Here is a 72089-nt window from a genome sequence, read left to right on the forward strand (position 1 = left end):
GAGGCTTGAGGCTGGGGTCGACTCAAGGTTCTTTGGGGTCGGCTCCACTCCTGGGGTCGACTCAAACATACATGGGGTCGACAACACTTACTGTTCATCAGTGCCATTTTTGTAGGATGTGCCAGATGGTTTCATGATGTGCCAAGGTCGACTCCACTTATGTTGGGATCGACTCATTCCTCTCTTTGCTGCATCTTAAGGTTAGACTAAACCATATAATCAATGAAATATATTTTCAAGCAATTTTGAGTGTATGCCATGGTAGTGCTACGTGCTCTTAACAATGAAAATCACTGTTTTTCTTTTAAGAGTATATTTCACTTGAAACCTTGCTGAATTAGAATTAAGAATTCTCTATCCCTTTTCTACTATAAATTTTATCTCGTTATTAATCATTGGAAGACATCTTGATCTCATTCTCCAAATGTATCGTTGGTGTCTATTCATTAGTGATGTATCACATTAAATTGTATTTCTATTTGATATTTCCTCAATGGTTGTGTCAATCATCGAATAACACTATCATCCTCATATCATTTTGAGAAGATCAATAGATGCCATCTCCAGGAACCTTCCAAAAAGATCTAGAAACAACTAGAAAACCTTGCCAGGGTCGGTCTAAACAACTCACTGCAACAAGTTGTTTGGGCCTCGGATTATGGTACTACTTCTTCATTTGAGCCGAGAAAGTCAGCTCCAACCTCGATAGTGGTACAGTTGATATGCCTCAGAACTGACCTTAGCTAACGTGAACATGCCGGATCAAAGAAGTTTGCCACCATGGCCTTCATCGAGGGCACCATAAGATATTCAAATCTTCTCCAATGACTAGTCGTTACAGGCTTGGCCTACGATTGTGTGCAGTTAAGCTCTACGCATGTGACATGTGGGCATAACGCACAGCGTAATACTTGGTTATGGATGCCTATCCCCCGCTATATAAGCAGTGCCCAAGGGGCCTCCATTGTATATTGCTCTTGACGTTCCTCCTACACTCATGTTGTCACTTTTTCTCTAAGTCTCTATGGTTTTCTAAAAATCCTTGCCTGACTTAGGCATCAGCGGATCCCCATTAGACAAACTCTAGAAAATTGACTTTTTTCGATTTTAGGTTAGCCAACTTGCATCAGATCTTCATCCGAGCATCGCCACACCACCAAACCATTCTTTAGCTCACCCTTTTTAGCTCGTAGCTTGACCAACAAGGAGCTCAGAACGACCTTGCGGGTCTGACCAAAGTCTTCACCGATCTCATTAGCACCAATCTTAAAGAACCTTGTTGTCGGGTAGGATTTGGTGGCAACATTTCCTATAAGAAAAGTATGAGAGAACTCTCTATCCCATTCACCAAAAGAGTAGATTACTAAGTAGTATAGATGGATAATAGATAGGTTGATAATTACCTGGCATCAAGTCCAAGCGTAAATTATGTTTGGACATATGTAATAATGCATTGCTAATGTAGGAATATTTTGAGAAAACATAAACTGAAATGTAAGCACTTGTCTTAAAAAATTTACTTATACGAGGATATGGTCTTGTCCCCAAGTAAATTAGTACCTCCCAAGAAAATAAAAAACATAAATCCACCCCCCCCCCCACCCCACCCCCCTCTTCCCCCCCCCCCCCCCCCCCCCCCCCCCCGCCCCGCGCACCCAAAAAAAAAAAGAAAAAAGGGAAAAAAGTAACTTTTATGTGATTACATGTGTATTAACTCATAAGCAAGCTCAAGATCTAAGCTTAAATGTGTGAGCCTAGGATGTGTTTGCGAGACAGTTGATTAAACACGAATTAAGCCTTAAAGATTCTACAATCTCAAGACACTAAGCTGAAGTCAGTTGATTAAGCCGTTCACGAAATATATTTCAAGCAATTTTGAGTGCATGCCATGGTAATGCTACATGCTCTTAATAATGAAAATCACTGTTTTCCCTTTAAGAGTATATTTCACTTGAAACCTTGCTGAATTAGAATTAAGAATTTTCTATCCCTTTTCTACTACAAATTTTATCTCGTTATTAATCATTGGAAGACATCTTGATCTCATTCTCCAAATGTATCGTAGGGTGTCGTATTCATTAGTGATGTATCACATTAAATTGTATTTCTAATTTGATATTTCCTCAATGGTTGTGTCAATCATCGAAATAACACTATCATCCTCATATCATTTTGAGAAGATCAATAGATGCCATCTCTAGAACCTTCCAAAAAGATCTAGAAACAACTAGAATAACCTTGCCAGGTCGGTCTAACAACTCACTGCAACAAGTTGTTTGGGCCTCGGATTATGGTATCTACTTTCTTCATTTGAGCCGAGAAAGTCAGCTCAACCTCGATAGTGGTGCAGTTGATATGCCTCAGAACTGACCTTAGCTAACGTGAACATGCCGATCAAAAGAAGTTTGCCACATGGCCTTCATCGAGGGCACCATAAAGATATTCAAATCTTCTCCAATGACTAGTCGTTACAGGCTTGGCCTACGATTGTGTGCAGTTAAGCTCTGCGCGTGTGACATGTGGGCATAACGCACAAGCGTAATACTTGGTAATGGATGCCTATCCCTGCTATATAAGTAGTGCCCAAGGGACCTCCATGTATATTCTTTTGACGTTCTCTAGACTCATGTTGTCACTTTTTCTCTAAGTCTCTATGGTTTTCTAAAAATCTTTGCGTGACTTAGGCATCAGCGGATCCCCATTAGACAAACTCTAGGAAATTGACTTTTTTTTTTGATTTTAGGTTAGCCAACTTGCATCAGATCCTTCATCCGAGCATCGCCACACCACCAACTGTGGAGTGATTGATTATAACCCTATTTGATTTTGATGAGCTCAAAGCATTTGAGTATATCTTATGTTTACTAATGAATTCAATCTAGTGTTTCAGTGAAAATCTTGTAAATTTATGGTTAAGTGTCTCTAGATTTGGTTCAAGACATTTTGGATAAGTTAAGAAGTCAATTTGAACCAAAGACTGAGACTCGAGTCGACTCCGGGATTTTACGAGTCGACTCCAAGCGTATCAGAAGCACTGGCACAGGCTCGAGTCGACTCCGGAACATTATGAGTCGACTCCGACTGAGAACAGACAGACGAACAGAAAGACCCAACTCAAAACCTGTCAGCGAGTCGACTCCTGAAGACGCGAGTCGACTCCGATGCTTGCCGAGTCGGCTCCGGAGTAGTATGAGTCGACTCCAGGGAGTTACAGACAGAAAGACAGAGAAGTCATTTTGGACCCTGAGAGCCGAGCCGACTCCTGAGGAACGCGAGTCGACTCCGATGGTTGGCAGGTCGACTCCAAAGGAAGCGAGAGTCGACTCTCAGTGTTATACAAGGCAAAAGTCAGAGAGCAACTTTCGGACACTGAGAGCCGAGTCGACTCCCGCAAAGCCCGAGTCGACTCCGAGACAGCGCGACCCTAAAAAGACAGAAGACAGTATTTTTGTCTCTGAGACGCGAGTCGACTCCAAGACAGTTCGAGTCGACTCCAAGGCAGCGCTACCCCAAAAAGACAGAAGACTGTTTTTCGGATACTGAGAGCCGAGTCGACTCCGAAACAGTCCGAGTCGACTCCAAGACTGCACGAGCCAAAAGACAGAAGATCGGGAGTTCGGGCTCTGAGCGCCGAGTCGACTCCCAGAATTTTCGAGTCGACTCGAGTGAGCGAAGTTGAAGAATACCTCTATGGATTCCTTGGAATGAGTCGACTCCAAAAGTGCCAGGTCAGCTCCAGATTTTGGGGAATCGACTCCGGGTTAAGTCGAGTCGACTCCCAGTCGAGAAGACCACTTTAATTCAAATCCAGAACAGTTGCCGAGCCGACTCTAGAAAAGCATAAGTCGACTCCTGCTGCAGCCGAGTCGACTCCAGATCGCGCGAGTCGACTCCGATCCCAACGGAAACATTGTCAGGATGTGCAGAATGTGCAGAACGGCTAGAAAATTGTGTCTAACGGCTAGTTTCCGTGGGGAATGGCATAAATAGCCACAAAGGGCTGTAGCAAGGCAGAGAAGTGACATTCCACTGTAAGAAAACAAAAAATCTTCATCTGCAAACTGATTTCAACGGAAAAGAAGGAAGAGGGCCATTAACACCATTCAACCAACTCTTTCCAGCATTAAAGAAGTCTCCTTCTGACTTCAAGTCTTCAAGACATTCAAGAGGAGACCCAGAGTTCGAGAAGCCCTCCCCTACATCGTCATAAACTAGTTTGAGGGCTCTTAACTTCTCTATTGTTTATATTGCTGAATATCTGCTTTCTTAGAAGCTGTATTTTTCTCTTTGTTCCTTCTATCCATTTGTCCTTTACTTGATTCAATCAGGGGATTGAATCAAGGGTGTAAAGGTTTGTTGGTGAGCCTAGGTTGAAACCAACGTGTAAGGGTTCGATTGTGATCCCGAAAAAACAATCGGGTGGTTCTAGTCGGTGAGCCAGGGAAAACCGACCGAGTTCGTTGTGACCTCAAAAAACAACAAGTTGGGTTGTGAGCTTGTAAAACAACTGGCTGTAATCCGAGGGGTTATAGGGAATTCCCAAGTGAGGCTTGGGGAGTGGACGTAGGAGCAAGGGTTAGCTCCGAACCACTATAAATTCCTTGTGTTTGTGATTGCTCTGTTATTCCTTATCTTCATCTCATTTACAACACATAGCATCTAATTAATTAACTTGCAAAAGATGTTAATTAGTATTTCATAAAAACATTTAATTGTAATAATTATTTTAAAACCCAATTCACCCTCCCCTCTTGGGTTGTCTATCTGGGCAACAAGTGGTATCAGAGCCGGAACTCTTTTACCCAAAGAGTAAAAGATCAAAATGACAACCCCATTTGGATCTTCCCACATTGAGGGCCAGTCCACCCAAAGACCCCCATTCTTTAATGGATCCGACTACTCATATTGGAAGGCTAGGATGAGAATATTTATCCAAGCCCAAGACTATGAGATGTGGATCATTATACTAACTGGACCACACATCCCATCCATTTATGTAGAGGGTGTCACTATACCCAAACTAGAAAAGGATTAGGATGACAATGACATTAGGAAGGCACAACTCAATGCCAAAGCAATGAATGTGCTTTACTGTGCATTAGATAGAAATAAATTCAATAGAGTCTCTACTTGCAATTCTGCAAAAGAGATCTGGGATAGACTTGAAGTGACCCACGAGGGCACAAATCAAGTAAAAGAATCCAAAATAAATATATTAGTACATAAGTATGAATTATTTAAAATGGACTCTAATGAAACAATCACCTGCATGTTCACTAGATTTACTGATATTGTTAATGGCCTAAAAAGCCTTGGAAAAAATTATACTAACAGTGAGCTTGTCAGGAAGATTCTTCGGTGTTTACCAAGGTCATGGGAAGCCAAGGTGACGGCAATCCAAGAGGCTAAGGATTTAAACAAGCTGCCACTCGAGGAGCTACTTAGATCTCTCATGACGCATGAGCTAATCATGAAACAACATAATGAAGAAGAGTCCTCTCACAAGAAAAAGGTAATAGCATTAAAATCTGTGTCTACTAACAAAGATTTGTCTTGCAGCAGTAGCAGTGAAGAGGAAGATAATGAGGGAGATGATGATGAGGCTCTCCTTGTAAGAAAATTCTGCAGATTCATCAACCGAAAGAAGTCCTCTCATCAAAGGAGAGGCCCCTCAAATTTCTACCACAAGGATAAAGGTAAGGAAAGAGAAAATGAGGGGATTGGATGTTATGAGTGTAAGAAGCCGGGGCACTTCAGAGCTGAGTGTCCTTTGCTTTAAAGAAGGGGAGCAAGTACAAGAAAAAGAAAGTCCTTGTCTCCACCCTATCGGACTCCGACACATCATCATCATCATCATCGGATGAGGAACAAGTAGAAAAAGCCAATCTGTGTTTTATGGCTAATGACAATGAGGTAACATCCGGAACACATTTAGATTTTACTTTCGATGAATTATATGATGCCTTCAATGAATTAATGGACGAATATAAGACAATAAATCTTAAAAACAAAGAATTAAAACTAACCAACCTAACTCACATCCGTAAGTATGATACATTAGTTAAGGATAAAGATGTTTTTATTAAAGAAAATTCAGAACTTAAGACAAGCAACCAAATCTTAATTCAAAAGACTAATACCTTAACTAAAGATAACGAAAGGCTGAACAAAAAAATATTAGAACTTAAAGACAATAAACATATCTTAAAAGAGAGTCTCACAAAAGACCTAAATGATCTAAAAACAGAAAAACAAAAATTGACACTAGAACTTGAAAAGTACAAGCCTTTTGTAGAAAAATTTACATATAGCTCAGAAAAATTAAAGATGATACTTAATAGTCAACGAGCTGTATTCAATAGAGCTGGTTTAGGGTATAAACCTAAAAATAAGCAAAAACTCCTTAGTAATTTCTTTGTTAAAGCAGGGGAAAGTAAAACTAAGAAAATAACATGTTTTTGCTGTGGAACATTAGGACATAAAGCAAATGTGTGTGATTATAGAAAAGGAAAAACTAAAAGAAAAATTAAAAGGGTTTGGGTTCCAAAAGGAACCAACATTACTAACCATGAAGGACCCAAGAAAACTTGGGTACCTAAAATTGTATGATTTGCTTGTGTAGGAGTGTCTTGCAGCCAAGGTCGACAAAAATTGTTGGTACTTGGATAGTGGCTGCTCAAGACACATGACGGGTGACAAGAATCAATTCTTCACCCTTGAAGCTAAGAAGGGAGGTGCTGTGACTTTTGGAGACAATAACCAAGGTCACATCATTGGTATAGGTAAAGTACAAATTATCCCTTCAACTTTTATTGATAATGTTCGATATGTTGATGGTCTTAAGCATAATCTACTTAGCATTAGTCAATTGTGTGATAGAGGTTTTGATGTTTTGTTCAAACCATCCCTATGCATCATAACCAACTCAAATGACAATAGTTTAGTTTTTAAAGGAATAAGACGTAGGAATGTGTATGTAGTAGACCTTGAGGATCTTGCCAAACATAACCCATGTTTAGTTGTTAATGAAACTAAGGATAATGATGCTAGTTGGTTATAGCACCGTAAGTTAGGTCATGCAAGCATGGACACAATATCAAAACTAGTTAAAAGAGATTTCGTGATAGGTTTGCCAAAACTAAAGTTTGAAAAGAATAAAATATGTGAAGCTTATCAATATGGCAAACAATCAAGGAACTCCTTTAAATCCATTAATTGTGTCTCTACCTCTAGACCTCTAGAACTACTACACATGGATCTATTCGGACCAACTAGAACCACAAGTCTAGGTGGAAATAAATATGGTCTAGTTATTGTAGATGATTTTTCTAGATACACTTGGGTCATGTTCTTAGCTCATAAAGATCAAGCATTTTCAGTTTTTAAGAAATTTCATAAGAAAGTAACAAATGCTAGAGATACTTCAGTCATAGCTATTAGGAGTGACCATGGAACCGAATTTGAAAATCATTTATTTGATGAGTTTTGTAGTAAAAAGGGGATAACTCATAATTTTTCTGCACCTAGGACACCACAACAAAATGAAGTTGTAGAAAGGAAAAATAGAACTCTAGAGAAAATGGCTAGAACTATGTTATGTGAAAGTAACCTCCCTAAGTACTTTTGGGGAGAAGCCATTAATACCTCGTGTCATATTTTAAATAGAGTTTTATTGAGACCCATTATAAAGAAAACACCTTATGAACTTTGGAAAAACAGAAAACCAAAAGTAAACTATTTTCATGTCTTTGGTTGTAGGTGTTTTGTTCATAATAATGGGAAAGATAATCTAGGAAAATTTGACTCTAAATCTAATGAGGGTATATTTTTAGGGTACTCTACAACTAGTAAAGCCTATAGAGTTTTTAATAAAAGAACCCTAGTTATAGAAGAATCTATACATGTAGTTTTTGATGATTCTAGTGATATCTCTTCTAGCAAGAGAGTTAATCTTGATGATGATGCTGAAATTCTTAAAGAAAAGATTGATGAGATGACATTACAAGATGATGAACAAAAATTAATTGGAAATGCATCATCAAGCCAAGAGGCTATTGTGGATCATGGGATGGATAAGGCTTGGAGGTAGGCTCACGGGCATCCTAAGGAACTGATTTTAGATGATCCATCTCAACCTGTTAGGACTAGAGCATCTCTTAGGAACTTAAATAATCATCTAGCTTTTGTCTCACATTTTGAACCCAAACACGTAGAAGAAGCTGAAAAAGATGTAAATTGGATAAATGCAATGCAAGAGGAATTAAACCAATTTACTAGAAACAATGTATGGAACCTAGTTGAACGACCCTCTGAATATTCAATTATAGGTACCAAATGGATATATAAAAATAAACTTGATGAAAATGGAATTGTAATTAGGAATAAGGCTAGACTAGTAGCAAAGGGGTATAATCAAGAAGAAGGTATAGATTTTGATGAAACCTTTGCTCCTGTAGCTAGACTTGAGGCAATTAGATTATTACTAGCATTTGCATGCTCTAAGGATTTCAAATTATTTCAAATGGATGTAAAAAATGCATTTTTAAATGGGTATATTAATGAGGAGGTATATGTAGAACAACCTCCTGGTTTTGAAAATCATCAATACTCTAATCATGTGTATAAATTGAACAAAGCACTTTATGGTTTGAAACAAGCACCTAGAGCATGGTATGAAAGACTTAGCAAATTTCTATTAGAACATGAGTTCACTAGGAGAAATGTAGATACAACACTGTTCTTAAAGAAGAAAAACAAAGATATGTTAGTAGTGCAGATTTATGTTGATGATATTATTTTCGGTGCTACTAACAATCGCCTCTGTGAAGAATTTGCTGACTTGATGCAGAGTGAGTTTGAGATGAGCATGATGGGAGAACTGAACTATTTCCTCGGCCTTCAAATCAAACAATCTAAAGAAGAGATCTTCATCAATCAAGCTAAATACATCAAGGAGATGCTTAAGAAGTTTGATATGGAGGGAAACAAGTCAATCAGCACACCCATGAGCTCATCATGCAAATTAGACCAAGATGAATCAGGTAAATCTGTAGATCAAAAGATGTATAGAGGTATGATAGGATCTTTATTGTATCTCACTGCAAGTAGACCTGATATCATGTTTAGTGTATGCATGTGTGCTAGATATCAGTCTAATCCTAAGGAATCTCATCTAATTGCAGTCAAGAGAATCTTTAAATACCTAATAGGAACAAAAAATATAGGCTTATGGTATTCTAAAGAATCTAGCCTGAACTTAATAGGATACACAGACTCAGACTTTGCTGGTTGTAAACTTGATAGAAAAAGCACCAGCGGGTCGTGTCAATTCTTAGGAGAAAATTTAATCTCATGGTTTAGCAAGAAACAAAACTCGGTTGCATTATCTACTGCTGAAGCTGAATATGTTGCAGCCGGGAGCTGTTGTGCTCAAATCATGTGGATCAAACAACAATTGGAAGATTATGGAATTAAACAAGATAAAATTTTCATTAATTATGACAACACAAGTGCTATTAACTTAACTAAGAATCCAATTCAGCACTCAAGAACCAAACACATTGAAATAAGACATCACTTCATAAGAGATCATGTATTGAATGGTGATGTTACACTTCAATTTATTTGCACAGATGATCAACTAGCAGACATCTTCACAAAACCCTTGAGTGAAGAGCGATTCAGTGTGCTTAGGAGAGGATTAGGAGTGATTGATCCGTCCTAGTGATGTTCTCTTCTAGTTCATTGATTTTGATGTTTAGATTGTGTTAAATATAGAGTTTCTCATCTATGATCATCAAATCAGATCATAACTTAGTGATTGTCTCTTGTTTGGTACGAAAATAGCATAATTTTTAGGTGCGTGCCAGAGTTCGAGTCGACTCGGATACGTTTCAGAGTCGGCTCATGACGGAGAGTCGACTCGCACATAGACGGGAGTCGACTCGAGGTCGGGATCCAAGTTTTTAACCCTAATCCAAGCGTTTAATCAACACTTCTATTCACCGCCTCCACTGTTCACAAACCCTAGAGCCGTCTCCGACATCGTCTCCGACCGTCGTTAGGGCTTTTCCGTCGACCTTCTTCCGTCCATTAGGGTTTTACCCCATCCCTAGGTCAACCATGCCCCGTAAGTCGGTTGTCCCAAGCCGGAAGAGGCCCCAACCTGCGAGCGGCACCGAGCGATGGTCCAAGGCTCGAAACGATCCCGTGAGGCCACAACCTCCGGTTCGTTCCCCGCCGAGGCCGGTTCCCTCGCGACCGTGCGCCGGGAAGGCGGTCTCCACCGGGAGATACGTCAACTTCGACTATCTCTCCCGGAAGGGCTTCACTATAGGAGATAGGTTGAGGGCCCAGGGACTCGAGTTCTTTTGTTCCCTAGATCTCCCCACATACCCAGGGCTAGTTAGGGAGTTCTATGGTACCGTGCATAGGGGAAATGATGGAATATAGGGAACCGTAGCGGGTGTCCCTCTATTCATTCCTGAGGATTTCATAGCACAAATCCTACATCTTCCCCAAGTTGGGGTATTTCCTACACACCCTGAGGATAGGACTGAGGCCCTTACGGCCATATTAGGGAGTCCACCCCAGTCCCCACTAGATGAGGTGTCCGCTAGTTCACTGTCAGTTGAAATGCGGCTCCTCTTGAGTATCATCTCTAGGACCCTTTTTCCTAAGACCGGCCGCTTCGATTTTGTATCTAAGAGGGACCTAGCCCTTATGTTCTACATCCTTCAGGATACTCCAATTAACTTCCCAAAACTCATTTACAAATACCTATGTGAGCCACTAGACAGACCTAGGCTCACCCTTCCTTATGGGATGATGTACACCCTGATCTTTAGGGAGTCCGAGATCCCCATTCCTGAGGGGGAACCCTCTCGCGCACTGCGATGGACAGATCGCATGGGTGAGGGAACCCTACACAGGATGGGATTTCATAAGGTAGAGGGAGTCTGGGTCAGGAAATCCTCTTCCACACCTACTACTAGACGATCCTCCAGTCCTGATCCTGAGTCTGACTTTCCCACCTATCCCTCCACCTCAGCTCCATCCACCTCAACCGGACCCTCCTCTTCAGCTCCACCCACTCAGCCGACAGAGGTCCGGATTTCTCCTGAGCAGCTCCGGGAGTTGCGACAGGAGATTGTACGGGATCTTCGGGACGACCTACTGAGGGAGCTCCGAGGTCCAGCCACTGCCCCCTCTTCTGCATTAGTTCCCTCCTTATCAGCCGTGACCGAGATGACGGCTCATCTGAGGGAGGAGATCTTCAATGTCAGAAGCCTTATACAAGCCCAATTCTCCAACATGAGCGATGTCACAAGCAACACAAGAAAGATGCGAGATGACATCCGACACGACATGGGCAGCCTGAATCAGGGGGCCGAGCGACTGGCGAATGTGTTGATCGCCAAGTTGGACAAACTCCAGGAGACTCTGACTGAGCTTTTCACGACGCACAGTAGAGCCACCTCGGCGATCATCACCCAGCTAGGGAACGTCACTGATGGGGTCAGTCTACTAATGGAACAATCAAGACTGAGCAGAGGAGCCACATCCTCGAAGAAGCCCTAGCTTATTTTTTATATTTTGACATGTATTTACTGCTTTACTTCTTGTATTCACAAATGTACCTACACATACATCAATACAATGAGTAGACAATTTTCTTCAATTATTGTGCACATTAATCGCTAATTGCTTGTGTGTTCTGCTTACTTCCTTTTTTGATACGATGACAAAAAGGGGGAGAAATATATTTAATAGATATGTAAAAGGAATCAATGAAAATCAATAAAAAGAAAACTTTTAAAACATACAATAATTTGTTCTTAGTGGATTCGATACCTCGAGGCTCATTATCTCTCTGTTGGGGCTCCTAATGGAGTAATCTTCAAAATCTATTCAAGGGATATTCGGAGATTAGTTGAATCATACTCAAGAACAAATTGGCAGATTTTCCCTCTAAAAACCAAAAATTTAAGTTCAAAAGCTTTCATACACTAAAAGAAATTTCAGAGAATCAAAACAAAGTTGAATGCATGTGTTGAGGGGGAGAATCTGAATTTTTAAGAAAGCAAAATTACTAAATATATATAAGCCAAACAATTGATTGCATGACATGAAGGCTTATATAATTCCAAATGAAAGGGGGAGCTTTAACTTCAAAATTTATTGTTTCACACCTTTCAAGTTTGGATAAATTAAATAACCAGACACTTGAATTCATTTTAAAATTTTATTATAAATTTCCTTATTTATTGGGCAATTCACTTTACATATACTCAATGTTTTGTCATCATCAAAAAGGGGGAGATTGTGGAGTGATTGATTATAACCCTATTTGATTTTGATGAGCTCAAAGCATTTGAGTATATCTTATGTTTACTAATGAATTCAATCTAGTGTTTCAGTGAAAATCTTGTAAATTTATGGTTAAGTGTCTCTAGATTTGGTTCAAGACATTTTGGATAAGTTAAGAAGTCAATTTGAACCAAAGACTGAGACTTGAGTCGACTCCGGGATTTTACGAGTCGACTCCAAGCGTATCAGAAGCACTGGCACAGGCTCGAGTCGACTCTGGAACATTATGAGTCGACTCCGACTGAGAACAGACAGACGAACAGAAAGACCCAACTCAAAACCTGTCAGCGAGTCGACTCCTGAAGACGCGAGTCGACTTCGATGCTTGCCGAGTCGACTCCGGAGTAGTATGAGTCGACTCCAGGGAGTTACAGACAGAAAGACAGAGAAGTCATTTTGGACCCTGAGAGCCGAGCCGACTCCTGAGGAACGCGAGTCGACTCCGATGGTTGGCAGGTCGACTCCAAAGGAAGCGAGAGTCGACTCTCAGTGTTATACAAGGCAAAAGTCAGAGAGCAACTTTCGGACACTGAGAGCCGAGTCGACTCCCGCAAAGCCCGAGTCGACTCCGAGACAGCGCGACCCTAAAAAGACAGAAGACAGTATTTTTGTCTCTGAGACGCGAGTCGATTCCAAGACAGTTCGAGTCGACTCCAAGGCAGCGCTACCCCAAAAAGACAGAAGACTGTTTTTCGGATACTGAGAGCCGAGTCGACTCCGAAACAGTCCGAGTCGACTCCAAGACTGCACGAGCCAAAAGACAGAAGATCAGGAGTTCGGGCTCTGAGCGCCGAGTCGACTCCCAGAATTTTCGAGTCGACTTAAGTGAGCGAAGTTGAAGAATACCTCTATGGATTCCTTGGAATGAGTCGACTCCAAAAGTGCCAGGTCAGCTCCAGATTTTGGGGAGTCGACTCCGGGTTAAGTCGAGTCGACTCCCAGTCGAGAAGACCACTTTAATTCAAATCCGGAACAGTTGCCGAGCCGACTCCAGAAAAGCATGAGTCGACTCCTGCTGCAGCCGAGTCGACTTCAGATCGCGCGAGTCGACTCCGATCCCAACGGAAACATTGTCAGGATGTGCAGAATGTGCAGAACGGCTAGAAAATTTTGTCTAACGGCTAGTTTCCATGGAGAATGGCATAAATAGCCACAAAGGACTGTAGCAAGGCAGAGAAGTGACATTCCACTCTAAGAAAACAAAAAATCTTCATCTGCAAACTGATTTCAACGGAAAAGAAGGAAGAGGGCCATTAACACCATTCAACCAACTCTTCCCAGCATTAAAGAAGTCTTCTTCTGCCTTCAAGTCTTCAAGACATTCAAGAGGAGACCCAGAGTTCGAGAAGCCCTCCCCTACATCGTCATAAACTAGTTTGAGGGCTCTTAACTTCTCTATTGTTTATATTGCTGAATATCTGCTTTCTTAGAAGCTGTATTTTTCTCTTTGTTCCTTCTATCTATTTGTCCTTTACTTGATTTAATCAGGGGATTGAATCAAGGGTGTAAAGGTTTGTTGGTGAGCCTAGGTTGAAACCAACGTGTAAGGGTTCGATTGTGATCCCGGAAAAACAATCGGGTGGTTCTAGTCGGTGAGCCAGGGAAAACCGACCGAGTTCGTTGTGACCTCGTAAAACAACAAGTTGAGTTGTGAGCTTGTAAAACAACCGGCTGTAATCCGAGGGGTTATAGTGAATTCCCAAGTGAGGCTTGGGGAGTGGACGTAGGAACAAGGGTTAGCTCCGAACCACTATAAATTCCTTGTGTTTGTGATTGCTCTGTTGTTCCTTATCTTCATCTCATTCACAGCACATAGCATCTAATTAATCAACTTGCAAAAGGTGTTAATTAGTATTTCATAAAAATATTTAATTGTAATAATTATTTTAAAACCCAATTCACCCCCCCCCCCTTCTTGGGTTGTCTATCTGGGCAACACCAACCATTCTTTAGCTCACCCTTTTTAGCTCGTAGCTTGACCAACAAGGAGCTCAGAACGACCTTGTGGGTCTGACCAAAGTCTTCACCGATCTCATTAGCACCAATCTTAAAGCACCTTGTTGTCGGGTAGGATTTTGGTGGCAACATTTCCTATAAGAAAAGTACGAGAGAACTCTCTATCCTATTCACCAAAAGAGTAGATTACTAAGTAGTATAGATGGATAATAGACAGGTTGATAATTACCTGGCATCAAGTCCAAGCGTAAATTATGTTTGGACATATGTAATAATACGTTGCTAATGTAGGAATATTTTGAGAAAACATAAACTGAAATGTAAGCACTTGTCTTAAAAAATTTACTTATACGAGGATATGGTCTTGTCCCCAAGTAAATTAGTACCTCCCAAGAAATTAAAAAACATAAATCCACCCCCCCCCCCCCCCCCCTCAAAAAAAAAAAAGAAAAAAAGGGAAAAAAGTAACTTTTATGGGATTACATGTGTATTAACTCATAAGCAAGCTCAAGATCTAAGGTTAAATATGTGAGCCTGGGATGTGTTTGCGAGACAGTTGATTAAAGCCGTTCACGAATTAAGCCTTAATGATTCTACAATCTCAAGACACTAAGCTGAAGTCGGTTAGCTTCACAAAATTTTTCTTCAAAGAATTGCTTAAGGTATTGATGGATGATTTGAATCCATCATAAAAATTCATATAAATTCAAGTGTTTAACATAATTGCGCCTTTCATTATCAAGGAAGCGTTTTCAATATATTTTGTGAAGGGAGTGGTTGGCAAAATCCACCAGCTTGTGCCTTTTTTTTATTCCATTTCCCCCTTTTTTTTATGGTAACCGTTACAAACCATCTATGCGTTTGGTGATAGTGATTGACATGATATAGGACAAAGCCGGAACCCATGCTTTGCAAGATATTTTACTGCCAAGATTGTATATAGAAAATTTTGCACACCAGGTCTCAATGAATTAGCAACGTCTTGTGCATATTCGATACAACATGAATTTATTATAACGTGCCCAAAACCATTATCTCGATAGGTTGTCCTCTTTCTTCTCAATACTTGCTCCTAGACAAGATAACAATTTCTATACCATATATAAAAAAATATCCTGCAAGTGCATGAAAATCCTCTTTGAGAACTCATGTGGTTTGTAAAAATAAATAAAAAAATAAAGTTAATAAAAAATAAATAAAATATTTTATATTTGGCTGGAGTTTTTTTTTTAAAAAAAAAGATGAGAAAGTAGTTTTGATATAGAAATAAAATTTTCAATTTTTATAAAAAAATCATATAGAATATGAAAATTTTAATTTTTACTGGTTGTAAATTGGAATAATTTTATTTTTCAAAAATAAATTTATGTTTTTATGTAAAATAGGATAAGATTTTTTCTTTATTAAAGATAAATAGATATTTTATATCTCTCTCATACAAATAAATGCTTAATCAACATAAATTTTTTTGAAATATATTATTTATTTATAACCAACAAAATATATAAAAATTATTTTTTAGATACTATATATTCAGATATCAGTTTTTTTTTATAGAAGGAATATAAATTCTTTCCTGAACCGATCTAGTCCCCCTCTCTGTCTCTCTATCTCTCTCCCCCTCCGCGCGTTCTTACTGTTACCACGTGACCGGGATAAACCTAGTACCCATGGAGCGATGTCGAGTTAGCGACCCGAGCCCACACTGACCTCATCGCCAGAAGAGGACAGCACCAGCCAAGATCTCCTCTATTTTTAAGCCAGAGGCCAATCCTTTTCTTTTTTTTTTGGTTAACCAGAGGCCAATCCTTTCCGAGGAGATTAATTACCCATTTGCAGCTGTTGGGTTCCACCAACCATTTCCCGAACCTCAATGGATGGCTGTCCATAGATCACACCCTGGCGTCCATTATTATTATTATTATTATTATTATTATTTACCCCAAATCGATTAAAGATCTCCTATCTCCACGTAGCCCTACGTGTCTCAGACCCATTGAAAAGATGAGGGGCATACGGCTCCCATGGGTGGTTCTATATACACCCCCCCTATTGCTCAGGACACCCCCCAAAAATTAAAAAAAAATTAAATACTCTCTACACCCCCCATTTGCTAAGGACACCCCTAAAAAATTAAAAATTCCTAAATTACCCCCCACCCCCCCCCCACCCCCTCACCTAAATTGCTCTCTACACCCCCCAAACCCCCCCCCACCCCGCTCTTCCCCTCCAAAACACCTCGCCAACGCCCAAAACCGCCCCGTTCCCCCTTCTCCCTCTCGTCGCCGGCATTCTCCCGATCTCCGACCACCTCGCTGGCTTCTCCCGGAACCACCTCGCCGGCTTCTCCCGAAATTTTTTTTTTTCACGGTTCGTGCTCCGTTCGGCACTGGATCGCCGAACAAAAGGCTTCTGTTCGGCTGAACAGTGCCGGACAGAAGCCTTCTGTTCGGCACTGTGCAGCCGAACAGATCTGTTCGGTTGAGGGTTGCCGAACAGAAGGCTTCTGTTCGGCACTGTTCAGCCGAACAGAAGCCTTTTATTCGGCGATCCAGTGCCGAACAGAGCACGAACCGTGAAAAAAAAAAATTTCGGGAGAAGCCGGCGAGGTGGTTCCGGGAGAAGCCGGCGAGGTGGTCGGAGATCGGGAGAATGCCGGCGACGAGAGGGAGAAGGGGGAACGGGGGAGGAGGGGTTTAAGGGGGGTTTGAGGGGTGTTTTTTTTTTTCTTTTCAAAACGAAACGGAGGAGGAGGAAGAGGGGGTGTATGAGAAAATTTCAAGGGCAATATGGTAATTACACTAAAGGTTAGTTTGGGTATTTTTTTTTGGTTTTTGGGGGTGTCCTGAGCAATAGGGGGGGGTGTATATAGAACTACCCGGCTCCCATCCACAGCCACAAACTCCACCATGATTTCTCCACCACCCACGTGGCGAACTCCTCACCAGTGGATCCCCTCTCTTTTGTTCTCGATCTCCCACGTGGACTGCGGACCAAAATATCCCCTCTTGCTTCGCCGACGCGAATCGGAGCCCGAATCCGACGCGGGAGATATTGTCCCGACCAGTGACCAGGGGCGGGCCACGTCAAAGGCGGCGAGCCTTGGGGTCTGTTGACGTGGCGCTCACGCCATCGGGGGGTGCGCGGAGATATTTTGTGGCACCAAGGCTAAAACCGTCGACGAGAGCTCAAGAAGCGAGAAAGAGAGATTTGTGCGAGAGGGTTAATGGAGGAAATGTGGAGGAGAGAAGGGGAGGAGAGGGAGGAGATTGTGGTGATGGCAGAGGAGGAGAAGAAGGGGGGAGGAGAGGAGGGAGAAGGGGAGACGGGGGTCGTGAGATGGGAGAGGTTTCTGCGGAGGATGTCGGTGAGGGTGCTGCTTGTGGAGGGGGACGACTCCACCCGGCATATCATCGCTGCGCTGCTGAGAAAGTGTAGCTACAGAGGTCTGTTCTTTGATTCCTCTCCCCAAAAGTAAAATTTTTAGGCTTCCTCTTTTTTTCTATCTATACAGGATTTGTGTCTTCTTAGTCCTTCTCGGGTTCTGTTTGGCTTTGGGTTTCAGTGATGCATTGGAGAATTGTTATGAAGTGTCAGAATGCTGGTTCCTTGATATCTCGTGCTTAGAATTTTGGGTGAAATAATTAACGTTTTTCCTTGCATCCTACTCTGTTTCCGATTCGACACTCCCCCCATTTTTTTTTTAAATAGTAATAATTATCTGGATTTGACTGTGCCTATTTGTTTGTTCTTTATCTGTTGGTGAATATTCAATCATGTGGAGTACTCATAAGCAGTTGCAAGATTTTCTTTTTATGGGAATTCTTTGGAAGGTTTTATTACAGCATGTGGCTTATTGGTGGCCTCATTTAAATTAGATGATCTTCACATTCCCTTTTCCTTGGATTTTTTTTTTTTATTATTCATTTTGTAATCTCTTGGTAAACGAATGCGTTTTGGAGGTGGTTTGTAGGATTTAGATGGCGTGGAGCACTGGAAAGAGAAAGATCTATGTTAGATTATGGTCCAGAGAAAACAAGATAAACTTAGAAGTGATCAGTTGTTGTATGCCTCCACTGGGATTGAGGCCTTCTTCTGTAATTGTCGGTTGGTTTTAGATTCTGCAACAGCTATGTGATGACAAATTAATAGATATACATGCTTGATTTGGAGCTTTATCATTGTTAACAACATTACTATTTTATTTTTTTCCACATAGAAGCTTGGTGACCAGCAACGAGTACTTAGTTTCAGGCCCCAAAGTTTAAGTGAGCCCATATACCATAAAGTTTCACTTGTTGGGGAATAATAGAAATGAAAGCTCCTAATGGATCATTTGTTGAACTTAAGTGGCTCTGATAGTAAGACTTTGATTGACCCTTAGAATCCAACAAATTTTAAGCTATTTTTTTGCTGACTTGCTCATGGGTGATAGGAAGAATCTAAATTGGATGCTAAAGTGTCTTTACTTATATTTTTTACATAATGTTTCTATGTTAAGGGTTCGGTGCTATTAAAGGAAAATAAAAGGGCGGTCCCATGCACCAAACTCCTCCCATTGTAGGATCTAGGAGAGGCTGTTTCCATGTTACAAAGCCATGAAAACCAGGTCATAATGGAGCAACCTACCATTGCGTCAAGTATTAAATGAAAATAGATCATCCTGAGACTTGAATGCCATTCTGTTGGGAGGATGGATGAATAGAGGATTCAGACAAATTTAGTATAGCGAAAGGATTTTGGTAATTTTAAATATTCACTGCTACTTATGGAAAGGCCTGATGGTTATAAACAGTTTATATAGATTTAACAGATGGTGATTATGGTGGTTTTGCTTTTGGAGTCAAGTGATCTTTCCATGCTCATCTCACTTCAGTTCTAATTTTATAATAGAAGGCATTTTATATTTTGCATTCATGGAAAACCTAATTCTATGACCAAGTTGAGGTGGTTATTGTTTTATCTTTTTTGTGTCTGGAAGTCTGTACACTTAGGATCGTGTACTAAATTAATTTCTGATCATGGAAGCTTCTTACAATTGTCTTGAGGTGAAACTTAATCATAGCATAGAGTAGTTTCAGTAATATACCTATTGCAGCATATAACTGACAGCTTTTGTACAATAACTGCTGCTGGATGTAACTGGACACTTATGATTGGCTAAGTAAGATATCTTCTTATTCCCTTTTTTTTTTCGAGTAAACTTTTTATTTCTATCTTAATATTGTTACCTGGAGACTTTGATTTACCCAAATGTCCCTGCACCTGACACTTGGGCTCGAGTAGGGGCACGACATCTGGGTATGGGTCCACAGGAGAAAATTCTTAGAGAATGAAAGGATCAGGTAAGTGGCCATATCTTCACCCTGCACTCATACCCAGCTCAATGTAACAGGCAGAATTTGTAGGTATTGTACCCTAGTAGAGAATAGATTGATAAATTACCCATATTAAAGTTCAGATATACTGTTAAAAAACAGGCTTGAGTTCACGATAAAGGGTCTGAAAAAAAAAAAAGTACAAGCGAATCTTAAAAATATTTAAAAAGTTGTGAGGATGATTTTTTTTTTTTTTTTTTGGGGGGGGGTTTTGGGAATTACCCTTAGGATTATATATAGCTCATGTGAAAATACTAATACTGAATGTTTGAAGTTAACAACAGAATGGGCATGCAAGTTAACATGGGTTCAACAGAACAATAAGAATTTAGCTGTCTACAGTCCAGAATGCTCAAGAGTGATAAGAAGATTATTATGAAAATTGATTTGTAGTAGTGGCTGGTTATGATGGTATTAACTTCAGGTGTACATTATGGTCCTTGTGTACTGCACTTCAATATATCTGGAGCTCAGTTGCTAAGAGGATTATCCTATAAGACCAGTACTTGTATCATTAATCATGTTCTTTAGATAATCACGTAGTATACTTTCTGATTCTGGGGTTTGATTTTGGAAATCATAATAGGACCTCTAAATTTCTTTCGTTTTATGCTACCTTTGACTTTATTTGAATTAAGCCATGGTGTTGTGTGCCAACCATTCTAAGTAAGGAGGAATTGATGATGTTCTATAATTTATAAAGCTACCCAGGTAGATGGGAAGGTTATGATCAAATCAAATGTCTTGGCTATTTCTGATGGTTTTCAATTTATGTTTTCAAACATACAAGTTTGCTGCATAAGCAGTCAAGTAGCACTAAGAAGACTTGCATAAACAATTATGCCTGCTGCTCTAGGAGTTCACCCAGCTAATTGGATGACTACCCAATTAATCAAATCAGTATTGAAGTCATAGAAGCTGGGATAAAGTAGGTTGGGAATTTGACGTCGCAGCCACGAGCACCAGATACCATCTGATGGTAGGATCCACAGCATCAGATATGCAATGCATGATTTCATGGGGCATCTGATTTTGACACCAGCACGTATGCTAGTGAGAAACTGTTGTGGTTGGTCTATCAATTTGAGTCCAAGCCAGGCTCAAAAGTTGTTTGACATCAGACACGCCAGTGTTTGATCCCTCCAAGCTCGTTTGGGAGTTATTGGTTGCTAACCAAGTCTGCATCTAGCTGCAGTCCAAGTGTAACTCAAATGGACTGAGGAGGGATCAGAAGATCCCCTTATCTGAAGTTGCCTAGTATAGCATAAAGGAAACTGCTTGGGCATTTGATAGTCCATGCAAGTCATAGTTTTCTTAGGTGTAGCTTATCGTTTAGCAGAATTTGGGTCCATGCATATCTCTTAGGGTCATCTTGACTTTAAGGGTCTCCTTAGTCCTCAGCCATGTAAAGAGCTCAAAGTTGTAAAATTAGACTCATTTGCCCATATTTTCTAATTTGGAGCTTTATGTCTTTTCTATGCATTATTGCTCATTAGGTACCAAATCTTGTCAACTTGTGTTGCCAACTCCAAAGGAACTTGAAGGAGTGTTAATGGATTTTAAGATGGCCAACAAGATGCCTAGCATGGTCGATTACTTGCAGAAGCAAGGCTTTGTGTAGCATGGGTTTGATACTTGTCATCTTATATATCCAAGCCTTCTTCATTCTATATCTTATACCCTTCATCACTTCCAGGTTTAGCTTATCTCATGCGACTTTTCACCTAGATGGTGCCAGGTCACATCGCCTTTGATTGCAAGAGCATGTATAGTGGGAATTGTTACAGACATTGAGTTTGCTATTTCTTTGTTATGTAGTAACATATTTTAGAAGTTCTACTTATATTTTTATCGACATAATTGATGTTTTTGTTGTTTAACTTAGTTGTGAATTTTAACCAACAATCATTGCCCCATCTATTCGAGGTTGCTTTTGGTTCAAGGAATGGTCTATCGAGATTGTGAGCATTTAGTTACTGGCTTCCATCATGATGTGAACCTACCACGGGACTTTGTTGATACTTCGGTTAATTTTTTCAGCCACTAGGAACCTCTTCCAGTGTTTCAAAAATTTTATTTACTTTAATACAGTCTGAATCAGATATGCCTTAGACACTTGGACATGTATAACATACTTTACAATTGCAGGGTTGAGTTTTTTTTTTTTTTTTTTTTTGAGATTGGTCAAGAATGTAATTTTATAATAACCTTGTAAAATGTCATTTTTCAAATGTTCTTAAGCTAATTAGATAGTCTGGATGAGAAACACATAAATTGGAAAATCTTAACATATAATATCTTTTAATTTTCTTTCATACTGTTTAAATATACATTCGTAATGAAACTTATCTTTTCTACGTATCTCCATACCTCTCTCCTTTTTTTTTTTTTTAACCTTCTGCTGAGATAGGCTCCTGAGATAGACACTTGGACATGTCTCTAAATCCAATTCTCATGTCTTTATCCATGCAACACAAGATAAAATCTGGGACCTCATGATACACAGGCATTTGGGGATTAATTTATTTTCTCAAACTACTTTATTTACTATATATACCATAGTCTGTAAGGTACCAAAGAAAAGAATAGTGGATGTTCAGATGAAATTCTTTATAGTTCTTTGTAATAAAGTTTTCTAGTTGGGTTCTTTCTGCATTGTTAATAAACTGTACCATAATTTATGCTATATTTCAGTAGCAATCTGTATCTTGACCAACCGTTGCCATGTGAACTATGAGGGGAAATGTTATGTGATCACTGAGCTTGGTCAAATTTCTGCTTTCAGCTTTTGGGCTGATATTCTCACACTGGACAAGTTTGCAGAGTTAGTGATAATATTCTCTTTACATGAGCAATTTACTATTGAATTTAGATTATTTGTTTTTCTTTTCTTTGTTCATTTTGAGGAACCTTTTTTATTTTCTACCCTCTTGTATATTTTTCCATCTGTTTAGGTAAAGTTTATTTTCCTTTCATGTCCATTACATTTCAATTGCTGTTAGTGTTTTTCTAATTCTTAAATAATTTTGGCATTATTTCCTTGATTAGTTTCTCTTCTCAGTTAAGTCTTTTCATGTACTTAAGTCTTTTCTGGCTTTTATTTAACAGTTGTTGCGGCATCAGATGGCTTAAAGGCATGGGAAACACTGAAAGAGAAACATCAGAATATAGACCTTGTTTTGACTGAAGTGGAATTGCCCAAAATCTCTGGGGTTAGCCTTCTTACAATGATAATGGACCACGAGACCTGCAAGAATATTCCTGTCATAAGTATGACATTCTTTTATTTACTTGTTCATAATGATGTTGTATTACTGTTTCAGAAATGTCACTCTGGTTCTTTTGATTCATGCAGTGATGTCTTCACATGATTCAATGAGCATGGTTTTCAAATGCATGCTGAAAGGTGCAGCAGACTTCCTCGTTAAGCCCATTCGGAAAAATGAGTTGAGGAATTTGTGGCAGCATGTCTGGAGAAGGCAAATTGTAAGCCTCACACTTTGATTATTACTATCTTCTCTAAATCTTTATCTTATGTTTGATTCCATTCTCTTTAATTTCCATGCATGTATTAAGTGTTGCATTCCCACATTTCTTTTAAGCAGGTAAGTCATGGCCATGGTGGGCATCAGGATGGAAATGCAAAATGTGAATTTGAACCTGAATATGGCAACCATTCAACTGAATATGTAGCTTGTATGCAGAAATATAGGGAATACAGTGACAAAGGGAGTGATGCTGAAGTAAGTGTTTCCTCATATGAGCATGTAACTAACTTAAACATAGTTTTTAACTTTCTTCATGCATGATATATAAAAATCATGCCTACAATGCAAATGACAGCATTTGCTTCCAATGGACCGATTATCTGTTTCGTCTTCTCTTTTGTTGAGAAATATTTCATATCCATTGCTTCATTTGCTAAATTACCATTCAAGATGCCAATGAAGGGTTTCTCCCTCAAATATGGTGTTTATTTTTTTTTTAGTCTGACAATTGTATATTTGATTATGATAATTATGTAATTCCTTTTGGATACCTGTAGATTTTTTTTTGGTATTTAAACAGAGGTGAGCATCCTGCTCATGATAGAATAGCATTATAGTAACATATTGTTGAAAAGTTGTTTACTTTTAGATTTGTTTGTACAATTAACATTGAAACCGTACATTTGCCACTTTTTCTGCAGAGCTCTTGTACAAGGTCAGACATGGAAGCTGAGAGTGCACACATGCAAGATATGCTGGATCTTAAGCAGAAAAATAGCTGGGATATCTCTTTGGTGGAGCATTCACTAGCCCCAATTGGTGAAACACGAACTCATTTAGATAGTGCATTGCTGATGCACGAGGGTGAATCAAATGGTACTATTTCCATTCTGGTGAATATTTTCCATTTAATTATTGTTTCATTTTACTTAAATAAAATGAGCTAATTCTAGAATATCATGCTTGTGCAGTAGCAGTGACTATGAATGAGGATTCGGTCCCAACACGATGCCTGAACAATAAAAATATTACAAGTGAAACTTATGGCCGAAACTTTGATCTGGACCAACCTTCTAATGTAGTTGTTGATCTGACTAATCAACCACAACTTATCCATGCACCAAGGCATGGTACTGCTGCTCGAGATGACTTCTCAAACATTGCAGAAAATCATGGTCATGAGAATGAAATCATGTGCAAGGCAAGTCCCATGCCTCATTTGGAGCTTTCTTTGAGAAGGTATCAGGATATTTACCTGGAAAAGCAAGAGAATGATGAATGGAGTATATTGAATCATTCAAATTTATCAGCCTTTTCAGTGTGAGTGATTCTTACTCTGCATGCCTCCAGTCATTAGTTGACTTTGACATGCTAGATTTTCTGAAAAATGCAACAGTAAGAATGTTTAGCATTATTTATTTCTCCGACAATTTCACAGTCAGAAGATATTTTTGAATTCTGTGCAGTTCATGTTATTAGCTTGATGTGTTTGTTTTATTAACTAGAATAGGACTGTTTCGAGTTAAGGTTTGTAGGAATTCTATGTAGAATATTGCAAATGCTGTCATGCTTTCCTATTGGAAATTTACTTCACATTATTGGTGGTAATTTGCATAGAAGCAGCTTTATGATGTCAATGATATTCAAGTCTGCAACATCTGAGCTCACTTTTGTTTAATCTTATTAGCTGAATTCGCATTATTACCTGTAATAATCAGTCAGTTTTTGGACATTAAGATCTTCTGAACAATTGAAGGATGATTAAATGATGTGTACGGATATCTATTTTTTTGGTTCTTTATGAAACGGGAGAGACTTAGGATTCTAAAAGAAAGTCGCTTGCTGTCCAGAAATCACAGTAGGACAGATTTTAATGAAAGAAAACATGAATGGCAAGAAAGTATGTTACTTCAGTTCTCAGATTTTGAGTGACTTGTAGATTCTGTATTAAGAATTGTTTTCAAGTTTTTTGTAGGAAATTTCATTACATTAGTGTCACCTATGTGAAGAAGAGAGGAAATAGTGTAAAATTGGGTATTTATGATTAGAACTATTAGAAGATAAGTGTTGCTTCGGTCAGGGGAAAGAGAAGTGGATATCTATGCTGGTTTCTTATGTACAAACTAATATAGTTGTGTCATTCAGGTGGGTTTTGGTTGGCCCCTAAGCTGAACCAGCCCAAGTAGCATTCCCAAGTTCAGCTGAGTGGCTTGCCTATGGGGCTAGACGACAGTAGAATGATGTTAGAGTAGAAGCAGTGTTAACATAATGTTTAGATGCTGATAACTGTCAGAATATGAAGGTACTCAGAGAGGTTTAATCTTTTTTATGAACTCCTGTTTCCTGGAAAGAAAAGGATGGAGAGAGTCAACCATTGAATATGTACATCATAATTACTGCACAATGTCACTTCTGTTTTATTCTTTAATTATTTTTCTTTTATGTTTGCCACAAGCTTTATTTTTTTCCGCCAAACATTCTTTGGATTACTTTTTTAGAAGATAAACAATGTTGATTGCTTATTAATCAATTAAATAAATTAAAGTCATGTTTAGTCTAAGTTTGACATCTAGTATATCCATTTGTGATGATATCTATCCTACAATCTCCTATAGGTACCACAGCAGGACAGGGGTGCCTACTTCGTTAACACCAAGGAACTTTTCCACTGAACACAAGGAATGTAACAGTACTTCATGTAAACCACGGCCACATCAAGGATGCAGTAATGCTAGCGATGCTTCTCAGTTTAATGGCTTGAGATCAAATATAAATTTGGAAGATAAGAAATCCCTTGGTGTTGGACTTCCGGCTCAAGATGGAATGGAAGTTCGATGCACTCCCCTTCGAGTTGTCCCACTCCCTATTCCAGCGGGTGGCATGTCTTTTGATAGTCTGTGTGCTGGGTATGGTCCAGTAATGCAACCCATGTATTATCCACAGTCAACTCATCATTTGTGGAGTACCATCCCGTCCATGTGGCATGGAGTACAAACTCTGCACAGTGACCATCCCAATGATCAGAGTGCTAGAAACCCAACTTACCATTCTGCAGAAAAGCAGGAAGAAACTATGGAGCTGTTGGATGAACAGAGACATGTTTCATCAGCTACAGCTGAGAGTGGAAGTGGGAGTGTATGTAATGGTGGCAGAAATGGAGGTGCAAGTGCTTGCAATGAAAGTATTGGGCACATTACCGGATCCAATAATTTCAAGGCCACGACAGAGAGTGGCAATCATGATGGCACAATTGCTCATGAAGGGACTAAGCCAATGGATTTTTATCGGTTAAGCCAAAGAGAAGAAGCCTTGAACAAATTCCGAATGAAACGGAAGGACAGATGCTACGAGAAGAAGGTATGATGGACCTGCATTTTTTTAAAAAATATTTTGAACCTTCATTAGTTTTTGCTTTAGTCTCTTCTAGATCTTTGACAGAACTGATCCATTACGCTGAGCCATCTTTGTTTAGGCCAGGATTTGAGTTGAATTACATTATTGATATACAAGAGACACGGGGAAAACTATTTTTTGTTGTGACTTGTTTCTCTCCGTACTGTTTATATTTTTCTGCTTGTGCTCTAAAAGAAGGTTACTTCACAGGTTCGGTACCAAAGCAGGAAACTACTAGCAGAGCAGCGCCCTCGTGTTAAGGGACAATTTGTCCGTCAAGTGCAGCTTGGTCTTCAATCTGTGGGAGCAGGCTGCTACCATGGTGATCCAGCTACCGAATAGATGTGTCATTGGAAGGAGTCCTGGTACCCAGGGTTACCTAATATTGATAGTTAACTTATGTAGCTGCACTAATTAACAAAACATACCAGCAGGAGTGCCACTATATGCATCTATTTCTCCTATAATTCAGGTTTGTTTTTAGTTAAAGCTTGTTATATTTGTTAACAGGTGGAATACAGCTAAAGTAGTTCTCAGTTTGTATAATGGTGAGAATATGTTTGAACACTATTTTTTTCCTTCACTATTGGTTTTAGACACTGAATATCTTCCTTATGTTGTATATATTTGCAAAAGAGTTGCGAGTAAAATACCCACAATGATTGCTTTTTGTCTCTGTACAAAGGTGGTCGGCTTTACTTATGAGCATCTAATACCTTTTCGTGTGCCACTTTCTAATATGTATTTTGTTGTTTATTATTTTCCTATCTTATTGCAACAAGTTAGTCTGATACTCTTGTGTGCTCCTTTCTCTTTTGCAAGACAATCTTGGAATTAAGGTTGTATTTCTCTTGAATGATTTATTAATTATACATCATAAGTATTTACTGAAGACAATAGATGTTTTTTTCTCTAGAAAATCAATCCTGAAAACATATTTGTGTGGTGTCATCTATTGATGTGGTTTTATCCATTTTTATATTTTGGATAGTTCTTGCTGTATATTTCTTTTTCTTGCTGTCATTCCTGAATCTCCGTTATCGAACGCATCAGTCCTCCAAGTAACTCAACGCAGTACATATGTACATATTATTCTTGCACGAATCTTGCCAGCGGATTATTGTTGTTTTGCTGGGTCTGCTTAGATCGGTTAATGTTGCCCTTGCTAGATAAATGGACTTGGTTTTGAGAATGCGAAATTTGCAAATGGCCCTAGTTGCAAGTGGTAGGAACTGCGAACGGCGGCTTTTTACTATTCCTTTCCTTGATGGGTCAGGAGTGAGGTTATAAATACCATATTGATCTGTTCTCATCGTTCGAGTATTATGAGGATTTTGCTTTAAAAAATGTCCTACGAGGATTGCTACAGCTTGTTGTGGCTGAACTACTTTAATCTTGTATTTTTTATTCAGCAAGTCTTCCTTATTTCCTTTGGTAGAAGCACAAGTCTTCTTCATCAGCAAACAAGAGTTTAGCTGTACCAAGGTGAAGATGAGGTGCGAACTTGCCGACTGAATCAAGCTTTTGATGGTTATACCAAGTGAATTCGGATTCACCTTCACTATGGTTTGAGAGGTTAGAGTTTGGCATCATATACGAGGAGGGCTACTTGCTTCTTTGTCGCCCGCTATCTTCAGGCCTGTTTTGAAACCGAGACAGAGAGAGCGAGAGAGAGTGAGAGTTGGAGGGTTTTCTGATACACGTGGAACCCTCAAAAGCAGTAATAGCAACATGAAGACATCATGGTATATCTATCTACTTCACCTTTAACATGTTTTCCAGGTGTTGCTGGAAATTGGACCCGGGGGCAATCGTCGGTCGAGGAGGGGGAGCGGCGGTGGATGCGAGGGAGCGGCGGTCCGTCGGCGGGCGGCGTCCTCCGTCGGGGTGCCTGCAAAAAAGCCGGTGGCCGGGTCTTCCGGCGCCGGCCCTTCGATGCTTAAGTCAGAGGGGGGGCAATCAGTGCCAAGAGGAGGAAGAAGGCAATATATTTTGAGTTTTCTGTGTCCAACCCCCTATCTGAGAAGCAAGGGTTCCCTTTTATAGGGGGGTTGGTGTACCTGTGATGTGATGGGGCGAGGCCGTTGTACGGCTCGGCATGTTGCTTGGACTGGCGAATCAGTCGGGCGAATTATGGCGTTTATGTCGAAAATGAGGTCGTCGTACGACCTGAGCCGGCACGCCATCGGGTGAATTATTGCGTTGGTGTCGGAGGTGAGGCCGAGGTCAGAGACTTATCACGGTTGATTGGACTCCGCTGAGCTGATCTGCCGTGGAGAGCCATGAGTCCGTAGACAACAGGAGCCATGCGCATTAATTGTTGAGTAAGCCGGCGGTGCGCATTAATTGTTGAGTAAGCCGGCGGTGCACATTAATTGTTGAGTAAGCCGGAGATTTGCAGAGGTCATGCGTAATAAATGCCGGGGCAGTGGCAGGACATGGCCCTCGGCCGGACCTCTGAGGTGGTACGGCCGTAGTAGGTGGTCGATGAGGACAGATCTTCGAGGTCGGGAATTCTCCAGGTCGGAGGTTCTGAGGTCGGACGCCGACCTCAGTCGTCCGGGGTCGGCGATCATGTGGCTTTCCAGTGGCGGGGTTACTATATTACCGGGGGAAAACTATATTCCCCCAACACTACCCCCCGACTTCCGAGTCCGAGCAGCTTGCAAGCTCGGACGCGGGAAGTAGAAGTTGTCCTTGTGGTCATTGAGGTCGGAGGGGATCGCGTCCGCATCCTTACGTGTCTTGGAGCTTTTATGACGGAGTTTGCGCCCTTTGGTACCTCGAGGTCGCTTTTAGATGGCGGATTTATAACGGGGTCTGCGCCCTTAGGTATCCCGAAGCAGCTGCAACGGGGACAGCGCCCTTTGGATCTCCGAGATCGCTTCGTACGGCGAACTCATGATGAGGGTCCCTGGGCCCGATGAGGTGGCGCCTCGATTTCGTGGCCGGAGCTCCCCTCTTAAGTAGGTACGTCGTTTCGTGCCTCAAAATGAATACGTGGCACGATCCGAGGTCGAATGTTTCTGATCTCGTATTGGTAGGATAATGATCTGGGGAGGCGGAGGTTAGATCGACGCTCCACGTGTCCCCGAGGCCTATTAAATGGGGAGAGCGGGGGTGGCGTCCGCTCGTTTTTCAAGATGGTCCGGCTTCGCGGGCCCATAATGAGGCCGTGAGATCCGATGGGACAGTGCTTCGATTTCGTACTCGACTTATTGCTCTGGATTGAATGCGGTGCTTCGGCTTCCGAGGCCGACACGTGGCGCAATCCAGACGGGGGGTGGGAACCGAGCCCACCGATCTGAGCCGTTAGGGGAGTCTATATAAACCCCCCGAATCCTGCCCTAAAAATTCCGTTTGGTCACCTTTCGTCTTTGCCATCTCTTCCTTCGCTCCCCCTTTCGACCAAACCTTGCCGACGGTGCCCGGAGCGATTTCCGGCGACTTTTCCGTAGGTTCCCACCCTGTACCAGCTAGGGTTCCTCTTCCTCCTCCTCTTCACTCTCTTTTCCTCTAGCTTATTTCACTTTTCTGTAAGATGGGTTCTGGTCCAGAGAAAGTAGGGTCGAGTCTGTCGAGGGAGGAGTTGGAGTTGATCCGCTCCCGGTTTTTCTTCCAAACCGGGTTTCGTCTCGAAACCGCGGGGCCGGAAGACAGGGTGACGCGGCCGCCCTCAGGTCGGATCGCGGTTCACCGCGAAACGCTCTGGGCCGGCCTGCGGTTCCCTGTCCACGAGTTTGTGAACAACCTGCTGGTAGAGTACCAACTCGTTCCAGCGCAGCTTGCTCCGAACTCGTGGAGGACCATAATCGGGTTCTTGTCCTTGTGCCTTGGGCACGGGATCCCGATTTCGGTGAGTGTTTTCCGCCGGTGTTTTTTATTAAAGAAAAACCCGGCGAATGCAGGGTAGCTATACTTCGCCTTTCGGGGTGGTATGTCACTCTTCTAGGGCGCCCCTTCCTCTATTCATGAGTGGAAGGGGAAATTCTTCTTTCTTGCATCCGAGGAGCCGTGGGGGTTTAACCCGAGGTGGGGGCACCCCCGGTTGAAGACTCTCAATAGGCTCTCCGAGCTCTCGGAGAGAGAGCTGAGGGTCTTGGACTCTCTACGGGCCCTCGGAAAGAGGTTCAACCTGACCGAGCTCCTACGGGAGGACGCCTTGGCGAGCGTGGGCTTGAGCTCGGCGCGCCCTGAGGGTAAGAGTGGTCGCATCACTTTGCTTTTGTCTGTTTTCTCTTTTCACTAACTTTGATCTGACACTTGGAAAAATTTTTGGTTTCAGATATTCCCCGCATGCCGACCAGCAACACGTCCCTCTTCTCTCGGATAAAGAGGCGAGAGGCCGAGGCCGGGGGGGCTATTCCCCAGCCTCGGAAGAAGTCGAGGTCGGCCGGTGCTTCTACATCGGCCGGGACGGGAGGCCCGGGGGCGGGGGCCTCCACAATTTGCCAGGGGCGTACGCGGGACGCCGGCGACACGGGCCCAACGGCCCCTATCTGTCCCGCTCCTGTCGCCCAGCGGGGGAGGCCGACCACGATTCCTTTACGACGCCCGGGGCCTGGGCCGACCGGGAGCCCCGAGGTCCCCAGCTCGGATGAGCCGAGCTCTTCAAGGGCCCCGAGGGAGAAGTCGGCCGAGCCGGGATCCCCACTCCTCGAGGGGAGCTCGGCCATCCATGACGCCGAGGTCGCACGGGCTGTGTTTCGGCGTGCGATGCTTCCAGCGGACTGGGCCGAGTTCGCGAACTTGCCGCTGGAAGAGATCGTCGACGGTACCTACCGCAATACCGCTCGGGTAAGCTACTTTCCTAATTTTTCTTAGGCCGTTGGCGAACATGTTGTACATTTTTCAACTCATAATTGTTTTTCCCTTTTTCTCTTGCAGCATATTCACGAAGTTGACACCCTGGTGTTCATCGCCCAGGGGTGTCAAGAAGAGACTCGGCGGGTTAGCCGGCAATTGGAGCCGGCTAAAAAAAGGATTGCCGAGTTGGAGGCAGCGCTGGCCGAGGCCGAAGCGCGGAGGGAGACCACTGAGGCCGGGCGACTAGCCCTGGTCGAGGTGCTCGAAGAGGAAAGGGCCGCCCATTCGCTGGCAAAGTCGGCCCTGCGCGCCTCTGAGACGCGACTGGGGGAGGCCCAGTCCGAGATCGCCGGCCTCAAGTACGAGGGCGGGGTCTTCCGCCTCAAGATCGAACAACTTGAGGCCCGGGAGAAGAAGGCGCTCGAGCGAGCCGAGAATGCCGTGGAGCTCTTCAAGGAGTCGGAGGAGTTCCGCGACATGTTAGAGGAGGAAACCGTGGATGGGTTCCTCCGCGGCTTCGAGAACTTTTGGAGGCAGATGGCTCGGCCCCCAATTCGACCTCTCCACGATTCGTCCGAGGATGAGGTTGGGCTGTGGCTCCGACGACGACGTTCCTGATGCCCTCGCGCCTGAGGAGGAGTCTACTGAAGCTGAGGCGGACTCAGTGACGCTGGCTGTGACGGAGGCTTCCCTTCGCGGAGTTACCGGGGATGCTCCTGTGGTGCCTGCCGAGGTCCCCGCCACAGGCGCCGAGCCCGCGACCGCTGAAGGCCCCCAGGTCGTCGCCATAGATGACCCGGAGGGCGACGCCGATGCTACTACCGCCCCTTAGGGCATAGACTCTCTTTCTTCTTCTTTTTTTTTTTATATTGTAGAAGAGGTCGGCCTTCAAAACTGTTGATCAGTCGTCCTCTAATTTTGTACTTAGCCTTTCGGCGTTTTATTATTAATGAAAATATTTCCTTTCACCTCTCTGTGTTTACCTTTCTCCCTTTGTCTTTTTTGCTTGTGAACGAGGTCGGTACTTTTGCCGACTCTCGACTTTGTATCCGAGCCTTCGGGCTGCTTATTAATAAAGGCATGTTTTTGGCCGTGTTTTGCCTTTCTTTCCTCTGACTTGTTTGAGTGTTCGAACTCCGATTACGCTAACTAGGGGGGCTCCGAGCTTAGATTTTAGGAAATTTCACCAAGTCTTGTAGCTCGGATCCGAAGATCGCGGGGGTCGCCGAGTTTAGTTCTTAGATTCTTGAGGCACCGGGTTCGGATCTCTGGCCGCCAAGTGGGGCCGTGCTAAATTTGCACAGGCCACTACCTGGGGGTCTAGCCGAGCTTTTCGAGCTCGGCTTTTGGACCGTAGGTTTATAAGAGGATTAGCGTCGTCCCCCGAAGGGGAGCACGAGCCGCTAATCGAATTGTCGCTAGGGCTTTCATAGTCATCTCCCTCGGAGCCTACCGAGGTTTCGGTGGGCGGGGTCGGAACCCATGGAGAACATTTCGGCCTTGTTGAGCTCGATTAGTATGCCCACGGTTGAGGTTATCTTCATAAATTGGTGTTGGAGTCCGTATGCGGGGGCCGAATTAGGCCCTTGTTCATGGAGGCTTACATAAGTTGTCATGGAGGTTGTCGGCAGACGGAGCATGCATAAGGTCAGCGGGAGATTAGTCTCGCACCGACTCGTAGGAGTAATCCGACCTTGGCCAGATTTTAATCAGGGTTCCGCCGACAATACGTAGATAAATATAACAAGGCGAGCATCGAGTAGGATGTACCTTGTGCATTTCCGAAGTTACGCTCCTTGTAGTGGAGTGGGCGGCCTTATTTCCTTGCCAACTTCCGGAGTCCTTTTTTGACTTTCGAAGAGCTCGGGCTTCTTACGAACCTGGTGGTGCCCACCGAGGTTGAGGATGCTCCATTAATCCGCGACCCTTTCCGAGGTCGAGGGAGTTCGGGACTCTATGGTCGACCCTCAGGGCATCCTGGCTTCAGTCGGAGAGTCGAGCTCGATGCCTGGAGCTCGGGCTTGCAGTTGATCCGGTGGCACATCCCGAGGTCGAGGGAGTTTGAGACTCTACGGTCGACTCACGGGGCATCCCGAACTTTGTCGGGGTATCGTGCGCGAGGTCGAGGGGTCTGGGAACGCACTGTCGACCTGCGACGCTTCCCGAGGTCGAGGAAGTTTGAGACTCTACGGTCGTCCTACGGGGCATCCCGAACTTTGTCGAGGTGTCGTGCGCAAGGTCGAGGGGTCTGGGAACGCACTGTCGACCTGCGACACTTCCCGAGGTCGAGGGAGTTTGAGACTCTACGGTCGACCTACGGGGCATCCCGAACATTGTCGAGGTGTCGTGCGCAAGGTCGAGGGGTCTGAGAACGTACTGTCGACCTGCGACGCTTTCCGAGGTCGAGGGAGTTTGAGACTCTACGGTCGACCTACGGGGCATCCCGAACTTTGTCGAGGTGTCGTGCGCAAGGTCGAGGGGTCTGGGAACGCACTGTCAACCTGCGATGCTTCCCGAGGTCGAGGGAGTTTGAGACTCTACGGTCGACCTACGGGGCATCCCGAACTTTGTCGAGGAATCATGTGTTAGGTCGATGCTCTGTCGTCCTGCGATACTTCCCGAGGTCGAGGGAGTTTGGGACTCTACGGTCGAACCTCGGGGCATCCCGATCTTGGTCGAGGAATCTGAGGATCACAAACGACCCAACATCAGAAGAGTCATAATTATCGAAAAGAGATAAATCATTGTAAAGAGGAGATTTGAATCCGTGTTCCTGGTTGCCCAGAACCCCTAGGGGTTTCATTGGTAATACATCCGTAGATTCTCGAAGTTCCAGCTTCGTGGAATTAGAGTTCCTTCGAGAGATCTCAACTTGTATGCCCCGGGTCGCTGTACTCGGGCAATTTGATATGGCCCTTCCCAGTTTGGGGCGAGCTTGGCTGGGAAGCTTCGGCTCTCCTGAGGACGAGGTCCCCCACTTTGAAGAGCTTGGGCTTGACTCTGGAATTATAGTACTGGGCCGTCTTCTGTTGGTACCTTGCCATGCGGACCCGGGCGACCTCTCGTGTCTCTTCAACGAGATCCAGATTATTTCTGAGTCGGGAGGAGTTGGAATCGGGGTCATAGTGCTCCACCCTCGGGAGAAGGGAGGCCGATTTCCAGCGGGATGACAGCCTCTGTGCCATATGCCAGGTTGAAGGGGGTCTCTCCTGTGGGCAGTCGGAACGTAGTCCGATATGCCCAGAGGACGTTGTACAAGTCCTCGACCCACTGTCCTTTGGATCGATCAAGCCTGGCCTTGAGTCCCTACAAAATGGTACGATTTGTTACCTCAGTTTCTCCGTTTGTCTGGGGATGGGCGACCGAGGTGAAGCGGTGGTCGATGCCGAGCTCGGAGCAAAATTCTCTGAAGTGAACATTGTCGAACTGCCGACCGTTGTCAGATATAAGGATCCGGAGGAGTCCGAATCTGCAGATTATGGACTTCCACACGAAGTCCTGCATTTTTTGCTCGGTGATCCGGGCTACGGGTTCAGCTTCAACCCATTTGGTGAAGTAGTCGATGGAGACGACCAGAAATTTTCTTTGCCCGGTGGCTAGAGGAAAGGGCCCCAAAATGTCGATCCCCCACTGGGCGAATGGCCAGGGGGCGATGATCGAAGTTAGCAGGGCCGAAGGTCGGCGTTGGATATTGGCGTTCCGTTGACACCGGTCGCACTTCCAAACGAAGTCCACCGCGTCTTTCTGGAGCGTGGGCCAGTAATATCCTTGCCGCAAAATTTTATGGGCTAACGCCCGACCTCCCAGGTGATTTCCACAAATTCCTTCATGGACTTCTCGGAGGGCGTAGTCCGCCTCGGAGGGGCGGAGACATCTGAGAAGAGGAGAAGTGAATGATCGACGGTAGAGCTGTTTTCATATAGGACATACCGGAAAGCTTGGTGCTTGATCTAGCGAGCCTCTGTCTCATCACGGGGGAGGGTTCCGTCCTGGAGATAGCGGACGAACCCGTCGATCCAGCTCGGCTCGAAGTCGATACACATGGTAGGTTCAGGTTCCTCCGTGCTGGGTGTCTGAAGATACTCGAGCGTCGTCTCCTTGGAAAGCTCGCTCATGCGGGAGGTCGCCAGTTTGGACAACTGGTCCGCCCTGAGATTCTCCGCCCTGGGAACATGCTGGATGCTGAAAGAGCCCAGGGCCGACGTAAATTCCCGCACTTTTTGGAGGTATTTTTGCATTGATGGCTCTTTTGCTTCGAAGTCCCCTTGGATTTGGCTCACTATCAGCTGGGAATCGCTGAAGGCCCTCAGGTCTTCCACTTTCAGTTCCTTCGCCAATTTGAGCCCAGCAATGAGCGCCTCGTACTCTGCCTCGTTGTTTGAGGCTGGGAACTCGAGGCGCAAAGCTTGTTCGGCCACCACTCCGTCCGGGCTGGTGAGGATAAGTCCAGCTCCGCTACCCCCCGAAGTTGAGGACCCGTCTGAATACAGGACCCATGGTAGCCTCGGGGCTGTCTCCATAGGTGCAGACGGTAGCTCGGGGTCGTCTGGCAAGGTGCACTCCACGAGGAAGTCGGCGAGTATTTGAGCTTTAATGGCCGACCTGGGCCGATATTCGAGGTCGAACTCCCCGAGCTCGACCGCCTACTTGGCAATCCTCCCCGCACGATCCGACCTTTGCAATATTTGCTTCATAGGCTGGTCGGTCAGTATGACTATGGTATGTGCTTGAAAGTAAGGCCGGAGTCTCCGCGCCGAGATGACAAGGGCAAAAATTGTCTTCTCCAGTTTAGAATACCGAGTTTCGGCATCCCTGAGGACCCGGCTGATGTAGTAGACCGGCTTTTGGAGCTTGTCCTCTTCTCGGACCAGGACCGAGCTCACTGCAACCGGTGAGACGGCCAGGTATAAATAAAGAACTTCGTCCCGCTGGGCTTGGTGAGTAGCGGGGGAGAGGCCAGGAGGCGCCTGAGCTCTTCAAAGGCCTACTGGCATTTTTCTGACCACTGGAAGTCCTTTGGTCGCTTAAGGATCTTGAAGAATGGGAGGCAGCGCTCAGCCGATCGGGAGACAAATCTCCCCAAGGCGGCAACTCGTCCGGTAAGCCGCTGCACTTCTTTGACTGTCTTTGGAGGCGCCATCTCTTGCAGCGCTCGGATCTTCTCGGGGTTGGCTTCAATCCCACGCTGGGTCACTATGAAACCTAGGAATTTGCCTGAGGTAACTCCGAACGCACACTTTGCTGGGTTGAGCTTCATCCGGTACCTCCTGAGCTTGGCGAACGTCTCGTTGAGATCGGCTACATGGCGTTCTGCCGCTCGGCTCTTCACCAACATGTCATCCACATAAACTTCCATATTTCGACCAATCTGGTCCTCAAAAATTTGGCTGACCAGCCTCTGATATGTGGCTCCGGCGTTCTTCAGACCGAAAGGCATCACCCTGTAACAGTAGGTGCCTTTGTCGGTGATGAAGGCCGTCTTCTCCTCGTCTTCAGGCGCCATTCGGATTTGATTATATCCCGAGAAGGCGTCTATAAAGGTTAGCAATTGATGTCCTGAGGTGGAATCGACAAGCTGGTCGATACTTGGAAGAGGGAAACTGTCTTTCGGGCAAACCTTATTCAGGTCGATGTAGTCCACGCACATGCGCCATTTTCTATTGGCCTTCTTCACGAGGACTATGTTGGCGAGCCAGTCTGGGTAGGAGACCTCCCGGATGAAGCCAGCTTCAAGGAGTTTGTCCACTTCCTCGGCTACAGCTCGTTGTCGTTCTGGGGCGGAGCCTCTCTTTTTCTGCTTCACAGGCCTGCTGGTCGGCTTTACTTGGAGTCGATGGGTCATGACCTCAGGGTCAATTCCTGGTATGTCGGTGGGCGACCAGGCGAAGACATCAGCGTTGTCCCGCAGGAAGCCTATGAGGTAGTCCCTTTCGCGGACGCCAAGGCCGGAGCCGACCTGCATGGTTAGCTTGGAAAAATTTTCTCGTAGAGGAACTTGAACAAGGAGCTCACCAGGCTCTACTTGCTTCTTCCAGAGGTCGTCCCTTGCGTCCAGGGTTTCCATGGGTAGCGAGAGGCCCGTTGCCTGAGGCGACGCCTCAGCTAGTCGTTTCGCTCTGTGAGCCGCCATGTAACATTGCTTGGCGACCAGCTGGTCCCCGCGGGCCTTGCCTACTCCTTGGCCGGTGGGAAATCGCATGAGTAGATGGCGGGTCGAGACCACGGCTCGGAGGGCATTTAGCCCTGGCCGCCCAAGGATGGCGTTATAGGCTGAGCATAGACGGACTACAAGGAAGTCCGTCCTCACGGTGCTTTCCTGGGGAGCGAGGCCGACTGTAATAAGAAAGCTGACCTCACCCTCAACTGGGACCGAATCTCCGGTGAACCCGACTAGTGGGGTATTAATTTTTCGGAGATGTCCTTCTGGTAATCCCATTTTTTGGTAGGCGTGGAAATATAAAACATTGGCCGAGCTCCTATTATCAACTAAGACACGCTTTACATCAAACTTATTTACAATCATGGAGATGACCACAGCATCATCATGAGGGGCTCAACCCCTTCCAAGTCCTCGTCCGAGAACGAGATGGCTTCGGAAGCGCGTGGGCGCTTCGGGGGAGCTTCATGAGCTGGCCCTCCAGCGGAAGTCCCTCCCCCAATGACATTGATGGTGCCGGCAATGGGCCTGTTGTCATTTGGATTCTCAGGGGGCGTGGTGTTTTCTGCCGGCCTCCTCTCTTCGTGTCGGTTCCGTATGAACCGATTGAGCACTCCGCGGCGAATAAGCGCCTCGATCTCGTCTCGGAGCTGAATACAGTCCTCCTTGTCGTGCCCATGGTCCCGATGGAAGCGGCAGTACTTCCTGGGATTGCGCGGGAATCCCGTATCCCGCATGGGAGGTGGAGGTCGGAAAAAGTCCCGGCCTTCAATCTCCATCAAAATCTCGGCCCGGGGAGCATTGATAGGTGTATAATTTTCGTACCTCCCTGGGTACGCCCGAGGCCGCGGTGGAGACCTTGGTCGAGGTGAGGTCCTCCGTTGTGGCTGTCCCCGCTGCCGAGGTGGGCTCCTCAGTCGGGGGAGGTTCTTCTCCTGACGGGGGGATCGGCTTCTTTGTCGGCCGCGCTCCTCGCGGCGTTTCTTCTGCTTCCTTGAGGCGGGCTCGGTTGCACCCTGCCTGGAGGCGATTGCCTCCTCGGGCTTGGCGTACTTTCGAGCTCGGGCTAGCATCTCGGTGAAGTCGGCCGGGAAGCTCTTCTCGATGGAGAAGAGGAATCGATAGGAGCGGGCCCCAGTCTTCAGGGCCGACATGGCTATTGACTGGTCCAGCTCACGAACTTCCCACGTGGCGGCAGTAAAGCGGTCTAGGTACTCCTTGAGGGATTCCCCCTCTTTCTGCTTGATATCCAGGAGGGAGTCCGACGTCCGCCTTAGGCGTCGGCTAGCGGCAAAATTGGTAGCAAATTGCCTGCCGAGTTGCTCGAAGGAGGACACCGTGCTTGGCTTTAGCCCAGAAAACCAAAGCCGAGCTGTCCCTCGAAGAGTCGCCGGGAAAGCCTTACAGAGCACGGCCTTCGAGGATCCTTGTAGGGCCATGAGAGCCCGGTAGCTCTCCAAGTGGTCGAGGGGGTCGGTGACTCCACTGTAGGGCTCCACATGAGGCATCTTGAACCTCACGGAAACTGGCTCATCCTCGATTTGGCGGGAGAAGGGGGACTTGGTGGTAAATTCGAAATCCCCCTCTTGTCTTGCCTTCTTACTGCGGAGCGCTTCGATCTGGCGCTCCAAGTGCTCAACTTTCCTGTCGAGCTCCCCAACCCGAGGAATCGTCGCCGTGGTTTGCTCTGGCTCACGGCGACCTGGGGCTGACCCGGCTTCAGAGGGTTGGGGTCTTCCGTTCAGGCCTTCCCCCGGCAGCTCTCTTTGGGGGGAGGCCCGCCCTTCGTTATTGGCCCGGGAGGAGCCGTGGAGATTCTGGCCTAGGAGAATCGGGCCGTTGGGAGGAAACTCCGGCAAGACCTGGGCCTGCGGGGGATGTGTTGGCAAGGCCTCCTCGCGCCGCAAGCCTTGAACGGCGGCGGCCAGGGCCTGAACTTGCTGCACCAAAGCATCGAATTGCTCTGGCTGAACCTGGGGAACCGGGTCAGCCGGAGTAGGTGAATTCTGGACGGAGTGTCCAGGACTCTGTGGGGGACGCCGGGAGGCATTGGAGGCTCCCTTACTTCTCAACTTCATGATCGCGACTCGGGCCCTTCCTCTAGCGCCAACTGTTGCTGGAAATTGGACCCGGGGGCAATCATCGGTCGAGGAGGGGGAGCGGCGGTGGATGCGAGGGAGCGGCGGTCCGTCGGCGGGCGGCGTCCTCCGTCGGGGTGCCTGCAAAAAAGCCGGTGGCCGGGTCTTCCGGCGCCGGCCCTCCGATGCTTAAGTCAGAGGGGGGGCAATCAGTGCCAAGAGGAGGAAGAAGGCAATATATTTTGAGTTTTCTGTGTCCTACCCCCTATCTGAGAAGCAAGGGTTCCCTTTTATAGGGGGGTTGGTGTACCTGTGATGTGATGGGGCGAGGCCGTTGTACGGCTCGGCATGTTGCTTGGACTGGCGAATCGGTCGGGCGAATTATGGCGTTTATGTCGAAAATGAGGTCGTCGTACGACCTGAGCCGGCACGCCATCGGGTGAATTATTGCGTTGGTGTCGGAGGTGAGGCCGAGGTCAGAGACTTATCGCGGTTGATTGGACGCCGCTGAGCTGATCTGGCGTGGAGAGCCATGAGTCCGTAGACAACAGGAGCCATGCGCATTAATTGTTGAGTAAGCCGGCGGTGCGCATTAATTGTTGAGTAAGCCGGCGGTGCGCATTAATTGTTGAGTAAGCCGGAGATTTGCAGAGGTCATGCGTAATAAATGCCGGGGCAGTGGCAGGACATGGCCCTCGGCCGGACCTCTGAGGTGGTACGGCCGTAGTAGGTGGTCGATGAGGACAAATCTTCGAGGTTGGGAATTCTCCAGGTCGGAGGTTCTGAGGTCGGACGCCGACCTCAGTCGTCCGGGGTCGGCGATCATGTGGTTTTCCAGTGGCGGGGTTACTATATTACCGGGGGAAAACTATATTCCCCCAACACCAGGTATCCCTATTATATTTGTAATGGAGACTTTTAGGGTTTAAGAGGATAGGAAGTGCAATTTGCAATTAGGGCATGAGGCCAATAATAGACAAATAACTCATACATCATGATGAAAAAGATGCCTAATCACTAGCCTAGTGTATACGAATTATAAAAGAATGCGAGATAAATGAACAGATGTATGACAAACGTATATCTGTGCTATATTGTAAAATAAGAGACTAGGTAGTATAGTAATAGATTTTGTCTCTGTTTTGTTTTTAGAAGTGGGAGACCTAGGGGCATGAGAGCCCTACGGCTCCTCTATAAATAGAGCCTCTCCCTTACTTCAAGATCCTCCAATAATGGTCATAGCCTCATTTTCTCCCTCTTTTCTGCCACCAATTTTCCGGACCTATTTTTGTGCTTGCCATAAATCTAGGCCACAATGCTTGCCGGAGACGAGGTATCCCTACCTTTCTTCTCTTTGCTTTCCCCTTCTCTAAGCTTTGGATCATCATCACTGCTCTCGATTCGCTGGAAAGCAACCAAGAAAAAAGCCCCTATTTCTACCCTTATTTTTGGTCGAATCCTTTTCCTTTTTCCGGCCATCGCCAGCACTGCTTCCTGTTGATGAGCCCTCAGCTGAGCTCCGTTGATCTTCCGGTGACTGTCCGTGGAAACCATGGTTACCGATAAGCAGCTAACGCTTGAATAAGCTGCTTCCTTGCTTTATTCTTTCTTGTTGGATGGTCACAGCTGCCGATTGCTCTCCACTGCCTGCCACCCCCTTATGTTGCCACCCTTTAGACCACCATCTTCGACATTCCCTCTCGCCTTTCCAAGAAGGATGCCCTCCTCTGTTTTGACTAAAAAAAGAGGGCAAAAAGAAAGAAAGAAAAGAAAACTCCATCCCCTATTTTGATTTTTCCTACGCCTGATTCGTCATTCGGGGATGAGGCTTTTACTGGATGTTGCCCAGTAGATACAACCCAAGAGGGGGGGGGGGGGTGAATTGGGTCTTTTAAAAACTTTTCAACTACTTCTAATCTTTTAGAGTTAATTATGCTAAGTTGTATAGATGCACAGTGAAATTTAAACTTAGCAACAGTTTGATGTATAGATTGTGACTTGATTGATTATGCTTGCAACTAAAGGATGCGCGGATAAGAGTTAAGCAAGCAATTTATCTAAGTAAGTAAGTGAGTAAGTTAGACAATGACAAGAAGCATTACAAACACAACAAACATATAGTGGTTCGGTGCACCCCAGCACCTACATCCACTCCCCAAGACCTCTTGGGAATTTCACTATAATCCTACAGATTACAGCCGGTTGTTTTACAAGCTCACAACCCAACTTGTTGTTTTGCGAGATAACAACGAACTCGGTCGGTTTTCACAGGCTCACCGACTAGAACCAACCGATTGTTTTTCCGGGTTCACAATCAAACCCAGTTGGTTTTCCCACAGGCTCACCAACCACAACCTTACAACGATTGTTTTCCGGGTTCACAATCAACCCAGTTGGTTTTTCCAAAGGCTCACCAACCACAACCTTACACCGTTGGTTTTTCCTTTGGCTCACCAACAAACCTTAACCCCTTGATTCAATCCCTTGATTGAATCAAGTTACAAGATATTAAAACAAAGGTTTAAAAACAAATACAAGCTTCTCACTTAAGCAGATATAGCAAATATAAATAAGTAAAGTAAAGAGAAGAAGCCCTCAAACTAATTCATAGATGGAGGAACTCGGCTTCTTCTTCACTTGACCCTCTTCTGATTTTGCACGAAGTAGAGGATCACCGAGGCAGCACACAGTTGAAGAGAAAGCTTTGGGATTCACTCGGATGCTCTTCTTCTCTCTATTTGCTTTGAATGGCCCTTTTGTGCTTTTCAGAGATTTTTCTTTGAGATCTCTTTCCTAAATGTTTTCTCCCACTTCCATCCTCTCTATCCTAGCTCTCCTCTTGATTTTATAGCTTTAGATGTCATGGAAATAGAAATCTAGCCGTTAGAGACAAAAATAGAGCCGTTGTGCACAGTCTGCAACTCCTGACAAAGTTTCCGTTGGGATCGGAGTCGACTCGCGCGATCTGGAGTCGACTCGCCTGTTGCAGGAGTCGGCTCGTGCTTTTCTGGAGACGACTCGGCCACTGTTCCAAATTTGAATTAATGTGCATGCCTTGTCCTAGAGTCGACTCGGACCAAATTGGAGTCGACTCGCCAATAGCTGGAGACGACTCGGGCACTTGGGGGTCGGCTCATTCTCAGGAATCCAGAGGACATATTTTCTGATTTTCTTCCTCGAGTCGACTCGGATTCTCTTGGAGTCGACTCGGCTCTCAGAGCCCGAAAACTGATCCTCTGTATTTTGGGGTCGCGCTGCCTTGGAGTCGACTCGAACTGTCTTGGAGTCGACTCGCCTCTCAGAGACGAAAATACCGTCTTCTGTCTTTGGGGTTGCGCTGCTTCGGAGTCGACTCGGACTTCGCGGGAGTCGACTCGGCTCTCAGTGTCTGAAATTGGCTCTCTGACTTTTTGCCTTGTATTTCTCTGGGAGTCGACTCTTACTTCCTTAGGAGTCGACCTGCCAACCATCGGAGTCGACTCGAGTTCTTCGGGAGTCGACTCGGCTCTCAGGGTCCAAAATATCTTCTCTATGTTTCTGCCTTGTTACTCCCTGGAGTCGACTCGTACTATCCAGGAGTCGACTCGAGGACTATTCTTTTGAATTTTTCTTTGAATTTGCTCTTCCAACTTGAGTCCTTTGAATTTGAAACTTGGGCCAATGAAGTGTAACTTTCTTCCAACTTTTCTTGAGAACTTTGGAGTTCTTCTTGTGTTCTTCCAACTTGCTATGTTCCTTGCAAAATAAATATCTTTCTCCTTGCAACACAAACATTAGTATTTATACTTCAAGGTTTTGTGATTATCAAAATCAATCTTTAAATCAATCTTTGGGTCATCAGTCTCCCCCTTTTTGATGATGACAAAACTTGGAGTATATGCAATATAAAATATATTGTGTTCTAGAAGTAGTGCATAGCTAAGTTGCATGAAGTAGAAAACATATATATTTAAAACATACTTCATGATAATGCTTTAGATTTAATCAGCTTAACATAATCAACATATCTAAATTTAAGCTGGTTTGTATTCAATTCAAGACATAAAGCATTGTGAACATATATTTAGATATTTCTCCCCCTTTTTGACAACATCAAAAAGATAGTGAAACATTAAGCACAAAGATAAGACTACTCAAATATTTCTTTTTCTTATTGTACTCTGATTTGCATGTCAAATTATTGCAAGGATATGAATCATATAACTCAAGGCAATAATATTAGAATAAGATTAATGAGCATAGATCAGAGCCAATTAAGATAATTTCAGAGCAGAACACATCGAATGTGATTCCAAGGATAGTTTTCAACTCAAGTGTAGATGGAATCTTTCTTAAGTTAATTCAAGAAGTACCACGAATGATATTCAAAGAAAGCACGAATGGAAATCTAACCTCTCTTCAATAATAAGTATGAAAGCTTGTTCATTTAAGATCTTTTGCCCAATATATTAAGTATTTTATCAACATGAGAGCAATTTAATTAATTTTCAGAGTATAAGTGCAGTATATTAAGTATGATTGCAAAGTTCTTTTATGGTGTAAAAATATTGTGGCATAAATGCCAAAAACATGAATTCATGCAATTTATGATATATCTTAGAGTATACATAAAATTCAAAGCTTTGAAGGTTCTTATAAAAATTTTAATCCTTAAAAAAAATTTTGGTACATATAATAATGAATTGGCACAAAAATTGAAGTTCTAAAGAACAAGCCAATGAGACCTCATCAGTAAATTTCAAAAATAGGTTTTCTAAGAGATACTCAAGAAAATTCAACACATAATTCTCCCCCTTTTTCATTAAGTTAGAGGCTCTTAAGATCAACTGTTTGAATTGCAATTTGGTTCATGATTTATGCATAAGATATATTAACCAAATAACAAGCCTCAAGGTGTATCATAAAGATTTGTATATTTAAATTTCAGATGATACATTTTGGAGAGCATTAGGATCACTTTTCATTTAGTATGCTTTCTCTCTCCTTTAGTTATAGATTTATGCGATTAAGTTTTAGCTTATTTTCATAAGACTCAATGTTTGAGATAAGACAACCTTTATAGAACTCATCTCAAGGTATAAACTCATTATATAATTAAAGCAAGTCTTGCAATATAAGGAGGTTCATTAAAATCAATCCATAAAAAGATACTGAATATCTAAAGCTCCCTCTCAAAAGATGCATTCTTCTTTAATCATTCTTTTCTATTGTTAAATTTCAGATTTTAATGATAAACGTGAATAAGACTGAAATTCTATGATATCGAGAATGTAGAGTAATCTAGTATTATTCAAAATTTGTGGCAATTACTCTTTCTAATCCTTCAAGAACAAGTTATGCTTTCTCTTAATCTTAGAGAAAATGTATAGAAATATTAAACAGAAAATGATTCATTTTAAGCTCAGTTTCTTTCAAAAGCATTTACATTTTCTTTCTTCTAGAATCATTTGAGTGAGCTGAAATATTTCTAGCTTTAAGATCATTCACTCTATATATATTCTGATGGAAGTCTTGAAGAATGTAGGAGAGAAAAACATATAGATGATCATTGAGGTATATAGATTTATAGAACTCAATTACTTAATCATAGTTTTTCAGCAATGTATACATGAAACACAATAAATCTCTTTTTAATATCAAAATAAAATTATATATTTAGAAATTTTTATTTGCAATCAAGATCATCGAAAGACACATCATTTGGACCAATATTGGTACACTGTAAGGATAAGAAATGATATGTTTCAGATGCGTATCGGGGCAAACAATCAAGGCATCAGAATTATTCTATTTTTCTTAAACTGTAGTTTTTATCTAGGAATCATATTGAGTTTAAGCTTTTATACAAAATCAGATTCTGAATTTTATAAAGATTTTCAATAGAGGCTTTTAAATCATGATTTGAGATATGTATCTTTCACATTGAAGCTCATCTTAAATCACTAAGATTGAAAACACATATTTCAATAACATTAGAGCACTTTCAGAATCTTTATATTTAATATTGAGTTTCGATACACAATGGAGGATATTTTAATAAGTATTAGGACATTATGTATCAAAGTTAGGCAAGCAGAAAGATAGATCAAGATCAATTCATTTTGCCTAAATAGAAGTATCCTTCTCTTCTTCTTTTTGTAAATCTATTTAACTTCCAAAGATAATCGTGAATGATAAAACTGAAATTTCTTTTTAATATTACTTAAAAACTTTATGTAGTATTTCAAACATTCAAGCATTGGAACACAAGTTAGTTTGAGGCAAGGGTGAAGCAAAAACTTGTGAGCAAAGTTAAGACATATTCCAATCAACTTATCCAAGCATGGAGCATTACAAAATATTGAGAACCCATAATTCAAGACATCATGCCATATGCAAAATAGATTATGTGTTAAGTCATACATTGAAATATTAAGAATAAGCATGTCAAGGACCAAAATCAATTCTTTTCAAATAAACTCCCCTTATTTAAATATAATCTTGCACTGATTTCATTCTTAAGGTGTGTTTCCAAGTGATTAAAGCTTGACTTGATTCTTCTTATACTTTCATTTACTTTGTCATTCATTTTTACTTTCTTGTGCTCTATACTCTATTTGCTCCCTATCCGGTGGAGTTGGAAGGGGCACGAGGTACTACCACTAGCCTCCCTCTTGTGCCGTCCCTAATATGCCCTACACCGAATAGTTGGGTCAAATAGTGCCGGGTACTACCACTAGCCTCCCCATTGGCACCATCCCTATGATGAGCAATATAGAAAGGTTAAAATGTTCACTTGAAACTCTCTCTATTTAAGTGTAATTAATTACGAATTTTATCCCTTCCAAAAGAATGCTCACACAAGTATCACAAATGTGCCGAATATATTATGCTTGTTTTTGCTTTTGCTTAAGATTGGAGTACTTGCCTTCTCTTGAATAATATCTATTTTCTTTTCTTTATCTCTCTCTCTTTTTGTTATTCTCAAGTAATTTACATGAAAGAACAGAATAAAGAAATAATCTTATGTATCATATAGATGTATATCATGCAAACAACATTTTCATTAAGCTCATGGACTCATAATTTCTCACAAGTTATTTTAAATCAAAATTTTAAGCATAAACTTGTGTATTTCATGGTTATGACATAGGCAAAGATATATTTTAGTTTGGGCAAACCATGAAACAATTTCTAAAAGTATAAGTCAATCAATATATATATATAGACATGATATCAAAAATTAACAATTAAAGATCTTAATCATGCCATAATAAGATTTAAATTATTGACTTTGCTCAATTAATTTATGAGAGAGGTATCTAGAATTACCAATTCATTCTACATTCTTCAGTCAAATACCTACTAGATTTCTTATGTATGAACTTTTGGCTGATGAAGGTCCTCTCTCTTGTTTGCATGTGAATGTTTATTGTATCTTACATGGAGATATCCTTCAAGTAGAAATCTCTCATTTTCTTGCTCAAGGATCCTACATTATTAACAAACTCCTTTTCTTTCTTGAAAGAAAGTCATTAGTTTCTTCAAGATACAAAACATTCATAGAGCATATTTCTTAACTGGGTGACTCAATCATAAGATATGACAACAATTGAATATTGAGTCACTTTACTCAAGAGATTGCCTAAATATAAGCAAACACATGTCACTTGAACTTAAGAGATAGTTTCATTAACCAAGAAGGTTCAAGGACAAGCATGTGAGACAATAGAAAGATTTATCAAGATCAAATCAATTTCTTATTTTCAACATCAATTTAGCTTAGATTCTATTTGCTTAAGATAATTATCAATAAGGCATGCTAGCTAAGTTTTGATCAAATTGCCTTAAACAATTGTTTCTATCAAAATTCAGATTATGATTCATTTGTTATCAATAAATTATGATTCATTAGAGTTAGATTGAAGTCTTGCACAAAGGCACATAATGATCACATAATCTGGTCTATTAGGTATATGATAAAATAATTATTCTATCATGCTTTTGATGCTTGTTCCAAATCACAAATTGCTTTATCATATTTGTAATGAATGTTTTCAAATAAGGTGGTTATTTTACATAGATCCTTTTTTTTAATGAAATAACCACATAGAAGTGTATTCTACACATTCATTTGACAGAATATAAAGCTCATAAGCAAGCAAATGATAATGGTGATCTTTACTTCTAATCATGCAAGAATTTCATCAAGATCTATTTCATCTTTTCTTGATTTAGTCTTTTAGTAGTTATCAATTTTTCTTCATTAAGTGCATTTCTGAAGAACTCAATTTGGTTCTAATCATTAACAAGTTTTCAGATTGTTATAGGTAAAAGATTAACCATATACATATATAATTTGATTTTAGTATTTTGATAATAAATCATTAGTCTCATAAAGAATAAACTGAATTGATATTTCTTCAACTAGAATCTTTTCATTGAATATTCTATACGCATTGCTTGATGAATGATATCCAAGGATAGAAATATCTTTATCAGATTTGGCATTATTTTCAAAAGACCATATTAAGCATATCATAAGCTACTGAAAAATATGAAAGATATGCAATAGATCATTTTCTATTTTTCAGAAGATCAAATGGAGTTTTCATCAATAATAGATCTAATAGAAACCATATATATGACAAGCAATGATGATAGCTTTTAACAAATCATTTAAGTAGATGACTATCATACAACATTGTCTTCTTCATTTCTTCAAGGATTCTATTGATCCTATTTTACTTATAGTGTTCTTGGTGCAGAAACAATTGCATTCAATATTATTTTCTGTGCACAACTTAATACAAAATTGGTTTTCAACACTATGCCATGATACTTCTTTACTTTCATAGTTTGCAAACCTTTTTCATTTGATCCCTTTTTGTGAGTTTGTGCCAATGCAGAAAATATTTCAATTTAAGTGCCAAGAACAAAACCAATGTAAGCTTTTGAAAACTTAGTGTTGGAAACAACAACTTTAGATTTAGAAATTGATTTTTGTTTGTTTCCTTAGTTAACATGCATAGTAAACTTTGACCTTTCAGAAGATACTCTAAGTAAGCCAATGGCAAGGTCTTTTGAGATTAAGTACATACTAGCATGAGTTGATTTTATATCCCAAAGATGGTTTCTTTAATCTTGGTATTCATAGTGCATATATTCAAAGGCATACCAAGTGCACATTTTCATATCTATGATCGATAAACAATAATGCCATGGATAAAAACTCTCAATCAAGCATATAGAGAATTCATAGAGTTATTCTTAGCAACTTATCCAATAGTGAGTAAATCATACTATAAAATGAAGTGATTTGATAATATTTTCAAAAGTATTTTCTATATCACAAAATTGATCAATACTTGCAATTCATATTTTAATCAAATACTAAAGCAAAAGTAATGATGAGATGCAAGGGTTACTGATTTCATTATTATTATTTTTTAATTACTTTTCATAAGTGTATTTAAGTTTCACTCTTTAATGTGTGTCTAGAGCACCTATTTGTATGAAAGTTCTATTTATTTTATGGGTATCTTGGCACACCTTCATCTACATCCTCATATTTTCATTTTGGGTACCCAAGCTTGCTTGGGTCCTTGAGAGTTAGGACATATGGTTCCTTTTGGAACCCAGATTTGTTTAATTGTAATAACTTTACCACTTGATTTAATTATGTTAGAACGATAGGTAAAGTTGTTATGCCCATTCTTTTCATGTTTGAAATAAGTTATCTTATTTAATGGTTTGCTTGGTGAATTGATAACCTTTTTCTCTAGAGATTTATTATTAAGTAAAGGAGTCAAGCCAAATTTTGATTTATCATAAGCAACACATTGGCTTTCAAACATTATTTTTGATCTTTCTGAACTTACATTGAATTTGTTAATAAGAGATTTTGATTGGTTAATTTCTTCACTTAAGTTTTGATTTTCTTTAATTAAACTCTGATTTTTTTGAATCAACTGTTCTAAATTTAACCTTAAGCTTTCATTTTCAGAATTTAGTTTATCTTGTATTTCATCACTAGAGTTTCTTTCTTTTGAAATTTTCAGATTTAGTTTCTTAAGATTTTTATTCTTTATAGCTAATTTTTTACATTCACCATACAAATCATGAAAAGCATTTAATAATTCATCATAAGGAAATTCTTCTTGAAAATCATTTGATATAAAGGTAGATTCAGATTTTACCTTATCTTCTTGTGCCATGAAGCACAAGTTAGTTACCTCTTGTAGTTCTTTGGAGCTAATATCATCATTGTTGCTCCTAGCTTTCAATTTCTTGCTTGACTCTTCCTTGGTCAAGACTTTCTTGCTTTTTATCTCTTTCTTCCTTTCTTCTTGCTTCCTCTTCTTCTTTGTCTTTAGGAAGCTTTTGAATCTTTCGGTGTTTGGAAATGATCCTTGTTTTCATCACCGAACTCTTTATTTTTTGAACTGTTCTGCCTCGGAGTCGACTCGGGCCTTATTGGAGTCGACTCGGCTAACTTGGGAGTCGACTCTGAAATACTTGGAGTCGACTCGACTGAGGTGGGAGATTCAACACCTTTTTCTGCAGTCTCATTGTTAGTATGTAATTGAAGCACATGTGAGCTAATCTGAGATTTATCATAAATATTTTCTAAAGTATCCCAGATCTCCTTAGCAGATAAGCATGCAGAAATCTTATGAAATATAGATTCATGGATAGCACAATATAGAATGTTCATAGCATTAGCATTCAATTGTGCTAAGTCTTTTTCATTGACAGCTTGAGAGAGTGTATGATAGTCATTTATAATGATACTCCATATTTTATAGTTTTGTGATTGAACAAAAATGCGCATGCGTGCTTTCCAATATGTGTAGTCTAAGCCATTAAGTAGTGGAGGTCTATCAATTAATTGTCCCTCTTCTAGAAAACTATCTATTTGAGTTGTCATGATCTTTGGCTCTTGATCGTGAGATCAATAATTAATCTTAGAGCACCTGCTCTGATACTACTTGTTGCCCAGTAGATACAACCCAAGAGGGGGGGTGAATTGGGTCTTTTAAAAACTTTTCAACTACTTCTAATCTTTTAGAGTTAATTATGCTAAGTTGTATAGATGCACAGTGAAATTTAAACTTAGCAACAGTTTGATGTATAGATTGTGACTTGATTGATTATGCTTGCAACTAAAGGATGCGCGGATAAGAGTTAAGCAAGCAATTTATCTAAGTAAGTGAGTAAGTTAGACAATGACAAGAAGCATTACAAACACAACAAACATATAGTGGTTCGGTGCACCCCAGCACATACATCCACTCCCCAAGACCTCTTGAGAATTTCACTATAATCCTACAGATTACAGCCGGTTGTTTTACAAGCTCACAACCCAACTTGTTGTTTTGCGAGATAACAACGAACTCGGTCGGTTTTCACAGGCTCACCGACTAGAACCAACCGATTGTTTTCCCGGGTTCACAATCAAACCCAGTTGGTTTTCCCACAGGCTCACCAACCACAACCTTACAACGATTGTTTTCCGGGTTCACAATCAACCCAGTTGGTTTTTCCAAAGGCTCACCAACCACAACCTTACACCGTTGGTTTTTCCTTTGGCTCACCAACAAACCTTAACCCCTTGATTCAATCCCTTGATTGAATCAAGTTACAAGATATTAAAACAAAGGTTTAAAAACAAATACAAGCTTCTCACTTAAGCAGATATAGCAAATATAAATAAGTAAAGTAAAGAGAAGAAGCCCTCAAACTAATTCATAGATGGAGGAACTCGGCTTCTTCTTCACTTGACCCTCTTCTGATTTTGCACGAAGTAGAGGATCACCGAGGCAGCACACAGTTGAAGAGAAAGCTTTGGGATTCACTCGGATGCTCTTCTTCTCTCTATTTGCTTTGAATGGCCCTTTTGTGCTTTTTGGAGATTTTTCTTTGAGATCTCTTTCCTAAATGTTTTCTCCCACTTCCATCCTCTCTATCCTAGCTCTTCTCTTGATTTTATAGCTTTAGATGTCGTGGAAATAGAAATCTAGCCGTTAGAGACAAAAATAGAGCCGTTGTGCACAGTCTGCAACTCCTGACAAAGTTTCCGTTGGGATTGGAGTCGACTCGCGCGATCTGGAGTCGACTCGCCTGTTGCAGGAGTCGGCTCGTGCTTTTCTGGAGACGACTCGGCCACTGTTCCAAATTTGAATTAATGTGCATGCCTTGTCCTAGAGTCGACTCGGACCAAACTGGAGTCGACTCGCCAATAGCTGGAGACGACTCGGGCACTTGGGGGTCGGCTCATTCTCAGGAATCCAGAGGACATATTTTCTGATTTTCTTCCTCGAGTCGACTCGGATTCTCTTGGAGTCGACTCGGCTCTCAGAGCCCGAAAACTGATCCTCTGTATTTTGGGGTCGCGCTGCCTTGGAGTCGACTCGAACTGTCTTGGAGTCGACTCGCCTCTCAGAGATGAAAATACCATCTTCTGTCTTTGGGGTTGCGCTGCTTCGGAGTCGACTCGGACTTCGCGGGAGTCGACTCGGCTCTCAGTGTCTGAAATTGGCTCTCTGACTTTTTGCCTTGTATTTCTCTGGGAGTCGACTCTTACTTCCTTAGGAGTCGACCTGCCAACCATCGGAGTCGACTCGAGTTCTTCGGGAGTCGACTCGGCTCTCAGGGTCCAAAATATCTTCTCTATGTTTCTGCCTTGTTACTCCCTGGAGTCGACTCGTACTATCCAGGAGTCGACTCGAGGACTATTCTTTTGAATTTTCCTTTGAATTTGCTCTTCCAACTTGAGTCCTTTGAATTTGAAACTTGGGCCAATGAAGTGTAAATTTCTTCCAACTTTTCTTGAGAACTTTGGAGTTCTTCTTGTGTTCTTCCAACTTGCTATGTTCCTTGCAAAATAAATATCTTTCTCCTTGCAACACAAACATTAGTATTTATACTTCAAGGTTTTGTGATCATCAAAATCAATCTTTAAATCAATCTTTGGGTCATCACTGGAGCTCTTGTCGAACTCCTAACAAGCTTTGCTGCCGTAGTCGAGCTTCGACCATCGGCCAGTGAGCTGAAACACTCGAGTTTTCTCCTCTTTGGGCTGATCTATTGATGGCCCTTATACTTTTCTCCGCCGCCGGCCACCTTGGTCAATGATGCGGGCGCCATGATCTTCTTTGGCAGCCATGCCTAGGTGGACGTCCGCCACCGTTGTCGGCCAATCTAAGGTTCCTTCATCAAGGTCAAAAGCAGGGCTCCGTTCTTTGCTTCCTCTTGCTCTCTCTCCCTACTCTCTTTCTCTCCCTTCTTCACTCTTTCTCTCTCTAGATACTTTATGAACCTACAGAGGATTGAGATATTTGGATAAACCTAGGTGACCATATTGATGAGACTGAAGGGAATTCAAGTATCGTATGCACCGAGGATTCACTGATTAAGGTGAAAGTATGCAATTTGAAAACAATTTTCAGTGAAATAAAACAGGGCTGTTCAAAACAGCCCATTGCAAACTTTGGATCTGATCCAATCCTACGAAATTCCCATATGAATCCGCAGGATATGTGATAGAAATATTCATGCATGGATCACATCGTATGTGTTCTTGAATTGAGATCAAATCTCAACTCCAAAAACTGAAAACAGAACATTAACCTTTCAGCAGGTTGGTTCTAGCTTGCTGCTCCGCAACCGCACAAGCGTCCGACCTCTACAAGTAATCCACGCGAGGCCTCTAGATCAACCGGCATCCCGGGGAGTGCTAGCTCGCAGGGATGCAGCAGGTGGCCGAGAGAGAGGGAGAGAACTAGGAGGAAGAGGACTAGCTACCCTTTCCTTCAATCTTTTCTTTTCCCTTTCTTTTTCTTACAATATGAACTCTTAAAGCTCACTTCACTCTTTCCCAACCGGTGTCAAAACACCAAATACTCTAAGCCATATCCTTTTTTTTTTCTCTCTACAAAGATGGCAGCCATCTCCCCTATTTATAGAGGGAGAGGAAGTCCAACAAAGGGGCTTGCCACATGTCAAACATGCATGATGCCACGTGTCCTGGTGCTCATGATGGCCTATAAAGCTCTAATGAAGTGTGATTGGATGGCTATGAGAAAAAATCTCAGTCTACGAGGTGAGGTGCCCTAGAGGGTGGAGGTGGCACACATGCACTGTGCCACGTGTCCAAGACGCGGGCCCCGCAGACTGGATGGATAAGCCAATCCAAGGTGTGAGGTGTCCTGTAGGGTGGAGGTGGCACACATGCACTGTGCCACATATCCACGACGCGGGCCCCGCAGGCTGGATGGATAAGCCAATCCAAGGTGTGAGGTGTCCTATAGGGTGGAGGTGGCACACATGCACTGTGCCACATGTCCAGGACGCGGGCCCCGCAGGCTGGATGGATAAGCTCAAAGCCAATCCAAGGTGTGAGGTGTCCTGTAAAGAGTACAAATCAAATTTGAACTCTACCACAGGGCTAGGATGCATCTAGTATGCAGTCTTCACACGCATCACGAGGTGTGGGTCCCACTCAAGCAAGATGTGGGGCCCACAAGGACATAAGGTGGGACCTACGCAAATGGCAAAAGGGGAAAATAAGATGGTCCCAACCCTATATAAAGGAAAAGGGTTCTAATCAACCTTTTAACTAGTCAAATCTAATTTGACTCGAATCCGAGGAATTGAACACCGAATCACATTCAATGTCAATTGTGGTCTGACGTAACTTCCTCCACTCAATCTAATTGAGTCTAATTGGTGATCCAATCACCAATTGGTCTCTTCAATATGAGCAACAATTTGCTCAGGGTATAACGATTAATCACATTGATCATTTTACCTTTTCATGATTCTCAACCAGAAATGATCGATCCAGAAGAAGCCTCAAAGCGTGTGACCTCACAGATTCGAACTTAAGCTGGTAGCACAGGAACACTTCCTGTACCAATCGATGTAACCATCTAGCAATGGGACCTGACATTCAGATAAGCCGAAATAGATGCAGAGCAACATTCTAAAACCTATGGACTATGGTTACCGCATAATTCATCCTCTTGACCAGAAAATGCCCAGGGTGGGTTCAGAGTCTGTCTACCCTGAAACGATCCATCCAGAAATATGTTTCAATTCAATAAGTCAAGTGATAGTGATTTGACTTTCCTTGGCCAGGGTACTACTTAATTGAAAACACAAGTCATTCACCTTTATTTCTAAGGAAGGTCAATCCCATCTTGATCTGCAACTGACTACCACAAGTACTTGACTAGACCCAGAAACCTTCCGTCGCTAGATTAGAAATCCAGGTAGTCCGGCACCAAAGTACAGTGAGTTGCTTGCAAGCCACCGGTTGCAATCTCAGGTCTAAAGGATACATATACCCATATCCACTCGGAACAACTCTTGACAAGAGAGAATCCGTCAATTGGTCACGTTCAGTGAACATACACTACCATTCACCTGTATACCATACTAGTATCTCTATACTCTTTGGTTTGGAAGACAACCAACAAATATGATACACAATGACCTACGCCCGATAATACTATCGTCCTATTAATAGTATATCATACAGTCATGAACATTTAAGGACCTGTGTGACAAAATCATATTTCATTATACAAAGCAGTCCTAAGGACTTCATCACATCGGAGTTTGTGAAGATGTTCTGGTGATGAATAAATACCATGTTATTTATAATTGATTCAAGTACATTTACAATCAACAATTAATTGGATTTAGAACACAATTCCCAACAACTCCCACTTGACCTAAAGCCAATCAGTACAGTATCGTATACCCATCTTCAAGTAATGATGGTCAAACTCCTTTACACTGAGGGCCTTAGTGAAGGGGTCGGCTAAGTTATCCTTTCCGTCAATCTTTTGAAGATTAACGTCACCTCGTTCTACTATCTCACGAACAAGGTGATACCGACACAGAATTGTTAGAATCCCTCGCACGCCGCAGAAAATTTCAGAAAAATTCTTCGCGCAGCGGAAGAAATGCGCGAGATCCCGTTCATCTCATGAACTTATTTTAAAACCGATGTTCGTAGATAGATTAGGATTAAATACTTTTTACATGATTAGAAAGATCAGATCTTCACCTTGTGCAGATAGATATTCACCGCAATCTGGTGATCGTGGTATTTGTTGGAAGGTTCGGTTGAAGCCGCACACGCGTCCGGCCTCTACGGGTATCCACACGAGGCAGAGGACCAATCCAAACTCACTAATCTTCCCGGGGTGCTAGCTCCCTTGCAGAGATACGTTTTGATGGCTGAAATCCTCTCTTTTGAATCAACTCTTGATTGCCTTAGAGAGGAGGAAGAAGGATGGATCAAAAGGAAGAAGGCAAAACCCCTTTGCAGCCTTTTCCGTTTTCTTTCCTTTTGGAACCAAAGAAGAGAGGGAGGAAGGGCTACATGCCTCCTTCTTTTTCTTTGTTTGCTGGTGGCTGAAACCCAAGAGAAAGAGGCTCTCCCACGGCACAAAAACCAACAGAGGGGTAGGCTCTCTCACGACACAAAAAGGAGAAGAGAGATCCATCATGTGGGCCGCCCCTTGTTTCCCTTTTTTATTTGTTTGTTTGTCGGCTGAATACCCAAGGGAAGGAGGGCCATCACGGCTGAAAATCCAAGAAAGGAGATGGTCCTTCACGGCTGAAAAGAGAGGGGGAGGAAAAATTAGGGTGCTGCCCCTTTTCTCTCTCTTATATATGGCATGTGGAGCTCCTAAAATTTAGGAGCTCCCATCCTTATCTCTAAGAAAAGAGGAGGGGCGTACGCCCCTCTTCTTTTCTTCACGTATTCAGCCAAAAGGAGGGGCGTAGCCCCTCCCTCTTCTCCCTATTTCACGCACGCCCACTTAATCCAATTAAGTGGGGTGTGGGGCCATGTACAAGGTAGGTCTAATCCTCTTCCAAAGAGGATTGAGTGCACCCATTTTCTTTTTCCTTCAAATCCTAATCTAATTAGGATTCAATTGAACCATGACTCAATTGAACTCTTCAATCCTAATCCAATTAGGAGTCTTTTAATTAATTAGATTAAAATTAATTAGGACTTAAGAAATCCTAATCTAATTAGGACTTATTAAATTTCAGTCCTAATTCAATTAGGACTTTAGAAATCCTACTCCAAGTAGGACTTTAATTTAATTTGAAGTCCTAATCTAATTAGGATTCTAGGAATCCTACTGCAAGTAGGACTCGTATTTAATATGATCAAGTCCAATTAATTAAATCCAATTAATTCAATTAAATTCAATTAAATTGCAATTATTCCTTCTTCAACTCACTAACTCTTAGTGGGTTTACCAATTATCAATCAAATTGATAATTATAAATTATTTGTACTTCCAAAACACAATTCAACCATCGGATCGGTCAATACCTCTAATGTGTGTGACCCCATAGGTTCTATTCTGTCTGGTAGTGAGATATATTGCGATCTCTATCACAATATCATTGAAAACTCCTTTCAATGGGTTGGAACAATTCCAACTCAACTCACCGGGGATCATCGGCCATCAAGATGGTCCCCGTGAGTCTCACCATCCACCAGTGACACCTAGCAGTATATAGTGGCTACCCAGCAGAATAGAATGATGAACCTCTAGGTGCAGTTATCGTGTGATACAGTCCTTCTATCATGGATCCCTACAGAACGGAGGTCATGGATAACTCGTCAAACCCCATCGTCTGTCATATGTCAAGATTTATTCGACTTAAGTTCGAGAATGAAAAACTCCTTTTCCACTGTACATACTACCTCGGCCAAGGATTTACGAACTCAGTCTCATAAATTACATAGGATCTCTCTTAACCTATCAAGATCGATAGATTCCATCTAGATGCACCCCTACTCCTACAATGAACCTACTGCAGTCAATCTGCACCACAAGAACCCAATTGGCTAGGGCTCATGTTTATGTGCTCGTCAAACTACAGCAACCTCACTGTGAATAGCCGAGGCATCGCAGGTCAAAGGACCAGTCATACAACTGCAGCATCAAGTAAGTCACTGACGAGTGGATAGACATCCAAGTGACTACTTGCTATGGTCACGCTCAGTACCCTTGTTCTCTAACAAGCACTTGCACAATTGCTCCAGTGTCGCCACACTGTGGACTCAAGACTCGTCCATCAAAGAAAGCGATCTGTGCACTAATCTCAGCGGATCGATCACCGTCCTCGTGATGATCCATCGATCAGGAGCAATTCAGAAATTAATCACCAATGACACATGCCTCAAATTCTCAACTCTTGAGAATATGCGTCATTATCTTATTAATTTCTTGGACAATTCATGGACACATAAGAACATGAATGAAAAGAATGCCCAACTTAATAAATTCATAATTAGGTCAAGTACAAATTTATGTCCCAGAATAAAATAATGCGTCAGCCTAATTGGCTTCTAGGGCATACTTCTAACAATCTCCCACTTGCACTAAAGCCAATCAGCCATAAACCTAAGCCCCATCTTCTCAAGATGTGCTTCAGTTTTCTGCTGACTTATCTGCTTAGTGAATGGGTCTACCACATTTCCTGTGGAGTCTACTCTCTGATCCTCTACTTATTTCTTTTCTGGGTAGTCGCTTATTTGGTTAAACCGCCGCTCTATGTGCTTCGGCTTCTGGTGAGACCTTGGCTCTTTAGCTAGTGCTATGGTGCCTTTGTTATCGCAGTAGAGTGTTATGGCATCTGATGACATTACACCTAACTCAGCAATGAACTTATTAAACCAGAAGGTTTCCACTGCACCCTTAGATACGGCTAAACATTCAGCTTCTAAGGTAGAATATACAATGATCGGTTGTTTGGAACTCTTCCAATTAACTAAACCACTATTGCACATATTCTGATGTAGACTTTCTATCATCAATATGTGTGTATCCTTCTACCTTCAACTCTGATCTTCTCTTAAAGACCAAGAACATGTCCTTAGTTCTTCTCAAGTACTTAAGACTGTTCTAGCGCTTCTTGCCTGGATTTGACCGATATATGCTCGTCACACTCACAGCATGTACTATATCAAGTCACGTACATAGCATGGTATACATGAGGCTCCCTATAGCCGAAGCATAAGGGATCTTGCTCATCCGTTGAATCTCTTCAGATATGTTGGGGCACATCTTCTTGGAGAGATTTATCCCATGCCTAAGGGGTAATAATTCCCTTTTAGAGGTTTTTCATACCGAACCTCTTTAGCACTCCCTCTATGTACATATTCTGTAATAGGACAAGCATCCTCTTAGATCTATCTCTATAGACCTTAATTCTCAAAATATAAGATGCTTTCCCAAGGTCTATCATGGAGAATTCCTTACACAACCAAACCTTGACCTAAGTTAGTATGGGAATATCATTTCCAATTTGAAGGATATCATCCATGTACAATACGAAGAATGCAATGGCCCTCCCACTAACTTTCTTATAAATACATGGTTCCTCCTCATTCTTGATGAAATCAAACGATTTGATTACATCGTTGAAACGAGTGTTCCAACTCCGAGATACTTACTTTTATCCATGGATGGACCTTTGCAGTTTGCAAACCTTGTGATCACCATCACAGTATCTCATAATCATATTATGTTGCAATAACAAGCAATATTCGAATGGACTTCAGCATGGCTACAGGTGAAAAAGTATCCTGATAATCAGTGCCCTCGCACTGACTATAACCTTTCGCCACTAGCCTTGCCTTATAGGTCTCTACCTAGCCATCCGAACTTAATTTTCTCTTATAGATCCATTTACATCCAATAGGTACTATACCTTCTGGTGTGTGGAGTGATTGATTGTAACCCTATTTGATTTTGATGAGCTCAAAGCATTTGAGTATATCTTTTGTTTACTAATGAATTCAATCAAGTGTTTCAGTGAAAATCTTGTCTAAGTGTTTCTAGATTTGGTTCAAGATATTTTGGATAAGTTAAGAAGTCAGTTTGAACCAAAGTCTGAGACTCGAGTCGACTCCGAGATATTACGAGTCGACTCCAAGCGTATCAGAGGCATTGGCACAGGCTCGAGTCGACTCCGGAACATTACGAGTCGACTCCGACTAAGAACAGACAGTCAAACAGAAAGACCCAACTCAGAATCTGTCAGCGAGTCGACTCCTGAAGTGCGCGAGTCGACTCCGATGCTAGTCGAGTCGACTCCAGGGTAATATGAGTCGACTCCAGGGAGTTACAGACAAAAAGTCAGAGAGCAAGTTTCGACCCTGAGAGCCGAGTCGACTCCAAGATAGCTCGAGTCGACTCCAAGGCAGCGCTACACCAAAAAGGCAGAAGACTGAGTTTCGGAAACTAAGAGCCGAGTCGACTTCGGAACAGTTCGAGTCGACTCCAAGACTGGACGAGCCAAAAGACAGAAGATAGGGAGTTCGGGCTCTGAGCGCCGAGTCGACTCCCAGGACTGTCGAGTCGACTCGAGTGGGCCAAGTTGAAAAATAGCTCCATGAATTCCATGGGATGAGCCGACTCCAAGAATGCCAAGTCAGCTCCAGTTTTTGGCGAGTCGACTCTGGGTTAAGTCGAGTCGACTCCCAGTCGAGGAGGTCACTTTAATTCAAATTCGGAACAGTTGCCGAGCCGACTCCAGAAAAGCATGAGTCGACTCCTGTTACAGCCGAGTCGACTCCAGATCGTGCGAGTCGACTCCGACCCCAACGGACACATTGTCAGGATGTGCAGAGTGTGCAGAACGGGCAGAAAAATGTGTCTAACGGCTAATTTCCGTGGGGGATGGCTTAAATAGCCACAGAGGACTGTAGCACGGCAAGAAATATACCATTCCACTCAAAGAAATCAAGCATCCTTTCTCCGCAAACTGATTTCAACGGAAAAGAAGGAAGAGGGCCATTAACTCCATTCAACCGACTCTTCCCAGCATTAAAAGAAGTCTCCTCCTGCCTTCAAGTCTTCCAGATTTTCAAGAGGAGACCCAAAGTTCAAGAAGCCCTTCTCTTCTCCAACTCAAACGTGTTTGAGGGCTCTTAACTTTACTCTTATTAATATCGCTGTATTTCTGCTTTTTAGAAGCTCTGTTTTTTTCTATTTGTCTTTGTTCTTTCCATCTTGTCCTTACTTGATTCAATCAGGGGATTGAATCAAGGGTATATAGGTTTGTTGGTGAGCCTAGGTTGAAACCAACGGTGTAAGGGTTCGATTGTGATCCCGGAAAAACAATCGGGGTGGTTCTAGTCGGTGAGCCTCGGAAAACCGACCGAGTTCGTTGTGACCTCGTAAAACAACAAGTTTGGTTGTGAGCTTGGAAAACAACCGGCTGTAATCCAAGGGGTTATAGTGAATTCCCAAGTGAGACTTGGGGAGTGGACGTAGGAGCAAGGGTTAGCTCCGAACCACTATAAAAACATTGTGTTTGTGATTGCTTGTGTCTCTCTCTCTTACTCTCATTTCACTCACAGCACATAGCAACTAATTAATCATCTTGCAACAGTATTAATTAGTCATCCACAAACGTTTTAATTGCAAAATTATTTTAAAACCCAATTCACCCCCCCTCTTGGGTTGTCTATCTGGGCAACAAGTGGTATCAGAGCCTAAACTCTTCTACCCTAAGAGTAAAAGATCAAAATGACAACCCCATTTGGATCTTCCCACATTGAGGGTCAGTCCACCCAAAGACCCCCATTCTTTAATGGATCCGACTACTCATATTGGAAGGCTAGGATGAAAATATTTATCCAAGCCCAAGACTATGAGATGTGGACCATTATATTAAATGGACCATACATCCCATCCATCTATGTAGAGGGTGTCACTATACCCAAACTTGAAAAGGATTGGGATGACCATGACATGAGAAAGGCACAACTCAATGCCAAAGCAATGAATGTGCTTTACTGTGCATTAGATAGGAATGAATTCAATAGGGTCTCTACTTGCAATTCTGCAAAAGAGATTTGGGAGAGACTCGAAGTGACCCATGAGGGCACGAATCAAGTCAAAGAATCCAAAATAAATATATTGGTTCATAAGTATGAACTATTTAAGATGGATTCTAATGAAACAATCACTTGCATGTTCACTAGATTTACTGACATTGTCAATGGCCTAAAAAGTCTTGGCAAAAACTATACTAACAGTGATCTTGTCAGGAAGATTCTTCGCTGTCTACCAAGGTCATGGGAAGCCAAAGTGACGGCAATCCAAGAAGCCAAGGACTTGAACAAGCTACCACTTGAGGAGCTTCTTGGATCCCTAATGACGCACGAGCTAACAATGAAGCAACACAGTGAAGAAGAGTCCTCCCATAAGAAAAAGGTAATAGCTCTCAAATCTACATCATCTAACAAAGACTTGTCTTCCAGTAGCAGCAGTGAAGAAGAAGATCATGAGGGAGATGATGATGAGGCTCTTCTCGTGCGTAAATTCAGAAGATTCATCAACCGGAAGAAATCCTCACATCAAAGGAGAGGCCCCTCAAATTCCTATCACAAGGATAAAGGTAAGGAAAGGAAAAATGAGGGGATCGGTTGTTATGAGTGCAAGAAGCCGGGGCACTTCAGAGCTGAGTGTCCCTTGCTGAAAAAGGGGAGCAAGCACAAGAAGAAGAAAGTCCTCGTCTCCACCCTATCGGACTCCAACACCTCATCATCATCATCGGATGAAGAATAAGAAGAAAAGGCAAATCTGTGTTTTATGGCCAACGACAATGAGGTAACATCCGCACCACATTTAGATTTTACTTTCGATGAATTATATGATGCTTTCAATGAATTAATGGATGAATACAAAACAATAAACGTTAAAAACAAAGAACTAAAAGTAACTAACCAAACTCATCTCCGTAAGTATGATTCATTAGTTAAGGATAAAGATGTTCTTATCAAAGAAAATGCAGAACTTAAAACAAGCAACCAAATCTTGATACAAAAGAATAATACCTTAACTAAAGAAAATGAAAGGCTGAACAAAGAAACATTAGAACCCAAAAACAATAAACATATAAATGAGAGTCTCACAAAAGAACTAAATGATCTAAAAACAGAAAAACAAAAATTGACACTAGAACTTGAAAAATACAAGCCCATTATAGAAAAATTTACATATAGCTCAGAAAAATTAGAGATGATACTTAATAGTCAACGAGCTGTATTCAATAGAGCGGGTTTAGGGTATAAACCTAAAAATAAGCAAAAACTCCTTAGTAACTTCTTTGTTAAAGCAGGGAAAAGTAAAACTAAGAAAATAACCTGTTTTTGTTGTGGAACTTTAGGACATAAAGCAAATGTATGTGATTATAGGAAAGAGAAAACTAAAAGAAAAATTAAAAGAATTTGGGTTCCAAAAGGAACCAACACTACTAACCATGAAGGACCCAAGAAAACTTGGGTACCTAAAACTATATGATTTGCTTGTGTAGGAGTGTCTTGCAGCTAAAGTCGACAAAAATTGTTGGTACTTGGACAGTGGCTGCTCAAGACACATGACGGGTGACAAGGATCAATTCTTCACCCTTGAAGCTAAGAAGGGAGGTGCTGTGACTTTTGAAAACAATAACCAAGGTCACATCATTGGTATAGGTAAAGTACAAATTATCCCTTCAATTTTTATTGATAATGTTCGATATGTTGATGGTCTTAAGCATAATCTACTAAGCATTAGTCAATTGTGTGATAGAGGTTATGATGTTATGTTTAAACCATCACTATGCATCATAACAAACCCAAATGATAATAGTTTAGTTTTTAAAGGAATAAGACGTGGAAATGTGTATGTTGTAGACTTTGAGGATCTTGCCAAACATAACCCATGTTTAGTTGTTAATGAAACTAAGGAAAATGATGCTAGTTGGTTATGGCACCGTAAGTTAGGTCATGCAAGCATGGACACCATATCAAAACTAGTTAAAAGAGATTCCGTGATAGGTTTGCCAAAACTAAAGTTTGAAAAGAATAAAATATGTGAAGCATGTCAATTTGGAAAACAATCAAGGAACTCCTTTAAATCTATAAATTGTGTCTCTACCTCTAGACCTCTAGAACTACTACACATGGACCTATTCGGACCAACTAGAACCACAAGTCTAGGTGGAAATAAATATGGTCTAGTTATCGTAGATGATTATTCTAGATACACTTGGGTCATATTCTTAGGTCATAAGGATCAAGCATTTTCAATTTTCAAGAAATTTCATAAAGAAGTAACAAATGCTAGAGACACTTCAATCATAGCTATTAGAAGTGACCATGGAACCGAATTTGAAAATCATTTATTTGATGAGTTTTGTAGTAAAAAGGGGATAACTCATAATTTTTCTGCACCTAGGACACCACAACAAAATGGAGTTGTGGAAAGAAAAAATAGAACTCTAGAGGAAATGGCTAGAACCATGTTATGTGAAAGTAATCTCCCTAAGTACTTTTGGGGAGAAGCCATAAATACCTCATGTCATATATTAAATAGAGTTTTATTAAGACCCATTATAAAGAAAACACCTTATGAACTTTGGAAAAACAGAAAACCAAAAGTGAACTATTTTCATATCTTTGGATGTAGGTGTTTTGTTCATAATAATGGGAAAGATAATCTAGAAAAATTTGACTCTAAATCGGATGAGGGTATATTCTTGGGGTACTTTACAACTAGTAAAGCCTATAGAGTCTTTAATAAAAGAACCCTAGTTATAAAAGAATCCATACATGTCGTTTTTGATGATTCTAGTGATATCTCTTCTAGTAAGAGAGTTAATCTTGATGATGATGCTGAAATTCTTGAAGAAAAGATAGATGAGATGACATTACAAGATGATAATCAAAAATTAATTGGAAATGCATCATCAAGCCAAGAGGCTATTATGGATCATGGGCTAACTAAGGCTTGGAGGTTTGCTCACGGGCATCCTAAGGAATTAATTCTAGATGATCCATCTCAACCTGTTAGGACTAGAGCATCTCTTAGGAACTTAAACAATCATCTAGCTTTCGTTTCACATTTTGAGCCCAAACACATAGAAGAAGCTGAAAAAGATGTAAATTGGATAAATGCAATGCAAGAAGAATTAAACCAATTTACTAGAAACAAGGTGTGGAATCTAGTTGAAAGACCTCCTGAATATTCAATCATAGGTACCAAATGGATATATAAAAACAAACTTGATGAAAATGGAATTGTAATAAGGAATAAGGCTAGACTAGTAGCAAAGGGGTATAATCAAGAAGAAGGTATAGATTTTGATGAAACCTTTGCTCCTGTAGCTAGACTCGAGGCAATTAGATTATTATTAGCATTTGCATGTTCTAAGGATTTCAAGTTATTTCAAATGGATGTAAAAAGTGCATTTCTAAATGGGTATATTAATGAGGAGGTGTATGTAGAACAACCTCCTGGGTTTGAGAATCATCAATACCCTAATCACGTGTATAAACTTAACGAAGCACTTTATGGTTTGAAACAAGCACCTAGAGCATGGTATGAGAGGCTTAGCAAATTCCTATTAGAACATGAGTTTTCTAGGAGAAATGTAGATACAACATTGTTTCTAAAGAAGAAAAATAAAGATATGTTGTTAGTGCAGATTTATGTTGATGATATTATTTTCGGTGCTACTAACAATCGCCTCTGCGAAGAATTTGCTGACTTGATGCAGAGTGAATTTGAGATGAGCATGATGGGAGAGCTGAACTATTTCCTCGGGCTTCAAATCAAACAATCTGAAGAAGGCATTTTCATCAATCAAGCCAAATACATCAAGGAGATGCTTAAGAAGTTTGATATGGAGGGAAACAAGTCAATCAGCACCCCCATGAGCTCATCATGCAAATTAGACCAAGATGAATCAGGTAAATCTGTAGATCAGAAGTTATATAGAGGGATGATAGGATCTTTATTGTATCTTACTGTAAGTAGACCTGATATCATGTTTAGTGTTTGCATGTGTGCTAGATATCAGTCTAATCCTAAGGAATCTCATCTAATTGCAGTCAAGAGAATCTTTAAATACCTAATAGGAACAAAGAATATAGGGTTATGGTATTCTAAAGAATCTAGCCTGAACTTAATAGGATACACAGATTCAGACTTTGCTGGATGTAAACTTGATAGAAAAAGCACCAGCGGGTCATGTCAATTCCTAGGAGAAAATTTAATCTCATGGTTTAGCAAGAAACAAAATTCGGTTGCATTATCTACTGCTGAAGCTGAATATGTTGCAGCCGGGAGTTGTTGTGCTCAAATCATATGGATCAAACAACAATTGGAAGATTACGGCATTAAACAGGATAAAATTCCCATTAATTGTGATAATACTAGTGCCATTAATCTAACTAAAAATCCAATTCAGCATTCAAGAACTAAACATATTGAGATAAGACATCACTTCATAAGAGATCATGTAATGAATGGTGATGTGACACTTCAATTTGTTTGCACTAATGATCAATTAGCTGATATCTTCACAAAACCCTTGAGTGAAGAGAGATTTAGTGTACTTAGAAGAGGATTAGGAGTGATTGATCCATCCTAGTGATATTCTCTTCTAGTTCATTGATTTTGATGATTAGATTGTGGTTAATATAGAGTTTCTTTTCAATGATCATCAAATCAGACCATAACTTAGTGATTTTCCCTCATTCGGCACGAACATAGCATGATTTTTAGGTACGTGCCAGAGTTCGAGACGACTCGAGTAAGTTTCAGAGTCGGCTCGTAAGGGGGAGTCGACTCGCATATTTACGGGAGTCGACTCGAGATCGATGGCAGCAGAGGGGGAGTCGACTCGCATACAGTCGGAAGTCGACTCGAGGTCAATAGGCGCATAAGGAGAGTCGACTCGCGCATATTTTGGAGTCGACTCGAGGTCGAGTCGACTCAAGACTTACAGGAGTCGACTCGCAGTCGGGATCCAACTTTTTTAACCCTAATTCAAGCGTTTACTCAACACTTCTATTCACCGCCGCCACTATTCACAAACCCTAGAGTCGTCTCCTACGTCGTCTCCGGCCGCCCTTAGTTTTTTTTTTTTCCGTCGACCTTCCTCCATCCATTAGTGTTTTACCCCATTTTAGGTCGACCATGCCTCGTAAAGTCGTTGTCCCAAGCCGGAAGAGACCCCAACCCGCGACCGGTGCCGAGAGACGTTCCAAGGCTCGGAACGATCCCGTGAGGCCACAACCTCCGGTTCGTTCCCCGCCGAGGGAGGTTCCCTCGAGGCCGTGCGCCGGGAAGGCGGTCTCCACCGGGAGATACGTCGATTTTGACTATCTCTCCCGGGAGGGCTTTACCATAGGAGAAAGATTGCGGGCCCAGGGTTTAGAGTATTTTTGTTCCTTAGATTGGTATCAGATAGAGGGAACTGTAGCCGGTGTCCCATTGTTTATTTCCGAGGATTTCATAGCCCAAATCCTCCACCTTCCACAAGTACGGGTAGCTCCCACACACCCCGAGGATAGGACTGAGGCCCTTACGGCCATTCTAGGATATCCACCCCAGTCCCCCTTAAATGAGGTGTCCGCTAGCTCACTTTCTGTTGAGATGCGGCTCCTCCTTAGCATCATCTCTAGGACCCTCTTTCCGAAGACTGGCCGCTTCGATTTTGTTTCTGAGAGGGACCTAGTCCTTATGTTCTACATCCTCCAGGACACCCCAATCAACTTCCCGAAACTCATTTATAGATATCTATGTGAGCCACTAGATAGACCTAGGCTCACCCTCCCCTATGGCATGCTATACACACTTATCTTTAGGGAGGCCGAGATTCCTATTCCTGAGGGGGAACCCTCTCGCGCATTGCGATGGACAGATCGCATGCGTCCGGGAACCCTACACAGGATGGGGTTTCGTAAGGTAGAGGAAACCTGGGTTAGGAAATCATCTACCTCCACACATACTTCCAGACACTCCCCCAGTCCTGACCCTGATTCTGACTTTCCCTACCTTTCCCTCCACCTCAGCTCCCACCACTTCAGCCGGACCCTCCTCCTCAGCTCCACCTACTCAGCCCATGGAGGTTCGCATTTCTCCTGAGCAGCTCCGGGAGTTGCGGCAGGAGATAGTGAGGGATCTTCGGGACGACCTGCTGAGGGAGCTCCGAGGTCCAGCGACTGCTCCCTCCCCTGCACCCTCTTCTGCATTGGTTCCTTCCCTGTCAGCCGTGACCGAGATGACGGCCCATGTGCGGGAAGAAATCTACAATGTCAGAAGCCTGGTACAAGCCCAATTCTCAAACATGAGCGATATCACAAGCAACACACGAAAGTTGCGAGATAGCATCCGACAGGATATGGGCACCACTAGTCAGGGGGCCGAGCGCTTGGCGAATGTGCTCATCGCCAAGCTGGACACACTTCAGCAGACTGTGACCGAGCTCGACATGACACACAGCAGGGCCATCTCGGCCATTATCAGACAGTTAGAGCACGTCACCAATGCGGTCACCCTACTCGCGGAACGAATGCCCCAGGGAGCCGCATCCTCCTCAAGGAAGCCTTAGCTTTTTTTTATTTTGACTTGTATTTACAGCTTTACTTATTGTATTCACAACTACATATACATCAATACAATGAGTAGACAATTTTCTTCAATATTGTGCACATTTATCTCTACTTGCTTGTGTGTTCTGCTTACCTCCTTTTTGATACGATGACAAAAAGGGGGAGAAATATATTTAATAGATATGTAAAAGGAATCAATGAAAATCATAAAAAGAAAATTTTAATAACACACAAGAATTTATTCTTAGTGGATTCGATACCTCGAGGCTCATTATCTCTCTGTTGGGGCTCCTAATGGAGTAATCTACAGAATCTATTCAAGGGATATTCGGAGATTAGTTGAATCATACTTAAGAACAAATTGACAGATTTTTCCTCTAAAAACCAAAAATTTAAGGTTAAATTCTGAGAATCAAAACTAAGTTGAATGCATGTGTTGAGGGGGAGAATCTGAATTTTTTTTAAGAAAGCAAAATCATTAAAGATATATAAGCCAAACAATTGATTGCATGATATGAAGGCTTATATAATTCCAAATGAAAGGGGGAGCCTTAACTTCAAAATTTATTGTTTCACACCTTTCAAGTTTGGATAAATTAAATAACCAGACATTTGAATTCATTCTTAAATTTTACTATAAATCTCATTGTTTGTTGAGCAAGTCACTTTACATATACTCAATGTTTTGTCATCATCAAAAAGGGGGAGATTGTGGAGTGATTGATTGTAACCCTATTTGATTTTGATGAGCTCAAAGCATTTGAGTATATCTTTTGTTTACTAATGAATTCAATCAAGTGTTTCAGTGAAAATCTTGTCTAAGTGTTTCTAGATTTGGTTCAAGATATTTTGGATAAGTTAAGAAGTCAGTTTGAACCAAAGTCTGAGACTCGAGTCGACTCCGGGATATTACGAGTCGACTCCAAGCGTATCAGAGGCATTGGCACAGGCTCGAGTCGACTCCGGAACATTACGAGTCGACTCCGACTAAGAACAGACAGTCAAACAGAAAGACCCAACTCAGAACCTGTCAGCGAGTCGACTCCTAAAGTGCGCGAGTCGACTCTGATGCTAGTCGAGTCAACTCCAGGGTAATATGAGTCGACTCCAGGGAGTTACAGACAAAAAGTCAGAGAGCAAGTTTCGACCCTGAGAGCCGAGTCGACTCCAAGACAGCTCGAGTCGACTCCAAGGCAGCGCTACACCAAAAAGGCAGAAGACTGAGTTTCAGAAACTGAGAGCCGAGTCGACTCCGGAACAGTTCGAGTCGACTCCAAGACTGGACGAGCCAAAAGACAGAAGATAGGGAGTTCGGGCTCTGAGCGCCGAGTCAACTCCCAGGACTGTCGAGTCGACTCGAGTGGGCCAAGTTGAAAAATAGCTCCATGAATTCCATGGGATGAGCCGACTCCAAGAATGCCAAGTCAGCTCCAGTTTTTGGCGAGTCGACTCCGGGTTAAGTCGAGTCGACTCCCAGTCGAGGAGGTCACTTTAATTCAAATTCGGAACAGTTGCCGAGCCGACTCCAGAAAAGCATGAGTCGACTCCTGTTACAGCCGAGTCGACTCCAGATCGTGCGAGTCGACTCCGACCCCAACAGACATATTGTCAGGATGTGCAGAGTGTGTAGAACGGGCAGAAAAATGTGTCTAACGGCTAGTTTCCGTGGGGAATGGCTTAAATAGCCACAGAGGACTGTAGCAAGGCAAGAAATATACCATTCCACTCAAAGAAATCAAGCATCCTTTCTCCGCAAACTGATTTCAACGGAAAAGAAGGAAGAGGGCCATTAACTCCATTCAACCGACTCTTCCCAGCATTAAAAGAAGTCTCCTCCTGCCTTCAAGTCTTTCAGATTTTCAAGAGGAGACCCAAAGTTCAAGAAGCCCTTCTCTTCTCCAACTCAAACGTGTTTGAGGGCTCTTAACTTTACTCTTATTAATATCGCTGTATATCTGCTTTTTAGAAGCTCTGTTTTTTTCTATTTGTCTTTGTTCTTTCCATCTTGTCCTTACTTGATTCAATCAGGAGATTGAATCAAGGGTATATAGGTTTGTTGGTGAGCCTAGGTTGAAACCAACGGTGTAAGGGTTCGATTGTGATTCCGGAAAAACAATCGGGGTGGTTCTAGTCGGTGAGCCTGGGAAAACCGACCGAGTTCGTTGTGACCTCGTAAAACAACAAGTTTGGTTGTGAGCTTGGAAAACAACCGGCTGTAATCCGAGGGGTTATAGTGAATTTCCAAGTGAGACTTGGGGAGTGGACGTAGGAGCAAGGGTTAGCTCCGAACCACTATAAAAACATTGTGTTTGTGATTGCTTGTGTCTCTCTCTCTTACTCTCATTTCACTCACAGCACATGGCAACTAATTAATCATCTTGCAACAGTATTAATTAGTCATCCACAAACGTTTTAATTGCAAAATTATTTTAAAACCCAATTCACCCCCCCCCTCTTGGGTTGTCTATCTGGGCAACATGGTGGATCTACTAAGGCTCAGACTTGGTTGGAATGCATGGAGTCCATCTCTGACTTCATTGCTTCCAGCCATTGCTCGGAATCGATGTCTAACATCGCCTCTTGTAGGTATTGGGATCCTTACCTTGATCCCTATCTCCCATGAGGAACACTTCCTCTACATCCTCTGTAAGTATACCTAAGTACCTTTCAGGAGGATGGAAGATCCTACTAAATCTACGAGGTGGAGGAGGTACAACATGTACTGGCTCAATATGAATAGGTTCTATAGGCACAATGGCTCATTGCTCTTCAGAGACTTTCTCTTAGAGCTCATTTTTCCTCCCACTGTCTCTATCAAGGATAAACTATTTTCCATGAAGATAGCATGTAGGCTCACAAACACTTTGTGATCCTTTGGGACAAAAAATCGTATCCTAATGACTCTTTAAGGATATCCAATAAAACGAGCATTAATTGTCCTATCCTCTAACTTGTCCGCCTGTTGTCGCTTGACGTGGGCCGGACATCTCCAAATCTTGAGATGACCAAGACTCGGCTTCTTACCATGCCATATCTCATACAATGTGGGTAGGAACAGACTTAGAGGAAATACTATTCACTAAGTAAATTGCTGAAAGTAGGGCATCTCTCTAAAGAAACAAGGGTTGATCAGTGAAGCTCATCATGGACCTGACAATATCCAATAGGATCTGATTCCTCCTCTCCGACACTCCGTTAAGCTGAGGTGTACCAGGAGGGATCCATTATGAAACTATACCATTCTCCTTGAGATAATCACAGGAACTCTCCACTAAGGTATTCACCTCCTCGATCTGATCGAAGAACCTTAATGAGTTTTTCTGTTTGTTTTTCTACTTCATATCTGAACTCTTTGAACCTTTCAAAAAATTTCAGATTTGTGTCTCATACACATATCCATACCGTGAGTAATCATCGGTAAATGAAGTAAAAAATTACAACCCCTAGCCTGCACATCGAATGGGCCACACACATAAGTGTGTACTAGGGTAAGTATCGCAGTGGACCTCTCCCATGTCCTAAAAAGGATAATTTGGTCATCTTTCCTTGAAGGCATAATTCACAAATCGGATATGACTCGAAAGTCAATGAGCTCAGAAGCCCATATTTCTTCAATTTGTTTATTCTGTCTTCTCCTATATGACCAAGCCTGAGGTGCCACAAATACTTTAGATTTATCTCATCTCTAGATCCTTTTGGATCCTATGGTACTCACTGTTTGCTCAGATACATTCACAGGTACATCCAAATGTAAGTGATAGAGACGGTCAATCATAAAACCATATGCATCCAATTTATTTCTCAAACAAATTGAACAATAGTCTTATAAAAATCTTTCTGTGCTAAACAAGATACAGAAATCAAATTTCTGTTTGCAACAGGTAACAGTCCCTAAGTATCCTTTTAATAATGAGCATATCTGGCATACCTTCTGAAGGTCTGTCACCCTTCTTACTCTTTATGCTTTCCATGTATGTAGGATAGTTCCTCTTCCAATGGCCGTCTTATGATGCAATGGAAACACTTTCCCTTGCAATCGGCCTTTTT

The 72089-nt window shown here is 42.3% G+C and overlaps 2 protein-coding genes across 3 annotated transcripts; both read left to right on the forward strand.

Annotated features, from left to right (window-relative positions):
- The first annotated feature begins 17418 nt into the window (after nucleotides 1-17418).
- LOC103697629 (two-component response regulator-like PRR95) lies at nucleotides 17419-27286 on the forward strand. 2 transcript variants are annotated; one of them, XM_008779536.4, is made up of 8 exons: nucleotides 17419-17771; nucleotides 22812-22973; nucleotides 23059-23189; nucleotides 23306-23446; nucleotides 23893-24067; nucleotides 24163-24511; nucleotides 25807-26548; nucleotides 26795-27286. In XM_008779536.4, the coding sequence occupies exons 1-8, from the start codon at nucleotides 17552-17554 to the stop codon at nucleotides 26924-26926; spliced, it is 2052 nt and encodes a 683-aa protein (XP_008777758.1). In that variant the 5' UTR covers nucleotides 17419-17551; the 3' UTR covers nucleotides 26927-27286. The 2 variants fall into 2 exon arrangements, with proteins under 2 accessions (XP_008777758.1, XP_008777759.1); XM_008779537.4 differs by having other exon boundaries at nucleotides 23309-23446.
- Nucleotides 27287-30476: 3190 nt separating this feature from the next.
- Nucleotides 30477-33334, forward strand: LOC120105316. Its single transcript, XM_039117663.1, has 2 exons — nucleotides 30477-31381; nucleotides 31472-33334. The coding sequence occupies exons 1-2, from the start codon at nucleotides 30881-30883 to the stop codon at nucleotides 32006-32008; spliced, it is 1038 nt and encodes a 345-aa protein (XP_038973591.1). The 5' UTR covers nucleotides 30477-30880; the 3' UTR covers nucleotides 32009-33334.
- Nucleotides 33335-72089: the final 38755 nt, after the last annotated feature.

This window comes from Phoenix dactylifera, unplaced genomic scaffold (genome assembly GCF_009389715.1).
Source record: "Phoenix dactylifera cultivar Barhee BC4 unplaced genomic scaffold, palm_55x_up_171113_PBpolish2nd_filt_p 000256F, whole genome shotgun sequence".
Classification (NCBI taxonomy): Eukaryota; Viridiplantae; Streptophyta; class Magnoliopsida; order Arecales; family Arecaceae; genus Phoenix; species Phoenix dactylifera.

Bases quoted from the DNA above. Each gene is read 5' to 3' on its own strand.
- LOC120105316 (XM_039117663.1), top strand. From the start codon at position 30,881: ATGCCGACCAGCAACACGTCCCTCTTCTCTCGGATAAAGAGGCGAGAG. The intron at 31,382-31,471 runs GTAAGCTACTTT...TTTCTCTTGCAG, and splicing joins CCTACCGCAATACCGCTCGG to CATATTCACGAAGTTGACAC.
- LOC103697629 (XM_008779536.4), top strand. From the start codon at position 17,552: ATGGAGGAAATGTGGAGGAGAGAAGGGGAGGAGAGGGAGGAGATTGTG. The intron at 22,974-23,058 runs GTATGACATTCT...TGATTCATGCAG, and splicing joins CAAGAATATTCCTGTCATAA to TGATGTCTTCACATGATTCA. The intron at 26,549-26,794 runs GTATGATGGACC...GTTACTTCACAG, and splicing joins ACAGATGCTACGAGAAGAAG to GTTCGGTACCAAAGCAGGAA.